At 42.3% G+C, this 61428-nt stretch overlaps 2 protein-coding genes across 12 annotated transcripts in view; one reads left to right on the forward strand and one right to left on the reverse strand.

Moving 5' to 3' along the window:
- The first annotated feature begins 3839 nt into the window (after nt 1–3839).
- On the forward strand, nt 3840–51649 carry YEATS2 (YEATS domain containing 2). Of its 11 annotated transcripts, none has more exons than XM_044435948.1 (33): nt 3840–3953; nt 5148–5243; nt 5581–5773; nt 6126–6562; nt 7416–7513; nt 7614–7706; nt 9461–9700; nt 10711–10826; nt 11557–11718; nt 13925–14036; nt 15274–15318; nt 15845–16031; nt 16434–16667; nt 18019–18177; nt 18301–18404; nt 23491–23598; nt 25374–25547; nt 26946–27204; nt 28030–28191; nt 28378–28487; nt 29606–29764; nt 33211–33444; nt 35580–35778; nt 36740–36871; nt 37227–37325; nt 39185–39296; nt 39946–40019; nt 41438–41517; nt 43393–43591; nt 44650–44876; nt 46666–46740; nt 47442–47515; nt 49232–51649. In XM_044435948.1, exons 4-33 carry the CDS (start codon nt 6409–6411, stop codon nt 49338–49340), a joined length of 4290 nt encoding a protein of 1429 aa, XP_044291883.1. In that variant the 5' UTR covers nt 3840–3953; nt 5148–5243; nt 5581–5773; nt 6126–6408; the 3' UTR covers nt 49341–51649. The 11 variants fall into 11 exon arrangements, 10 of the variants coding, with proteins under 10 accessions (XP_044291883.1, XP_044291891.1, XP_044291937.1 ...); XM_044435965.1 differs by having other exon boundaries at nt 3851–3953; nt 5151–5243; XM_044435990.1 differs by lacking the exon at nt 3840–3953 and having other exon boundaries at nt 4177–5243; nt 6126–6268; nt 6449–6562.
- A 6886-nt stretch (nt 51650–58535) lies between these two features.
- The window catches only part of MAP6D1 (MAP6 domain containing 1), a 6543-nt gene continuing 3650 nt past the window's right edge, over nt 58536–61428 (reverse strand). Inside the window, exon 3 of the mRNA XM_044431261.1 lies at nt 58536–58613. Within this exon, the coding sequence (XP_044287196.1) occupies nt 58536–58613 (78 nt within the window). The remainder of the gene's footprint in view (nt 58614–61428) is intronic.

The following is a 61428-nucleotide window of genomic DNA, read 5'->3' on the forward strand; positions in this document are numbered from 1 at the left end:
GCTCATATCTAAGCTACACTGAATTTATTAGGACTTATTCCAAGGTAAGTTGTACAGGAGGGAAACGTTAGTGTGCAGTACTGAGTCCATTTGTAACCAAGTCAAAGGTCACAGCTTCAAAGACTGAAGTTTGATGATATTTTAAGATGGAATTTTACATGTTTTGTATTTTAATTGTCCTGTTACTGCAGTGAACCATCTTCAGATCTATTCTGCTATAGATGGGATAGAAATACTTTAAATAAATACCACCACCCCACTAGGTTAGCAAATCTGTCCCCTATCAAAGAACTAAATTAGACAGATGGGGGTTTCCCACTTCAAGGTCTTGAACTGTATTTCAGTTGACAAGATGTTCTTCATGGCCAGGAACTGTCAACAAATGGAACAGATACACAAAAAATGAGATTAAATTTCATCATAATATTGAACCTAGAACATTTCTCACATCACTGGCTACCATTCACAATGCTTCAATGCCCTCAAGGAGGATTTATGTATGGACAGGGAGAGCAGGTAAGCTAATCCCAGAAACTTGCCCTCTTCCTTTGGCGCTGCACCCAAAAAGGAAGGGCAGAAAAAATGACCAGTGCAGAAAATTCTCCAGGAAGAGGACATTTTGGAAATGCATATTGCTGCAGGTATATTTCAGCTTGCTATTACGGTTATGGTGAATGTCCATTTGGCTTAGGGCCAGGGTTACAAAAATAGTGCTTCCCATGATGGTGTAAAGACCTGTGGGGTGTTCAGCAATGGCAGAAAGAATGGGCTATGCTGAAAAATCTGCAGGGAAGGAATATTATAGAAATCCCATTTTTGGCAAGTATTTTTTAACCCCATATTAGGGTTTGGCCTACTGCCCAGCTTAGGGTTTGGGTTCGAAAAACACCAGTTCCCATGATCGCCCAAATACCTGCAGGGTGTTCAGCAAGTTCCGAAAAGATGAGCTCAGCAGAAGTATCACCAGGAAGGGGACATTTTGAAAATATCTATTCTGGCAGGTCTACTACAGCCAGTTCATAGGGTAGGGGGTAATGCCCAGCTGAGGGTTATAATTAGAAAAATGACACTTCCCATGATGATGTAAACGCCTGCACAGTGTCCAGGAAGGGCAGAAGGGATGAGCTGTGCAGAAAAATCTCCAGGAAGGGGATTTTAAAAAAATGCCTACTGTGGCAGGTCTATTTCCACCAGCAATTAGGGTTAGAGCCAATGCCCAGCTTAGAGTTAGGGTTAGGAAAACAACCATTCACATGATGGTTTAAGGGCCTACAAGGTATTCAGGAAGGCCAGAAAGGAGAAGTTGGGCAGAAAAATCTCCAAGGGGACATTTTGAAAACACCTATTCCGGCAGGTGTCTTTCACCCTGCTATTATGGTTAAAAGAAATGCCCAGCTTAGGGTTAGGATTACAACAATGACGCTTCCCATGATGGCATAAACAACTGGAAAGTGTTCAGGAAGGGCAGAAAGGATGAGCTGGGCAGAAAAATCTCCAGGAGGGGAACATTTTGAAAACAACTATTCAAGCAGGTCTCTTTCACCCTACTATTAGTGTTGGGGAAAATGCTCAGCTTAGGGTTAGGGTTAGAAAATTCAAGCTTCCCATGATGGTGGCAATACCTGCACAGGTTCCAGGAAGGGCAGAAGGGATGAGCTGTGCAGAAAAATCTCTAGGAAGGGAAATGCCTTTTGCGGCAGCTACATCTCATCCCCATATTAGTGTTAGGGTGAATTCCAACATAGGGTTAGAAAAATGACGATTCCTCACTGATTTTTATCTAAACATGCACACTTTGAACAATGGGATTTTAGATTATAAAGGTCAGGATTCCGGGTCAAACATCCTTTAAAATAGTCCTTGCAAGTTAATTTCTCCTCCAGCATATGATTCCTTTGCTTACTGTTTAACTGACCCTTTACCAGTTTTGAAAGTGTAATATTGAAAGGTACAAGCAATGGGAAACAGTAATCCTCGGGACTCTACTGCAAATCACTCAAAAATCAAACAGTAGCTCCAGATTTTCTTTCTGACCAACCTTCATTTACATGAAGATTTCCATAGTGTTTGCCCCATTTGCCCCAAGGGCTTCTTGTCAAGACAAGGACAGCAGAGTTATTTTTGAGGACAACAAGGATTTGTTGTGCCAGACTTGATACTGTATCTGCTTGAGCAACTAAGCTAGAAATAGCATTACAAACAGCTTTTAAAAGCACCGCAAAGGGCTGGTATGACAAGAGTGCGGCAAATGGCACTGGCTGGGATGGTCGCACAGCAAAGCCAGTTGGCTTAAAGGATTTGTTAAAGATGACAATTTTAATGTGGTGGGATTAAATATTCTCAAGCCACTGTGAGAATCTTTTGTATTATTTCACCCATATTTTTTTCTTTGTAATGATTTTTTAAAAATTATGCTATAGTCTTCATTGTGATTTTTGACAGGATGTCTGGCATTGTTTCTTTCATTGCTAACTGCCTGGGAAACATTGTCTGCTGCTGAACTGCAGGAATCCAAGTTATAAATATAGAAATAAATATATAGGAAGGGCCTCCTTTTTTATCCACCCCTCCCTTGGCAACGTTTCTGTGCTTTTTAACCAAAGCAGATGTTGTACTGCAACAAAAAGCACAAGAGGGCTATCTTGGAAGGCAATGTCAGCTGCTCCAGGAGGCTTTTACTGTGCCTGACAGATGTGTGTGTGTGTGTGTGTGTGTATGTCCAGACAAAGACAGCTTTCCTCCGTTATCCTCCTATGAAATATGAACCAAAACATGATGGCAGTCTTCAGGCTGTAGGGTCATGAGGTAATTTTCCTCTCCATGCCCACCTTGCACACTCCCTGACAAAACGATGATGAACTTTTTCAACTGTTCACCCACTTTTTAACATGCTCAAATAGTCCATCTACTTGGTTTTGAACAAGCCTGGGTGCCTGCAATCTTATTGCTCTATTCTGAGTGTAAAAATGGAACACAGTGAGCCTTCCACACTGAACAAAGGTAACTTCCGAAGCAATGTTCATCTGCTTCACTACAAAGCAGATTAAGGATTTGGCACAGATATGACGATGTCTAGGTGGCACGTGTGGCAAAGACAAGACTTCTTCAAGGAATTGGGTTGCATGGATGAGGATGTCTTCGGTTGCATTAGGCTTTGACTGAACAGAACAGGTTAGAGTTTAAGTTTGGAAAGAGGGGCTTAAGCAAATTCCCCTGCCCTGATTATACCGAAGGCTCACATGAGAGGGTAAGAATACACTAAAATAGCTGGGGCATAAGGTCTAGCAAGGCTAGAACGAGCTTCGCAGGTTGCATGATTGGCTAAAACCAAACCAAACCAAACCAAACTAAGCCCAGCGAGAGCTTGGTCGCGGAGACTGCCTGAATAAGGGTTCTCTGGAAGATTCTGACCACCTTATTGAGTCTGCTCGCCTAAGCAAAAGGTTTCCTTAAACAATGGAAAGACCGCTAAAAAGAATCAGCGCCTTAGCTCTCCAACCAATTACTGAGAAAGGAAGAGATATACAAGAAAGGATACCTAATGGCTCTTGTGCGCAATCCTAGGAAGGTTTTCAGTGTAAACTTGCACAACACTGCATACCTAACAGCCACAAAAACAATAAGACGCACATACGCCTATGAGAACAAAAAGCGCGTAAATAATTTGCAAGCGAGGCTGGTATGTCCCCTCCGTCCAGCGTATCGAGCTTCTTTAAGTAGCCACCACGAAAATGCCAGGCCGGGCCAAGCCAGCGCCCCCTCCAGCTCTCGCCTTTGCCCAATGCCCGCCCCTTCCCCGCTCTCCGCCTGCGCAGCCGCGCCTCTCCGACGCCCCGACACAGGACGGCGCTGATGGCGGCTGCGCGCTGCAGGCGGCGGCCTCGCTGAGGTTTGGGTTGGCTGATGCTGAGAGAGCGCCAGCGCGGGCCTTCCGGGGTGCCTGGAGCAAGCCGGTGAGTAATGCGGCTGGAGCCGGAGCTCTGCTTTTCGGTCTCCCGGGCGGAGAGGGGGAAGGGCGGGCGTGCACGGGGGGCGAGCGCCCCCTCTGGCGCGCTCTCGACTCTGGCGGAAGGCTGGGCTCCCTGGCAAGAGGGCTGGCTCGAGGCTTGAGGGTTGCCTTGCAAGTTTGCTTACTGTGGAACTTTGCCCGGATTCGGAAACCCAAAGGGAGCGAAAGGTCTCACTAATGCCTCTCTTATAGTCAGATCCTAACCAATCGTGTTTACTTGGGAGGAAGACTATGGATCCGCTTTCGGGTAGCTTAATTTCAAGTGAGCTCATTTAAATCCCCAGGCTTGAGGACCGATCCTAACTCTGTTTATTTGGAAACATGGATTGCAGTGGTACTTTGGAGTCCACGTGCAGCTCAGCTCTATATAGAGTTACACCAGGCTGATCCCAATGATTTCAGCTGCCTTAAACATGCTTGGCCAGGTCTGCATAATGATGGATGGTTAGGAGTGTAACTGGACAGCCTTATGTTATGCTTGCTCAGAAATAAAACTCACAGTGGGAGTTTTCCTCCTGTGCATACATGCTTGGAGCATTGTGTCTGAGAAGGTTTGTCCAAAAGGCCACCTCTCACTGAGTTATGAGAATATTAGTATGTGATATGATGGTTTTTGTTAGATGATAAGTTTTTGTTAGAAAGAATGCTGTATCTTGATGCACACTTTCCTGCAGTTGGGTCTGTTGAGGAGTCCCCTCAAAAAGTTGGCACCTGATGACCCTGAAGATGACTTTAAGTGAGGACAGGGACTACAGCAGCTACTTTTCCAACTAGCCACTTTAAGGCCACAAGCCTGCACATGTTTAATGGAAAAAAGCTCCCTGGAAAAGTTACAGGTGTTTTTTCCTATCTTAGCATGGTCTGATTTTGAGTATATATGCCTATATGTATGTAGCCCCGTCATAATAGGCCGCAGAAACTCTGTATTTCCTAACAATGTATTATGGCAGCAGTTTGCACATCCCACCTTAAGGAGTTAATGGTTAATATCTTAATGTTTTTGGTGGCTCTGAGGTTGCAAAGAACATGAGATGTGAAATTTGAAATTAAAATATAATTATGTCTTATGAAATGCAACATGCTGAAAAACTGAATTTGAGAGAGAATACTGTTTTCACTGTCAGTGTTTTTATTTAAGAAGGGTAACTGACCAAACTGAAGAAACTGAGAAGTCGCAATTGAGGTGCTGAAGCATTAGAGGGAAATCAGATTCTTCATCTCTGGCACGTCTGAGGTAAAATATAGTATAGAATTTTTGTTTATCTATAAGACCCTTCCATTGTCTTGCCGTGTGTGATATATTGACAGTGGCATATATGTTTTTCACATGTGCATGTAGTTTGCTGGCCAAAATGGGCAGGAAATGGAAGGTTATTCTTAATGAGACTGAAAAATTGCAGAATTGAAGACCTGTGTGCGTGCATGCACACATCCACAAGCCCACGGTTAAACTTCAGGCTGCATACAGATGACTTTTTGGAGACTTGGAAGCTATAGAGTAGAGCTAGCATTGCCTGTAGCAGACTGATTTAGTTTAACTTTTTTATCTCGTTATCATTGTCTCTGATCAGATAGGTTTCAAGGATTGTTTGGCTCTTCAAGCAGTGCCCTGGAAAAAAGCCACCGAGAGAGCAGTTATTTCAGTTCCCACTTTCAAGGAGAGAGACTGTGCTCTAACCTTGGAAAAGAGAATTGGAGACCTGATCCTCCTTCCCTGGTCCCTCATAGCCTGTGCAGCAAGAGCAACACTAGCTGCTCTCTCAGGTCAGGAAAACAAACTTGGAGGAAGAAGAAAGGGGGCATTTGGGGGGGGAGGGGAGGGAATGGGGGGAGTTAGCCTCTAGTCTCCTTGCATGTTGCTCTGGAGTGTCCTTGTTAGACAGGCTAAAAGGGCCTTCTTGTAAAATCTGCAAGGCAGAGGGACAAGGAGGCAGGTGCCTTGAATCACTGAGGGTTCAGTCAATAGTATTGTCCCCATAGAAACACAATTGTTGCTGCATCAGCTGATCTGTGGTTGGGTTTTGTGTGACTGTTGCTTATGATGGTTTTGTGGTGCATAATGAATGACAATGCGCTTTCTCTCCCTCATGCCCAGAGTGTTTTTCTTTTTTTAAAGGCTTTGTTGATTGCTACAAAGCAGTTCAATTCAGAATCTGGTTTGAATGAGCTGAACTACTTCATAGATCAGGGCTGGGCAACCTGTGACCCTCCAGCTGTTGCCGGATCCCGTCTCTGTCAGCCAAACCAGCATGGCCAATGGTAAGCTTTAACAAAAGCTCAAGCTCAACATCATCTGGAGAGGAGCAAATTGCCCACATCATCACAGATCTCAGTAGCATTAGGGAAAATGCTTCTTTTATTCCAATTTGGCTTCCTTTTAATGTGGCCTGAGAGTCTGAATGTATTGTTTGGTGTGGTGTTGTTTCCTCTTACCTGAAGTGAAAAAGCCAGATATGTCGGGAATCAAGAGGACTCTAGAAGAGATGGACCCAGACTATGAGGAGATCTCCGTTGCACCTACAAATAAGCGCCATAAAGCAGCTGAACAATCAGGTAGAGATTCGCTTTAATAGGGGAAGGAAGAAAGTCTCTAAAATTAGTTTCAGCATATATTCAAATAAAATTGAAAAGCTTGGTTGATAGTTCAAAGGATACCACTCTCCATTTCATTTTCTAAAAATGAAAATTACTCTATCCAGACTACACTTGTACTGAAACAAAAATACTATGGCTTCCCTTCCAATAGCAGATTTGGGGAACAGGGCGTTTCATTTAGGACTAGGGAAGGGAAGGGAGGGAAGGTTAAAAAACTGTACCACAACCATGATCCTGATTACATACAGAGATGCTATTTGTCACAGAAACACTCAAAAGCCAAGCTACATATTTGTCCTCGGAGCTTGGTCCATAATTTTATAGCTAAGTAGGCTCTTGAAATGGATTGCGTGGTTGACTGTTGAGCCTGTGGAAGTCCCAGGTTCCTTTTCAGCAGTCTTTATTATCAAATCATCTATTATCTTGTGGTTCATACATGAGCCTTGTATCCCTTAATACCTATTTGTACATTATGAGAGTATAAGAAGAGCCATGCTGAATCAGACCAAGCCCAGCATTCTGTTCACACAGCTTCTCATGAAAACTCCCAAGTAGGAGTTGGATGCAGCAGCCTCCCGTCACGTTCTCTAGGGACCAATGTCCCCAGGAATACTACCTTTGATACTGCAGGTAGCATATAGCCATCAGAACTAATAGCCATTAACAGAGTTGTCCTCCAAGAATTTGTCCAATCTTCTTTTAAAACTGTCCAAGTTGGTGGCCATCACAAATTGGGATATTAATGTTAGAAATGTGCTTAATTTCCTTGCACATATGAATCTTTCTCATTTTTGTGGGGTCTTTTTTATAGCTCGAGATGCTGCAGTACTGAAGATTGAAGCAATTATCAAAGAGCAATTTTCAGTAGAAATGAAGAATAAAGAACATGAGATTGAAGTAATAGATCAGGTATGTAGTTCTCATGCTTACAGTTTATTGAGGTGGGAAGAAGTGGGTGTTTTGCATTCACAATACTTTATAACAGGAGTTTTCTTTCCCCTTTATATAGCGCCTGATTGAGGCAAGAAGAATGATGGATAAATTGCGTGCCTGCATCGTTGCAAACTACTATGCTTCCGCTGCCCTCCTTAAAGTTGGAGAGGTAAACACTACCGCAGCAGAGCATGGCAACACAGAAAGGTTGAATCGACTTGGCAAAAAATGAAGATGGCCTTGACTTATTCTCAAATGCTTGGCATTCATGTTTTGAAACACAGTCTCAGTGGAATTGGTGAAGAGAGAAATATTTCTTCTAGTCTGTCTCTCAGTGTTCGTTGAAGACACTTAAATCATTTTGGGTTTCAGTTAACCCATAAACCCATTAACGAATACTTTAAGATGACAGCCTCTGAGTATGGGTGGTTCTTGAAGGTGTTCTCCTCCAGGTTCTCCTCTGGGGGACAAAAGCTCCTCTTCAGATAAGTGTTTGGATCCAGACAAGTACCTAAAGTAGCTTTCTTTTTTCTTCTGCTCTTCCTCACTCTCTGCTTTTTTCTTTTTCTTCCCCACTCTTTTTCCCCCTCTGTTTTGGCTGTTGCACATTTTTAAGCTTTGGGAGTGAGGAGTGGGAGTCTTCATATGTAGTTGATCTATATAGTATAGGTGCTGGTTGCTGATAAGCAGGTAAGGCACTTTTGTTTTTTAACATGGTTATTGTTAATTTTAGGGGCATCTGAATGAATTGGTGCTTTTTGTCTGGACTAAAAAAACAAATACATGAACAACCATGATCTAAAAATTGGGGTCAACATTCAGTTCAGCTTTGCAGGTCATCACAGTTGAAAGAAGTTGGAACACTGACAGTGCAATCCTATACATGTCTACTCAAAAGTAAGTCCTATTTTTAAGGAACTTGCTTCCGGGTAAGTGTGTATATGGATTGCAACCAGAAAGAAAGCTCCTTGAGTTATTCAATTAATGATAAACACAGGAGTTCAGTTAATTTAAATCCCTTTCCTGTGGTAATAGTGTGAACTGAGCACAATAAATTAAGCATAACTTTGTAACTTTGGACCTACATTGGCTGGTTACTTGACTTACTAAATTATTGGAGATTGTATTAGAGACTAAGTGCAACCCCTGAAGAACAGGCTTCGCCTCTGCTCCAGTGATCTCTCTGGATGGGCTGTTTTACTTCCTGTCATAAAAGTGAATGGCAAAATGCTGTAGTTTGGCCAGGGTGGCAATTGGCACATCTGAATCTGCTGGTAGATTTCTGGATAATTTGCTGTATATTGCCAAGGATTTCTGCCTCTCCATTTTTCAACAAGTGCAGTAACAAAATGACTCCACTCTGCCTTAAATTATACCACTAAAAAGAAGAAAGCCTGGGGAAACCAGGTGTGGGATTTTGTCTGGAAGGACTGTGAGTGCTGTTCAGCCCTAGTTCTCAAAACAAATTCCTGGGCTCAGAACTCTTCAATGTTATATGCGCATAATTTTTACCAGGTTCCAGTTGGTGGAGTTCCAGATTCTGTTAAAAAAAGATAGTAGATCTCACAGGCCTGCAGGCTGCTGCTCCTGCCCTTATTATTCTGTCTGCAGATTACATTGATAAACACTGTGAGTTCTGTTCTGCCGGTTCCTGTTGAATATACTCCTTCAAGGCAAGGTATTATTCCAAAGGTTCTGGATTCAACCTCTGACATATCTTCTTAGGAGGATCAGGTAGTGGATGATGAGAAAGATCACAGTCTGAAACTGTAGAGAGCCACTGTCATTAGGAATAGAAAATGCAAGGCTGGCTAGATAAAAGACCTAAAAGGCAGCTTCCTGTGTTCTTATGTTAGTTTCCATTTTACTCAATTCTAATTCTGAGCAAGCATTCAAATACTGTCCCTACCTGTGTTATTTCAGGGAACCAAGGCATGTGATCCTATGGTTTTTAACCACCCATCCATCAAGAAATTTTTGGAATCTCCATCCAGATCATCATCTCCTGCTAATCAGGGGTCGGAAACCCTGTCAGTTAACCATTCGGAGAGTGAATCATCTCAACACACAGACTACATGACGGGAAAGGACAATGGTAATCTGGATGCAGAAGAGAGATTGTCAAACAAGCACGGCCAGAGACTGAGCAAGAATTCTGGACAGGTAAAAGAAGACTGAGGAGTTAACTTTATCTCACCTTATTTTATCCAGTGCTGGAAAGCAGGTATAGCAGATCTACCCTTTGCTTCCGCTACACCTTCCAACCCTCACAAAGATTGTTCCCGCAATAGGGGGTTCAAGAGAAGCAAGCTCCCCTAGCATTACTGCAAGGAAAAGGACTAATTACAGATGCATTTCTGCTGATGTAGCTGATTTCCTGCTGATGTAGCCTTAAGTTCAGGGCCTAGTTCAAGACAGCTATGCTGTGGTTCCAGCCTCATCATTTATAACATTATACAGCTCCAGGTTAACTCAGTTGGAAGCTCTCAATACCTCCAGAGCAGACAGAGAGCAGTTTCTTTCCATCTCAAAATACCCTGTTTTTTTTTAATTTGGTAAAAGAACTATTCGGTAGAGGAACAGAAACAAATTTAAATTTCCCAGTATTAGCCAGTGCAGACCTCCTTTTGATTAGGCAGAAAAATCTTTTCACAGAAGAAGCCTGGCTATAGGCTGACACTCTTGGTTCTTTAACAGTTCAGAATCTCCATAGCCTCCTTCTGTCCCCACTAACAATGCAAGGCTAATTGACTTTCCCGTTGGAGCCTCAACAGAGGCCCAGCATGTGGGCCGTGGAGATGTGGGCAGGTATTTGCTGGGGCTCAAAAGGGCCTAGCCCTGCCCCTGCCAGACTATTGCAGCAGTAGCTGCCTTTCCTTCTGTTGCATCCTCCATCTCCCCTTTGCACACTGGCCCTGCTGCCAGCAGCTGGATGCACCAGTCTAGAGGGCCTGCAGTGCTTGATTTCAAATTAATTTGAAAACCCTACTTCTGCGTAGCACTTGACAATATTTGTGGCATTTTAATATCATTCTGTAATGGAGACAGGTATGGGGACAGCTTTTTATTGTTTGGCTTCAAAGGGTTAATCACAGCTGCTTTTCTAACATCTGAGGGAAATGTTTACAGTAAATATGTATGCTGAAGTGGTTTTCTAAACATTGCATCCTCAGGGCACGTCTGCTGTCGCTAGGGATCGCAAACTGGGGATGAGAAACACTGGCCTTTCCAATGAGGAGTATTCACGGTTGTTTGTGAAGAAAACCATTGTGGTTGGCAATGTCTCCAAGTTAGTATCCAGAGCTTTGGGCGTTCTTTTCACTCTCGGGCCAAGACAGAGCAACAGTCTACAGCTTTCGGCTGGCCCTGCTCGGAACCATCCCCATCATTCCTGGGCAAAGCTCCTCTCCGCTATCCTCACCCTGATCTTTTCGACAAGCTGGGTTGGAGAGGCCCTGTCCTTTTCCACACATGGTTCCCCCCACCACGCATGCAGGAAGGAGAAGCATGCCAGAACACGTGGCACTGCTTGAGCTGTATTGCACAACCAGCTTTTCCCCCAGCGGGAAAGGCCAGTGAGCAGGCGAGCGGCAGAGCAGTGCCATGGAGGCTGGGAGTGGGGAGCTCATGGTAGAAATGCTGCCACTTCCCAAGCCCTGCTGACCTTGTAGCAGCCCAGGCAAGAAGTGTGGCTAAGTGGCTTTATTCCTCCTCCCACCCTTTTTTCTGATGTGATCAGCCTTTTAAAAAAATCCCTCCTTTCTGCTAACTATGCCAACCCAAGAATTAGCATAGTTCCCCACTCCTTGTTGAACACACACTGGGGGATTGGGAGGGCTTTCCCAAGCTGCTCTGGTGTGGCTCTCTTCATCCGCAGCAGAGGAGCTTTCCCTGCTGCAACAAGGAGGCCTCCAGCAGCTGACCTCCGCAGCAGCCGGCAGCTCCTCAGCCACCTCTTCCAGGAGATACCTTGGAGAAAGGGCATGGAATAAACCTTGGTGACGTTTTCCTCCCATCAGATACATTCCACCTGATATGAGAGAGGAGAACGATCAGTCCACTCATAAGTGGATGGTGTATGTACGAGGATCCCGCCGAGAGCCCAGCATTGACCATTTTGTTAAGAAAGTCTGGTTCTTCCTTCATCCCAGCTACAAACCAAATGATCTTGTAGAAGTCAGGTAACCAATCTTTCAGCGAAATGTCCAGCTTATCCAACTCAGTGACATGTTTTCAGAAGTTCAGTGACTGTTCTATAATTCTTTTTTCATCCCTTGCATCTCATCCTCATGGCTTTCCCCTCCATGAACCAATGAAAGGTATCCTCCATTGCATATTTATCTTGTTCAGTAGCAGCATGACACAGTGGACAGCAACTTGTGCCTGAAGCAGGACAATCCATGTGGCCTATCTTTCTAACCCAACAATACACAACTTGATCAACCCTTCACAGAGTTTGGTGTGCCCCAAGGTGGGTTACAAGGGCATAATCTTCAAGCAAGCTGTAGCTTTAGTCAAGCAACATCATGTAGCTTGTAAGCAGCTCCCCCTCCCCTTTAGGGACTATGAGCGCCACTTCTTTTTAACTTCTTGAGATCCCAGGTCCTTGCCCATGTGTAAGCTTAGGGGTTCCCAGCATGGCACCCATGGATGCTAATGGGCCTGTGGTCACCTCTGTTATTGCCCACCAGGTTTCCTTCCTTTTCTTGAAAGTTATTTCTCTTTTCTAGATTTTTTTTAATTGAGGGATTGGCATGTTGCAAAGTCCTGGCTTTCAGCATTGTCATTGTTTTCAACAATGTTTCTAGGGCCCATGTGAACCCACCATTTTTGCTTCTGGTGTTCAGATTAGTGAGTCTAGTCCTGCAGGAAAAAAGAAAAAGGTAGACTGGGAGTAGCAAGCCTCCTGTGGAAAGTAGAGCATTTGAGAGTCAGGGTGTGGGTGTTTTGTGTGTGAGTGAGACCCAGTGTGACATGCTGGTTAGAGTGTTGGACTGGGGACCTGGGAGATCTGGATTCTTGTCCACTCATGGCCATGAAGCTTACATAGGACTTCGGACCAGTTTCTTACTCCCAGCCTAACCTGCCTTACAGGGTAGTTGTTGTGAGGATAACAATAAAGCAGAATAGAACTATGTAAGCCAGCTAAAGTTCCTCACAGGAAGAAAAAGATGGGAAATTTGAGTGTGTGCTGCATATGTTAGCTTCTTTGATTGACTTGGGTAGGTAATTTGGATAGATGTTTGCTTGTGTATTTTTCTGCACCACCGGTTTATCTTACATGAAATGGTCATTTTGTTGTGCTTTGTAAGAGCAAAGTAACTTACCCAAGAACCTAATTGTAAGGCAGAGTTCAGAGTGGAGTCTGAACGCTAAAACACAAAATGACTTTTCTGACTCTACAATCTGATCTGCATACTTGGAGGATCTCCCTTTGACACCATTGCTTTTGTGAGTGTACCCTGGCAACTCCTCGTGGTAGCGGGCAAATTCTGTTTGACCTTTTTCCTACAATTGGTTTTTCTGTTCTTCCCCCTCTGTACATGTTTTATGCATGTTTACTTAGCAAGGAGGAAAAGAAGCTGCAGGAAGGACCTGGGCCCAGGGAGCAAAAGATGGATGACAGGGAAAGTTAAAGAACTACAAGTTGCCATTGCTTCTCCCTGCAAAATTGCAGTTTTTGTATAATGCCAAGGAGTTTGTTATTGCATTCCTCCATTTTTCTCTGGCAAGATATTTGACTGCATAGAATGCCCTCCCCAGAGAGGCCCACCTGGTACCTATATTGTAATCTTTTAACCAGGAAAAGAGTAAATGTTATTCCCCTGATTTCTTAGTTCTTTGTTTTAAAAAATTATCAGTGCCTTTTTAGATCATTACACTGATACTGACTTTTATTCTAGTATTATTTTGGTTTTATTCTATTTTAAACTGAAGTTTTCTCATATTATGCTTTATTGTGTGTAAAGTAATGGCATGCAACCATTTTAAGTTTTGCTTTGGGAACCCAGAGGGCTTCATCTTTTGGGCAGTATAGAAATGCAATAAATCAATAAATGGAGTTCAGGAGTTTGGGACTATCTTGGAGCCAGCTGAGCTTCCTAAAGTCTTCTTGGAGTCAAATAGTTGGGCCACAAAAATTTGAAAAGTACTACAGGCTGATTCAGATTCTCTCACACTATCTAAACCTTTGCAAGTACTTGAGTATCACAATGGTGACCCTCCTAAGAAAGGCCTGGAAGTTGTGTTTGTTGTTTGTTTACTTCCACACCCAAGCTAAAAAGTATCTTGAATAATAGCAAAATTATATTTCTCTCACACTGTATTATGTGTGATTGAGCACTTTTTTAGAAGTAATGAAGACCTCCTAAATCTCCTTATTCCTAGAGAACCGCCTTTCCACTTAACCAGACGGGGCTGGGGAGAGTTTCCCGTGAGGATTCAGATTCACTTTAAAGATAGCCGGAACAAAAGGATTGATATCATACACCATTTGAAGGTAAATTTACTGTAGTGATAATGTACAGATGACACTTCATCTTGTGTATGTTTTCCTAAGAAATTACATGATAAACCCTGTTTTGTGTCCTAGTTATGGCTGTTTTCAGAGCAATTGTGTCCCATGCATATGTGAGAGCATTTGGTACTTACAATAAGCAAAGGCTTTCTTGGTTTTCTTCCACGTTGGAGATTGTTCAATTGCCCAGGCAAAGGGAAAGGACAACTTGTGCTTGCAGTGAGATCCATGTGCACAGAGAAGTACATTAGAGCTTCGAATCATGTCAGACATGTCTCTCCCCTCTTATACAGACAGGCCATGAATCAAATGACATAAAGGCACTGGGACATGACTTCAGCTCCTGATGTCATCAAGTCCACTGAGGGTGGCAGGGAGGTTCAGCCTCAGCCTCCTCTGATGGTTCCCCACCCCATTCTGAGAATACAACATAAAGTTCTCAAATCCAAGAAGACAAAAAGGCAAAAATCTTAGCAAGAAAGGCAAAATCTTAGCCAACAAACCTATTTAGCAAGTGAGCACAACCATTTTTCATAGAGCTCTTTTACATAAATGCTGCTGAAGAGGTATACTAAGATGCGCCCCAGTCTCTCAAGTTTTCTGCAAGCAAGATATGAGTGCAACAGCCCCCTGCTGCCTAAGTACCCCAACAACTGGTGTACATAGGGACACTGCCCCTGATACTGGAGACAGCATGTAATAGCCTTCTAGATGGCCTTCTTGTTCATGAATTTGTCCAGAACCTAAAGCTGTCCAAATTGTTGGTCATCACTACATCTTCAGAAAGTACACATTGCATTTATATAGCAAATTCAGCACAGGCAAAATATTTGGGTTATAGAACAAGTACATACTTTGGGACTAAATAAAAGCTGCCTGTAGTTACAGGAAGGTATCTCATTAGTGGAAGTTGTAAGATGGCAATACTCTTGTTTAAAAAAATAATCTAACTTCTATCAGCTTGTTCAAAAAACAGCTTAGAAAAATTCTGTGTCTGATTTTATCAATAAATACAAAATAGAGAAGGTATTCATTTGGTGAAGAAGACCCGAGAATGGAAAAATAGCACTTGTGTGCCACATGCCTATCTCGGGAAAATGATGCACTACACATTTTACAATTCCACAGTCACAAATGAAAAGGAGTGAGTACTAAGTCACGTATATGTGTGTACATGCATCTATTTGCTAATGTTATTTGACCTAATTGTTTCATGCAGTTGGACAGAACATATACCGGTCTGCAGACACTAGGCGCTGAAACGGTATGATTTTTACAAAATTTTCTTGTAACATTGTCAAATGGAAGTAGTGATTGTCTTTCTTGTGAAAAGAAGGGGGCAGTGAAAAGGATTATGTGCAGAGAGCATGTATTTCTCCCCATAATTATTCGAAATAATATACGGAATATTCAGAAGGTTTTGGTATTCTGATATGACAATTCCAAGGACTCAGCTTGAGTTGGTACCCAGGTACCTTATCAGGGTTCAAATGGGAGATTGTGACCTTGTGGGGTATGGATGAGTGAGAGAGATTCAAATTCCTGTGGATGCCAGCCAGTGCGCATTGACAACCCGCCCCCTTCCGTGAGTGACTATAACTACTTGAGTTGCTGTGTAGTTGAGATGGATTTAACCATACCAGCACTGTACCCCCAAATTCACTTCTTCTGTTGATGGATGCTAGTGCCATCCAGATGTCATGTGCATCTCCTGTGAACAGATCTTTTTCTTTTTCTATCTAAGTGCATACTTTTCTTACAGTAATTTTCCCTCTTTCTCTTCTGGAAAGGTGGTAGATGTTGAGTTGCATCGGCATTCTCTCAGAGAAGAATATCTCTTCTCCCAGTCTTCAGATTCTGATCTTTCTGATGCCCCCAACTCATTGCATTTGCCTTTAAACATACCAGCACCTGTGAAAGCGTCTTCACCAATAAAGCCAACACATGAATCCATTCCAGATGCTTCTGCTGAAAAAGGTAAATATAGAGGGTGTGCAGCTACTAGCATGTCTGAGCAAAGTGTCGTTGGCTGAGGCGGCTCAGTTTCCAAAACATTGGCAAGCACCAGGTCATGGAAAGCTGCTGTAAGATGTATTACAGTCAGTACATTCTCTTCCTGAAGCTTACTGGGAGCATATCCTAGGTGCTGTACAGTTTAAATGGCTGTGCAAGGAAAGAAAATCTTCTATAAGAAATCTTTGGCCTGCCTTTCTGAGTAGAAAGCACCTGTTGCTTTGGAGACAGTGACATATTGAAAATTTGGAGACACTTCCAACTGTAGAAAAAGAAACATGGACCAGAATTATTTCCAGTGTTCGATGTACCTCTTGGAGAAATTTTGCAACACTTCTCTCCCCCTTCCCCCAATTTATCTACCAGGATTCAGCACTGAAGCTGAAAGGCATACAACCTTATATTCTCTGCCATCATCTTTAGAACGGACTCCCACTAAGCTTGTGACCCAGAAAGTAACTTTTGGCTCTCACGGCAACTCAGCTTTTCAGCCAATTGCAGCTAGTTGCAAAATAGTCCCTCAAGGTCGAATCCCAAGCCCCGCTGAATCTCCAGGCAAGTCTTTCCAGCCTATCACTATGAGCTGCAAGATTGTATCAGGTAATGGCTTTGTTTATATATTGAACTATGTCATCCTGCTAGATAAGAGTGAACTGGTTTACCTTGTATTGAGTACATTCCTTCTCTTCATCTTGTATCTTGCCAGAAAAACCCACCAACGATGACCATTTTCTGTGTGGGACAAAAATACCAGACTGACCTCTTCCCCCTGTAGCCCAGCTCAGATCTTCTGAGGAGGCCTTGTTGGTTGTTCCAACAGTGCATCATCAGCTAACAGCACATCAGCAGGCCTCAGTAGTGGCACCCACGCTCTGGAACACGTTCACATGCATGTTAAGAGGCAGAAATTGTAGCAAGCTTCAAACCTCTTAAATACAATTCTTCTTTCAGATTTTCCCTGTTTTACACCCAAAATATGATACTGATCTATTTTACAACTGTTGCAGTCTTTTAATGTGCCTATTGTTTTATACTGTTTAATGTTGCATTCTATTGTAATTTGCTATATGTGTTTGTATATAAATTGCTTAGAAATCCTGGGATGTCAAGCAGTATAAAAGCATAGATGTGTTACACAAATCAAGTTAGAAGGATGAGATAGTGACACTCTAGTATATGCTGTATGACATAAGCATCTCCCTGCACCCACCCCTTAGGATATTTTTGCTCTTAATCTCACAAAGCATAAGCTCACTTGTTTGGCCATAAGGGCCAAAATGATAAAAAGAGGTGCAAAATAATGTAAAGAGGTGTGCTTATTTTAAAGGTCACAAAAATATTGGGCCTAGAAGAATCCTACACACTTAGATGCACATGGACTTCTATGATTTGTGGTTGGAGCAGGGAGGAAAAGAATGTAACATTTTTAGGTGTTCCAGCTTTCTTCCCCTACAGCACAGTTGGGCAACTTGTCCCCCTCCACTTGTTTTGACCTGCCACTTTCATCAGCCCTAGCCCACATACCCTGTGGCGAGGATTGATGAACGTTGTGGGTTAAAACACCTGGCGGGCCACAGGTAGCTCATCCCTGTCCTACAGGGAAATGTTTCTGGAAGAAACTGCCTGATTTTCATGGAGCTGTTTCTGCCTTTGCTGTAGTTGATGCAGTTCTGTCTTTGAAATACAACTTGTGATTCTGCAAATTGTTTCATTTATTTGTAGATCATTTTACAAAATAAATTAATGGGACTATTAAGGCAACTCTATTTTTTAGACACTGGACATGCTAAAACCTATTACAGTCATTAAAAAGCATTGAGGTTCTGACAATGCTAAAACGTTTAGACATAAATAGTCTTCAAGCTTACAATAAAATGGCTTTAAATATTTTTTACAATTATTTTGTGTGTCTGTCTGAAACATAATGGCGAATTCCTTTCTGTTTCTTTAGGCTCTCCAATATCAACCCCAAGTCCTTCTCCACTACCTCGAACCCCAACTTCCACTCCAGTGCATATGAAGCAAGGAACTGCCACTCCTGTAGTCAGTAACCCTTATGTTATTGTGGACAAGCCTGGCCAGCCAGTGGGAGTAGTAACCACAAGTGCAGGTGTGTATCCCACTGTGAGAGACGTGCACTCTCTTTCCCTTCTTTCCGTTGTGTGTCTTGGTATTCCAGGGGGCAATGTGTGTTTAACTTGTATCCATTCTGTTTCTCAATATTTACATATAGGTAGCCCTGCAGCTAAGGTTACAAGCATTTCTCAAGCACCTCAAGGGACAGGGTCTCCAGTCTCTAAGATCCATGGAAGCAGTTTTGCAGCCTCTGCTGTCAAGGTAAAATACATTTGAGTGGCTTTCCATTGGTGAGAAACTTCATATAAAGCAGTATGCAATGTCCTACTCTTTCTTTTTAATTTAGCACCCCAAGGCGTGTGCTTCTGCAATTGCATTGGTGCAGAGACTCTTTCCAAAGGCTATTTGTGGAATTCTAGTTAAATATTCTTTCCCAACCCCCCCCCCCTTCATTGCACCAAGCTAGATCCATTTAGAGGTTTCCATGAGGCTTCTAGCATGGCTCTCCCATGTCTCTTGCACCTGAGGTTTCCAGGGCTCTCCCACCAGAATCAAAACTTCTAAGCCTTATGTGTTACTTTTTAAATATTTGGACTGAAGTATTTGGCCCAGTGCATTTCTTACATTATGGGAGTTGAGGTGCAAAGAATGAATTGATTTAAAGAATATGCACAGAAGGGATTTTATCTTTTAGAGACAACATTTGAGAAAATAGATTGAACAGCCTTCATTTGGAATAGAGATCGGCATACTGTCGGGCATAAACCACATACCAAAACAGTATAAGCCAGGATAAGAGAAGCAAATCCAAAGGGGATTCACAGTCTTAAAATTGCACCACATAAACAATCTCCCCTAGCTATTGGGGATGTTGTAAGACCGGTGGGACTCTATACTGTATGTGGTATATCTCAAGCTGTTAACAAACATTGTGTTCACTGTTTTACTGGCTGTTAGTCATTAAATCATAGTTCTGAATCACTAACTAGATCTCTCCATCTTCTAACCCACATATCCATCATTATGGGTCTTACTAATGGGAGCAGCTAGAACAGAAATTTCAAAGGTTTGAAAAACATCTCTAGAATATGCAAAATGGGTGGTTTGCTACAATTTGCAAAATTGTACCAATCAACAATTGCACTGGTATCCAGAGGGGTAATTAAGAAAAATGCATTTGTTAAAAAGTGGTTCCCTTTTGTATTATACATCTATAATGAAAAAAACAGTTCTTAGACCACCTGTAGATTATTTTTTATTCTGGAGAGGTAATCTTACATACTAGTAGAAGTAAAACAGAATGTTACCATTTTCATTTATGAACTGTATGATTGATTGCTGTTATGTTCAAGCCTTTGTAATAATTGCAGAAGGCTTTTTCTGTACGAAATTTAACAAATTAAAAGGCAAGGTAGCTGAGGATTCTTTTCTGGGTTTTTTTAAACCGAAACAAAAGTTCCTGCTCTTATTTCAAGTAGCAGCTTGGCTGTTCCAGTCTGTTTCTAGGACAGAGTGCCCCTGAGAAAAGCACTCTCTCATGCTATAATATTATTCCTTGGAGGACTGTGTGGCATTTGGCGGAACTGGCTGCCGTATTGTGGGCAAAGGTGACAACCATCTATGTCTCCAGGAATGACCCAGAAACAATGGTCTATCACAATATATATCCAGGAACATACAGGAATGGACAAGCTGCTGCTTTAAACAGCAGCAAATCTTTTGGACAATGTTTAAAAAAATGGAGAAGGAAACCTTGGCCATCTCATCTTTTAAAGGTTAAAAACAAAAACCTTCCCCTGAAAATGTATACACTCGCCTTGTAAAGTCACAGAAAATCTGCTTTCTGGGTTGTGAATGTTCCAATGGAAAGAGGGAAAGAATTTTCAGAAGAGTGTTAGTTGCTTTGTTGGGATTAGCTAGCACCAATATGCATATTCAGAACACAGTCCTATGCATCTTTTCTTCAAAGAAAATCCTAATTTCTGGGAGCAGACAGCACAACAATCCATACTCAGGGACTGAGTATGGGTTGCCTGTGCATTGTTAAACCATGGATTGTTGTTGAAACATAGATTATTGTGTTAATTTGTTAACTATGAATGACCCATGAAAAAAACACATGGTTCAGTGTTGGATGGTGAACTTGGGTTGTTCACCATGGTTGGTTATCTCAGCTAAGTTCAGACAACATAACTTACATTCAGTACAACCCATGGTTCAGTGACAACCCACATTCAGCTCATACTCAGTCCTTGTTTGTGGATTATCAGGTTTTCTGAACCCACTCACTGACTCCAATAGCGTTGACTCCCAAATAACTGCACAAGATTGCAGCTTTAGTTCAGTTTTTCCCAGTTTGATACAATGATTTTTCATTCACTAGCCTGAGAAATCTAGAATAGCAGCCTGTTATATAAGAAACCAGTAGAAGAAGCTGCACTCTATAGACACAGCACGATTTTGATTTCCAAAAGCAGCTTATCTAGTAGGCTGGAATGTATTTCTGATTAAATGCCCTTTTCTGCAAAGCTCCAAGCATTGCCATTTATACTGTGAGAAAAGCATTCAGGGCAAGCAGAGAGGTTGGCAACTTTATAGCTACTATTGTCAAGATAATATTTATGTAAAACCGTGGGGGGTGAAAGAGCCCAAAGCACTGGTGGTGATTAGGAACCTTGCCAGGCAAAGTACTAGGATCAATTCATTTTAACTTTTTAAGTAGACACCAAGAAATGCTGTTGCTAACTCTGGTCTGGCAAAGACACCTTAAAGATACAGAGTGGGGGTTTTCTAAATGAATACAATTTGTGGTTTACAGAGTGATGGATTTATAGCAGAATCTGGGGCCTTTACATGCTAACGTGCAACTTCTTAGGTGCAAAGAGAAGCATTTATAATAGCCTTCCCTGACCTGGTGCCTTCCAGACACATTTGGAGTACAGCACCCAGAATTGCCAGTCATTGGTCCTGTTGGATAAGAGTTCTGGGATTTGCAATCCAGATGCCTCTGAAGGCCACCAGGGTGGGGAAGGCTGATTTATAACAAGTCTTTTCACATAGAACCGCAGCAGACTAATCTGACATTTGCCACGACATGTGCCAGAGACTTTCCACAGCTTTCTGGAACATTTAACCTCCAGTTGAACTGACTAAGGCTTGATACGTGATGTCTAGCCCTGGACACTATAGGTTATCGTGGGTTGAATAACTCACAATTTATTTTATTTATTTATTTATTTAGAAAATTTCTATGCCGCCCCATTCGCCGAAGCCTCGGGGTGGCTCACAACATAAATAAATAATTTCAATTAAAATAATATACATTAACAGTATAAAATAAGTCACCCACAGTATAAAATAAGTATAAACAATCAATCTAACTACTAATTGTGGATTGCTTAATGCATGATGAGCCTGTAGTGTCTGGGTTTGGACATCACCTCACTCCAGGGCCGAATGTTCAAAATAGCTGCAGAATACACCCAGCATGTACTATGGTAAATCATGCATTGATTAATATGCGACTGTTAGTCTGATTTCTATCAGAGTGAATGGTATTTGGCTCTTAGCTTGTATATTTATCCTAAGCACAGACTGCTTTCAACATATATTAATTTCTGTGTATGCAGCTTTTCAGATTACAGCTTAAGTTGCCACATCTTAAAAATATAGCATATAACCACACTTAGGCTGCAAAGCAAGGCTGGAGAACCTTTATGGTAAAGGACCATTAACCTATGGGAAAACTTAATCAGGTTAATGCAGAGTGGACCCAGAGCCAAAAGTAGGTGAAGTTGCAGGATTGCATAGCTTTTCTTCACTCTTGCGCCACTGCTTTGAAATTAGGCCAAGGGCTGCAGGTTCCCCAGCACACCTATACAGACTGAGTTACCTTCCTGCATCTATACCATGAAAATGTAATGTGTTCCAAAAGCAGTGCATTCCTTTTCTTCCTTCCCCCTCCACATGTTGTTTGAGAAGCTGGCACCTCAGAAACAAGACTTGTTATGTCCATTCAGTGGTGCCACAAACACACCAGTGCAAGCATCGTCACTTACACAGGAAAATATGCATCCATCAGAGCATTGCTGAATAGAAGTTTAGAAAGCAAACATTTAGAAGTATTTTCTTGTACCAGTGCCATATTCTCAAATTTGAAAATTTGAGTGTTAATGCACTAATGGGGTTGGGAAGCAACTGTGTGTAACTTATCAAAGTATCCCTGAGTGGCAAGTTCTTTGCAAATTATAGGTGCATATTAAAGCAAGCCTGGTACATCTTAATTGCAATGCCTTGAATTGTTCCACCTGAGTTCAGTACAATATCAGTTTTATTTTAGATGGTGTTAAAGACAGTGATGCCCTCCTATATGTGCTAATTTATCTTTCTTCATCTAATTATGGCTATTAACCAGTCAAATAAACTAAACATACTTGAATCATCTGTCTTTTAAACTTTTCTATGGATGACATAAATTTGGATATTACCAAACATCCAGTATTAAGTATGGCTTACAATTAAGTGCACAGCCTCATCATTGGTGCCTTCCAAGCTCAGAAGCCTGTGAACTCAAAGAATTCCAAGAGGCTGAAGCCAGCAGAACCCGGGAGATGATTTTCACCTCCCCAATCTCTGTCTGCGGCATTTTTGCTAAACGAAGGCACAGAAGGAGAGAGAAGATGGATGGGAGAGGCACAAAGCATTTCCTAGCCTGACCCGTGTGGTCTCCTTCCTTCTCAGCCACTATTGCACCCCACCCCCCCCCGCCTTTCTCTTCCTCGGAGGTCATTTTTACAATCACAAAGAAGCAGCAGTCTGCATGGTTCTTTCCATATCGGCTGTGGGGGCAGGGGAGAGAGGCCAGAGTCTTTGACTTCCCTTTCTGAGGTCCAAGCACTGTCTCCAACCTCAGGAAAGTTTTACCAGACAGTTCTACACTGTAGGATTTTTCTCTCCATAAACAAACCAAACATGATAATGTTACTATCACCCCAGACTCTTAAAAAATAAGAAGCACGTGCACACTTAAACTTTTGACCTCACTGATCACAATTGCTTCCCACCAATTAATCATCCAACATTTAATGGCAATGCAGCATTTTATTGACGTTGAAAACAACATGATTACATGTACTAGCCACAGATGCACTATTAAGTTAGATGGAAATAAGTGTGATTTATGATATTCCTCTACTAGCGTTCTGGACTCAGACTAAAACTCAGAACTTTTTGCAGATGTAGGCATGGTTTATATTTCTTACCTTAGATATGCTTATTCCTTGTGTTTAAAGCTTAATGCTTAAAATGAGTAGCTAGCTTAATTGTGTATTCTGTATATTAATTCTAGCAGGAGGACTCTCTGTTTGCAACCATGCCACCTCTTTGTCCAATTGGGAGTCACTCCAAGGTACAAAGCCCTAAAGCTGTGACAGGAGGACCCGGAACATTTACAAAGGTACTAGGCCTCCTTTCTTCTCTTTCTAGTGTGTAGCAATTGCAGCTGCCGCATTTCACAATAAAAATTGCAATAAAACATTCTAACTGTATGCAAGAGTCTTTTTGTTCCTTTTTTGGGGGGTTCTGTAAGTATATGTGTCACTTGTTCTTCCCAAACAATTGGCCTTTTCCTTTCTTCTGCTTTCTTTGTTCATTTGTTTCATATCCTCATGAAAAGCAGTAGCATTTGTAAACATGGCAATATATCAGTTATACAAGGGGTTATATAAAGATCAGTTGTTTGCTGACCACACCAAGTACTAAAATGTTCTCACTGCATCTGAAGGCCTGGCGTGTCTGTTTGCTGTATTGTTCGAATAAGTTTTAAGAACACAGCTGCCATGTACTGAGCGGATCTTATCTCACTCAGGTAGATTTGTTTTGCTTTTTTTAAATACGGCGCTGGTTCACATGTTGTAAACAGTAGATTTTTGTGTAGTTCAAACCAGACCACTGACTGGCAGGGGCTCTCCAGGGATGCGAACAGTTTTTCAGCTTTCCTTGGAGATGCCAGGGTTTAATGCCCTGGAATGGTTTATATGCAAAGTATGCGTTTCACCAGTGAGCTGTGGCCCCTCACACATAAGACGAGCCCTGCTGGATCTGCCGCAGGTCTGTCTTCTCCGGCATTCTGATCGCTCAGTGGCCAAGCATCAAGCCTGACACAAGCACAACAACACCCTCCTAATGCTATAAGTTTGAGCAGCACTGCACCACTTTTCATGGATTTATTCCAATAATGAAATGAAAACCACTGTTGACTTGAATGAAAGCCACTGTCTGTCAAGTGTTACATGATGCATGGGGAAGCAATGATCGGAGAACTTCATTGTGAGTCCTTTTATCTTAGAGAGGATTGATTCTGTGTGTGTGGAAATGTTATTCTGACCAAGGTTGAGGGATGCTTTGAGTTGTAATACTATATAATTTCACTGCAAAGCAAATGTACCTGTGATACTTTTGCACAAGTGTGGCAGTTCTGACAACTTCTCTCAGGCCATTTTATGGCTCTTTTTAAGGAAATGAACATAGTGTGAATTTCTGAACTATAGACATGTAGGAGTTACTGACTTTGTGTTCTACCAGGCAGCCTCTCTGTTTCTTGTAAAACAGGGGTATGGTCCTCCAGATATTGTTGTAATACAATTCCCATCAGCTTCAGTCAACATAGCCAAGGGTGCCAGGTGATAGGAGTTGCAGTTCAACAGTATCGTGGGAAGGTTACAAGTTGTTTACCCCTGTTGTAAAAGATGCACGTCTGGTTTTGGTGGAGTCACTGTATGTGTGCAGGCCAATCGGGATTGCACACTTGGCTCCCTAAGTGAGAGGTACAAGTTGGTGGATCATCTGCCAATTTGCAGAGACCTCTAAAATTTTGCTGTCTTGTGGAGGCCAGGGCTGGAAGTGTGTGTGGAGAAGGGTCATTTTTCTTTCCTGCCATGAGCATTTCCCCTTTATCCCTGTCCCGTATTGTCATTGGTGTGTGGTGGGGGAATTGCTCCTAGCTGGCAGAGGGGGTGACCTGATCCTATAGCCTCCTTTCCAAATGAAGAAGCCCTAAATCCAGAAGTAAATGTTTGCCCACAGAGCTTTCCATGAGCTGAGCATTACTGGGCCACTGCCCAGCTTTGGAGGTTTTTTCTGCTCCATCCTAACTCCCTCACATGGTGGTTGGGAGAGCTGGAGCGAGGATTTCCCTGTAAAGTCTTGACGTCCATCCCATTATTTTTGAAGGTGATAATAAAGCAGGAGCCTGGAGAACTCCCCCAGCCATCTCCAGCACCAGCAGCTGGGACAGCCTCTCAGACATCGGTGCAGCAGTATGTCACTGTGAAAGGGAGTCATGTGATTGCTTTGTCGCCTCAAAAGCAGATTGTGAGCACAGGAGAGGGCTCCACTTCAGCTAAGGTACATTACTTTTCATTCCTTTTTGCTTGGGTGCTTTTGACCTAGTTGCAATTCTGCCGAAACTTTTCCGTGCTATTGTGCATTGAAGTAAATTCAACATAACTGTGTGGGCACAGAGTCCTCATGATGGTGAGGGATGTCCTTTGGATCACCATTATTCTGATTAAATAAACTCCATGTTATATCTATTTGAGGGGAAAGGAACTGCGTCGTTCCTTTGTCTTTTAAAATGGTCTTCAGCCTTTCCATTCCCTGGTTTTGTTTTTATGTTTAACTGGAGTATTTTTTTCATCATCTGCTGCCTCCTCCTTTATCTCTGTCCCTCCCTCCCTTCCTCTCTTCAGTTTTTCTCCTTTCCTGTCATTTTCCTTGCTACAACCCACCCTCAGCCAGGTCACAGGTGGGTTGCAAATCTCAGCCAGCAAACTGAACAGAATTCTTTGACTTTACTAACCTTTCCCATATGTGGGCTAACCTTTCCACCAATTTTCACTCCTGTCCTGATCCTAATCCACCTTTCTTTATGATATGTTCAACATTCAGATTGAACAGTAGAAAGAGAGAGTGCAACCTTGTCTGATACCTTTGCCTTTATGAAACCATTCTTTTTCTCCGTATTCGGTCCTTAGAGTAGCTTCCTGTTCATAATGCAGGTTATGCATCAAAAGGATCAAATGCTGAGGCACACCCGTTTCTTTTAGGACCATCCATAGCTCCTCATGATCCACACAGTCAAAGGCTTTGCTGTAGCCTATCAAGCATAGGATTTTCTGAAGTTCTTTGGTGCACTCCAGTAGCCAATGTGTAGTTGCTGACATAAGCATTGGTTATTTTGATGATGTATTTTTCATCATCATCATCATTTATTGTTTTGATAATGTATTTTACATAAATTATTGCTTATATGCCAGGTTAAGATGCTTTCCCTCTTGCAAGCATTTTTACAAGGTGGGTTTAAATGAACATAGTGAAGTGGTATGTTAAACGCTGGAATGAGTTGTCAATACCAGTCTGTTATTGAATTGCAATATTACTGAATTGTTTAATTTGATTGTTGCAATTTTGTGTGTGTTGTATATTATAGTTGTTTGAAACTTTTATTGTAAACAAAGTTGGGGTGTGTACCTGAAGAGTTGTATGGGAATGTCTAAATAAATAAAATGATCGTACTGCATATGATGTCAATGCTATGGGAATGTTGAGGAACAAACTTGACAAAGAACAAACTCTGGTACCATATAATTCCATTCTAAGCAGGCATTCTACGTCAGGATGGCTGATCTTTTACACCTGCTCCTGGTTGCTAGTTCAGGGTCAGTTTGTGTAACTGATTGGGTAAGATGTTTTCTGTCCAGTCATGGTGTTCTCCTGCAAGTAACATAATTTATTTCATTATAGATCGTTAGTGTTCCAGTTGGATCTGCTTTACCCACATCAGTCAAGCAAGCTGTGGCCATTGGTGGCGGTCAGATACTAGTAGCAAAATCCAGCCCTTCAGTAGCAAAGACAGTTGGTGGGAAACAAGTGGTAACCCAAGGAGTGGCAAAAGCTATTGTGAGCGGTGGGGGAGGAACCATTGTTGCTCAGCCTGTGCAGACTTTAACAAAGGCCCAGGTTCCATCAGCAGGAGTACCAAAGAGTGGGTCTCAAGGTTCAGGTAACGTGATTGATACTTTTACTCGTTTGCTTTTGTTTTTGCAGCTTGTGAGATGATTACATGGGACTAACTCACTAGCATCAATGAACTTAAATTCTGAAATATTGTGGTCATCTTCTAAATCTAGCTGTGTTCCCCATGAGACATGCTTGTTAATGCAAGGCCACTGCTATTTTGATTAATGTCAGAGTAGGATGCATCAAATTCTTCCATCTGGTTGCTCTGTGTAATACTGTATTTTTGTATCTGTTGGTAGAGGGAGGTAATGATCACTCATAACTTTTATGCATTCTTGCACGTCCTTTCCCTTCAATTTTGCCTTTGGTCAGTTTTGCTTTTTTTTTTTTTCCACTGCCACTTCTCTGTTCTTTGCACAGAGAACTTCCCTGCTATCTTCCCCTTTTCTGTCCATCAGCTATTACCTCAGAGCCCTGTCCTTCCACAAGATTCGTGCTCAACAAAAGCCTGGCTCATTCATACACAGTCTTAGGATATAATATCTTGCCTCTCTCCTTCCCACATCTCACTGGTGATTGAAAAGTATCTGCAGCAAGGACTTGTGCTTCTTTCTGTGCCATGTGATGTGAGATGCACATTCATTCCAATATAAAAATTGCATTGTTGTAGCCATAGTTAAAGTCATCAGTACATGATATTCAGAAGAGCGCTATGCAGACAGAAGTAAAAATAACTATAATAAAATGGTATTTAGTGCTTAAGGGGCTTGTTTTGTCTGATTCTATTGAAATCATACGTTGCAAAAGGATGGCCTTAGAAAACCTGGGTAACCATCCCTTTTTTTCCTCTTGTCTTCCTTTCTTCTAGTAATGGCAACACTACAATTACCAGCCACTAACTTGGCCAACTTGGCGAATCTTCCCCCTGGCACTAAACTGTACCTTACCACGAACAGCAAGAACCCCTCTGGGAAAGGAAAACTACTGCTGATTCCGCAAGGAGCCATTCTGCGAGCCACAAATAATGCCAGTTAGTGTTGCATGAGGGAAAACTAATGTGCTAAATGGAGTGACTCTGTAATAGGTTTTAACAGGGTAGAGGATAATGCCCCTGTCTGGCCAGACTGCATTCCCCAAAAGACAATTATTTTATAGGATGCCTTATGGAAGCATCAAATAATGGGACCTGCATGTATGACTGTCTTGTTTGTTCCAGATCAGCAGTCAGGCACTTCAGCCGGTGGAGGTGGAGGAACTCAAAGTACAAGCACTGGTTTATCTCAGCATCTCACCTACACCTCTTACATCCTCAAACAGACTCCACAGGTGAGTCTTCAGGGTGATCTATAGAACTCTCCTCTTACCAGTCACTCCCATAAAATGCAAGCTCTGGGTCAGGAGGGGCAGATGCTTTTAGTTGAGTAAAGGTGAGCAACCACATGCCTGTCACCTGCTTTTCACTACAGCTCCCATTAACCCCAGTCACAGCAGTCCATAATTGCAGGTGTTGAGTATTGCAGTCCAATACATCTGAAGTGGGCCATATTTAAAGTTATTTCAAGTTTAAAAGAACAAGGGGCAGGAATGGGTCTGCTAGATATCCTCTCTCTAGAACGAACACTCTGGTAAGGTTCACACAATGCAGTGAGTAATCTTGGATGGAATAACTCTTGATGGCCCAGCTGTGTCATGCAAATTGGCTCTTTTTGTCTTATTGTTCTCCTTGCCTCCCTTGGTGATTATTTATGGTGATTGTAAGGAGATCTTGCCGTTACCTCCTCCACACTTTTTACTATAGTTTGACTTAATTCACAGGTGGTAGTGGGGATGATAAGTTTTAGAACCACTTGGCAGGATAATTTCCTAAGTGACTTTGTCATTAGATTGTGACTTTATGGGAACATGATTTACCCCATATAATTCTAATAAGTGGTATTATGAGAAACGATAGATTTTGCCTTTCAAAAAGCAAATCAGAGAGGACTGTAGTTAAGCAAAGCTGCTTACAGAGATTGTGTGTGCATATGTGATACAAGTAACAGCAAATTATGGCTCCGTTAACTCAGTAAACCCATAATTTGCTGTGCACAAGTAGAATGAGGAAGTGCACTTTTTCTTACATTCTTCTCGCTTGTGCTTTTAATCCACGGATTGTAATCAGGCAGGTCAAAATTGTGAGTGTGACGTGCAACTCAAAACAGACAAGAAACCATGGGTTAAGTGCTGGGCCATTTAGCCCCAAAGAACCCAGTGCTCCAGATTCACATGTCATGCTCAACAACCTCCAACCTGGCTGATGATAGGTGATTAAAAGCAGAAATGCCTGATGAGCCTGCTCTCTCCAACTTACGCGCTGCAAATCCTACAATTTGCTGTGGCATGTGATTTAGAGCTCTCTGTGTGTAGAACATTTAGGTATTTACTTTAGCTGTCCTTTGGTCCAGGGCACGTTTTTAGTTGGCCAGCCATCTCACCAGACTTCTGCAAAACAAGCAGCAACAGGAACAGTTGTCCAAGGGAACACAAGTGCTGGAACATCATCACAAGGACATCAGGCACTGAAAGTAATAACTGGGCACAAAACTGCTGCCTTATTTGCACAGGTAATGACAAGGTTGTGTTTGGGCTTGGTTTGGGATTCAGAGCACTGCCATGATGTTTGCTGGCTGTTCAGTTCATACTGGGCCTGCTCCCAGACTCTACTGCAGACCCATTTATCAAAGAAGGAATGTACAGCATTAGAAATTGGTTCAATTTCTTTGTAAAAATAATGGGATTGGGAATAGAGAAACAGAAGCAAGAGCACCAGAGATCTTTCCCTGTCACCACCTTCCTTTATAAGTGATGGGCAAGTGCAAGGCTATTGATCCCTTTATTTTTAAGAAATTCTGCAGTTCCAGTGTTTTAAAGCCTCATGTGCTTCTCCACTTACTGGTAGGAAAAGGCACATAAATTGTGCCTTTATGTGGAGTCATTTTCTTTACATCTCCAACTGTATGAGATGAAATAACTTCTTCTATGATATTTTTGTGTGGTCATTGTCTCAGACTCAGGATGTCCAAAATAGAACACTTCATTTTCCTTCCTCTTCTCTTATGCTTTCCTTGTCCATTAACAGTCTTATGATCTGCCTCGATAGCCTTGACTTTTCTGCTTGATTCCTCTCTCTGTTTGTCTCCCCTATTCACTTTATAACCATCTTGTGTCTTTTCACCCTTTCCAACACTTGAAATATATAACACTTCCTCTCTGACTCTTCATCAGAAAATCTGCTGACCACCTATGACCAGAACTACTGAAGTCTTTTCCTCTTTCATCTTCTGATGCCTCACCTTGATCCCTGCATGTCTGTTCAATACTCTGGTGCCAACATCATTCAACTCTTTGTTCTGATGACATCATGCTCTTCCTAAATTGTGTACTTGCTTCCTGTTGGTCCCCAAAGCCAGCACAAGCTCCTTGTCCTTGCTTTCAAAGCCTTCCATGGTCTTGACCCCATCAACCATCATTGCTCTGGGAGGAGCAGGGCTCTGGGAGTGGGGTTTTAGAGGTACTGCAGGGACTGACAGGACTCCTAAAAAGAGAGGCCAGGTATCAAGGAAGATGGGAGGAAGGAGGAGGCTGGGGACTCCAAAGAAAGGAAGCGGTGGGAAAGAATTGCGGTGCATGTACATTAATGCTAAGAGCATGGGTAATAAGCAGGAAGAGCTTGAAGCTCTCCTGGGAATAGGAGGGTATGACCTGGTGGGGATCACAGAAACTTGGTGGGATGAAAGGCAAGACTGGAATGTAAACACAGAGGGGTATGACCTTTTTAGAAAGGACAGGAAGGGAAAGAAGGGTGGGGATGTGGTTTTATACATCAGGGAAGGGATAGGATACAGTGAGATAGAATGCAGCACAGATGGGGATTCGGTAGAGGCAGTCTGGGTGAAACTTAGGGGTTTTGACAGGGAAAGAGACCTGCCAGTGGGGGTATGTTATCGCCCTCCAGGAAAACTTGAGACCCTGGATGATGTCCTGACAGACCAGATTCTAAGGATATCTCGGGGGAGGGACTCAGTAATTATGGGAGATTTCAATCTCCCGGATATTAGTTGGGAGACTCACTCAGCGGTGACAGCCAGATCACGTCACTTCCTAGAAAGCTATAGAGGGAAGGTTTTTCACACAGAGGGTCCGAGAGGTGACGGGGGTGGGGGGGACACATCCTTGACTTGGTTTTGACCAACAGGGAGGAGCTGATTAGGGGATTAGGGGAGCTCCGGATACGAGTGATTGCTCCATCCTTTGCTTTGAGATCAGGGGAATGGGGATGTGCAGCAGGTCGAGCACTAGAAGCTGGGACTTCAAGAGGGCCAACTTTGGCCAACTGAAGGCCAAACTGGGGAAAGTCTCCTGGGATAGGTTACTGGAAGGCAAGGGTGTTGAGGAGGGGTGGATGGCACTCAAAAGGGAGGTTTTGGAGGCGCAAGCCTTGATGATGTCTCTAGTTAGTAAGGTGGGGAGGCGAAGGAGAGTGCCGCCATGGATGCGAAAGGAGGTTGTTAGAGGGATTAGACAAAAGAGGAACCTCCGTAGGAAATGGGTACTGGGGCAAATAGACAAAAGTGAATACCGGGAGGAGGAGGCCCATTGCAGAAGGATTCTTCGCTATGCTAAGGCTGGTTACGAGCTGAGACTTGCCAAGAATATCAAGAGTAACAAAAAGGGCTTCTTTGAGCATGTAAATGGGAAGAGGAAGGGGAACAAGTAATGGGACCACTAAATAAGGAGGAAGGAAGGAGATCCAGTGACTGATACGAGGGAACAGGCACAGATTCTAAATGACTGTTTTGCCTCTGTGTTTTCCCCAGAGCAGGACAGGGAAGATCTGCATGGGAGATTAGATGAGGCCAGGGACTTAGGGGCACAGATTAGAGTCCTGTGTGCTTAGAACAGCCTTCTAGATCATCTTCTCTCTAACTTAATTCAAATTGCTCTTCAAACTTCATTCTTTCTTGGGTTAATCCCTTCAGATAGCTTTCCTCAATCTACTGCTCTCCAAACCTGTTGAATTCCAGCCCCTATCATTCCCAGCCAATGGCCAATGTTGGCTTGGAGTCCATCACATGTAGAGGCCATCAGGTTGGAGAAGGCTGCTGTACTGTAACTAAACAATTATATGATTCTTCCCTGTTTACCCTTTGCAGACAAAGATCCCACTGGTTCAGCCCAAGCCTGTCTAGTCCAGCAATTCTGTTCCTACACTGGCCAAGTAGGTGGTCATGGGATACCCCAAAGTAGGAAATGAGTCAACAGTGCGACATAACAGTGTTGGACTAGGACTCAGGATGTCTGGGTTCAGGTCACCAGTCAGCCGTGAAACTCACTGGATGACTTTGGGGCACTGCCTCTCAACCTAACCTACCTTACAAGATAATTGTCAGGATAAAATGGAGCGGAGGAGGAAGAGAAAGATTATATAAGCACTTTTGGGTTCCTGGAAGGAAAAAACATGGAATATAAATTTAATTAATTAATAAAACAGCATCCTCCTCCCATGTCCTCCAGCTGTGTGTACATAGGCATACTGGCTCTGATACTGGAGGACTATTAGCCACTGATCGCCTTCTCCTCCATGATTTTCTCCAGTTCCCTTTTAAAGCCCTTCAGATTGGTGGTCATCACTACAGCTTGTGGGTAGGTGGTGTTTAGGCAGGTGCAGGTTAACTAGAATCATAGACTAGTAGTGTTGGAAGAGACCAAAGGGCCACTGGGTCCAACCCCCTGCTTAGTACAGGACTCCCAGGTAAACCATCCCCCTCAGGCGGCTGTCCACTTACAACTATATGCTGTCTCCTTCCTCTTTTTCCCTGTGTTGAATTTTAGATTATAAGTACCTCAGGACAGGGAACTCTATATACCAGGTATGCTGACAGTGCTATATAAATAATAAAATTTCCTCCTGGGTGGCTTCTTAATTTTCTTGACTTTTTATGATCACCTGTTTAGACATAGCTGATTTGCAACAGTGCTGTTTCCATTGAATTCATTTTTAATTTCAAAGGCAGCTTCCAGTGGACAAGCCTCCCTGATGAAAATATCAGACAATACTCTGAAATCGTTGCCAGCGTCATCACAACTCTCCAAACCAGGAACCACTGTGCTGAGAGTGTCTGGTGGGGTGATTACTGCAGCCACAACTTCAGCCATGACGCCCCCATCAAACGGGATTGCACAGGTGAGGTCCAGTGTTGGTCAGCCTGCGTGTCAAGCTTCAAATGCAGGCACAGCCACTCAGGTAAGCAAACAATTGAGCAAGAAAGTGCATTGAAGAGAAATCTGCTTTGATTTTTTTTTACTTCCACAAAGTCTATTTTTAAGCAGAATTATGTATTATTTCTGATTTTAACTAAACATACTTTCCCACATGCAACAGGATATGCAAAATTTTGGTCAACATGTATGATTGGTATTTTGCCTTAGCTAGCATTCTTTGTAGAGGCTTCCATGTCCCATCCCAACTGTAAGCTGTCCCACGACGTTTTGTAGGGGACGGGATAGAAAAGCATTTAATTAAACAGACAAACTCCAAGGGAGGTATACATCCCTCACACTGCACTACAGCAGAATTTAGATGTGTTTGTCTGCAGTATAACTTGACTTTCATCCATGGTGGAACTCAGATGTCTTCTAGCCAGGTTGTGACCATCCCCTGGCCTGCTTAGCTTCAACAGGGTGACTGCATCATATCCCTTGATGCTTGGCTCAAGTACCTCACTTTGCAGAAGAGTTGTGCGATGAGAAAGAAATGACTTTTCCCCTCCAAGTGGTGGTCCCTCTCTTGTGAACTAGGCTTGTGGTGGAAACACAGGGGTGTTTGCCACTAGGAGACAGATGAACACAGTTAGAGAAACTTAGTATGGAGAAGACATTGTGAGAATTTCTTTTCCTGCCTCAATGGCACAGGTTCATATAACAGTTTGTTTTCCTGGTAGCTTCTCATTTAGGTGCGAATGCCATTTGGAACAGTCTTCTTCCATCCTGGTGCTCCCTAGATGTGTTGATCTACTATTCCCATCATTCCAACCTCCCTATTGCTTGCCCAAGGATGATGGCAGTTGTAGTCCAAACATTTTGGAGGGCACATAGTTGATTTTGAAAAGCAGCATTTCTAGTAGACAAGCATGCCTTTCAGTAGCACTTGAAAGGAATACTGTACATGATGGTGACTTACAGGCATCTCAACATCCTGTTTCCTTACTGGGTTTCCAGTAAGGCACCCGTGGGCACATCTCTTGGACTCTCCCAGGATCCCTAGTCCTCCTGATTGTTTTACATTTTATTTCTTAAGATTTTTAAATTGGGAGCCTGGACTGTTGCAAAGAGAAGCGCTGCACTCCAGTGCCATCTTTATTTAGGTTTGGAAGAGTAGTTTTGGTTTTGAAGCTTAGGCCCCACCCCTGCCTTTTTCGTAGAATTTTTGGGCAAAGTGATCCTTTGAGTCTGAGACATTGTCTGAGGATGCATAGAAATCTCTGAACTTCCAGGACAGAGGAGCAGAAACAGAGCTCCAATCACACTCTGGAAATCACACTCTGCCCCACAACCCGTAGCTAGCACAGAGGTCAGCTGCTTCTCTGAGGTCTGGAGCTCAACCTTGAAGCAGGAGTTAAGGGGTTGCAGAGGCCAGAGTACAACGTATCTTGTGTTTTCTGCAGCCTCCTTCCCTGCCCCCACCCCAGAGCACCTCCGTCAGGCAACCCTAAGCAGCCATATAGAACAGGCAGGGAGGCCGACATCATCTCCACCACTGTTGCCACCCTGCATAGGATACCCAAATCCTTCCACATTTGGAGGTTTGTGGGCATCCTGATTGAGTCGTGAGAACTCTGCATCCAACCAGGGCTGTACTGTGGCAACCACTGTTTGGGCATCCCTGTACCCATGGAAGTCATCTGATGAGAGGTCCCACTGTATTTTCAGAATTCCAAATTTGCCCACTGACTCAAAATGTGGGGGGCAGGCATATGCAATGGAGAACCAGCTGGCATGAAGGGTATTTTCTTAATCCTTTCCCCATGAGTGCTTGTTCTACCTTAACCATTTAAAATTTCTCCTCTTTCTCCAGCCAAATTCACAAATAAGCACAGCCAGTAGAAAAAATGGTAAGGCTAGATTTGCAGGAGAGAATCAGCAGACCCAGGAGGGGTTAAAACATCCATTCTTGTCACGCATTGATATTTTCCCATTATCTTTGCAAGTGTGCATCTGCAAGCACATGTGACAAGTTCATGTATGCTCCACACTACATGCTCAAGGGAAAATGAGTTCAGAATGTGTATTGACGGATGCTCTCTGCTTTTATTTTATGCTTTTTCAATCTAGTAAAGGGGAAACAATTTTAACCCCCTCTCCCTTTTCTTTTTAACACAGCAAGCAGACAGTGCAAGTTCTAGCTTAGTTCCAGCTGCAAGCCCTGCTGTAAAGGCATCTGGACAGCAGCACCAAGTCCCCATCAATCCTGGACAAGCAGCCTCAGCTGTGCCTAACAAAACAAGTGCATCAGCAGTTGTAAGCATTGCTTCTTGGGTGACTGCCCCAGCTCCGGTGTCTGGAAAAACTGCAGTGTCAGGTAATCTGTCCCCTTTCCTGGCTCCAGCTGTTATCGCTGTTATATTAAACTCTAATGCCTCCAGCAGCTGCTGAAACAGCAGGAAGTGGAATGCCTGGCCATGGCGCAGCACGCTTGAGGCCTGCCCTGTTGCAAAGAGGAATGGAACAGTCTGGTGTTAATCTGTCTGTAGTCCTTTGATGATAATGGGCTCCAGGTCCCACCCCAGCAGTATGGCGGCGGTCAGTGAGGATCGAAGTTGCAAAGAAGTTCCACCCGCAGTTGAGAGCTGTCATTGACAACCTCTCACCTCCTGCTTTTGCCGTCCTAAGTGAGCACATGGATGTTAAACTAGGAGGGTCCTCTTAGGGCACCACAAAACTAGAGTCTATCCTTTAGAATTTTCTGTGGAGGTTTATAAAAGAAAGTATATTAACTGCTGTCTGATTCAGATCTTTCCATGGCTGGTGCTGGTATTATTATTAATACTATGACCATTAATGTATTATTAATATATAGCAACATGATCCTATCTTTTCCTACCCTCACACTGTAAATCCTCAGTCATAGGTGTGAAGTTTGTGTGTGAGAGTTTCACACAACCACCTGTTTGACTCCATTGCGATTACTTGCGGTTTTTCGTGAATATCATAACACTGGACCCCTCTTCCCGACAGATGATATTGTTTGTGCTTATAACTGCTGTCTTGCTGTTGTAGAAACAGCAAAGCAGCACCGCTCGTCCTTGCAAGAGCTCCAATAGCAAGTATTTTCTCATTCTAAAATGTAAAAATGCAACTGCAAATTTCCCAGTTTAGTTGCTGACCTTTGCTTGCTAGATGTTTTGGGGTAAAACGTTGGTCTACTTTGATCACCATTGTGGGGTCCCCCCATTATTGTTCAGTACATGTTATTGATGAGTAAACTTTTATTTCATGCAGAAAGGAATAAGAACTCTTTTAAAATTCCACCTTTATTTTAGGATTGTTAAAGATCCACTCCAGTCAGAACAGTCCACAACAGGCTGTTTTGACAGTTCCCAGCCAGCTCAAACAACTTGGTGTGAGCACTGCTTCCGGAGGAGTCCAAACTATATTGATGCCTGTGAACAAAGGTAAAAATTTAGTTTGACAAGATAATATATGTAAACACTTTTCAGATTATTTTCTGTAGTCAGTATGACTATCTGTCCAACTCCAGATTTAAAAATTCCAATATCTGTATTAGGACCAATGAAACATATGCAAAATCGTAAGTGTAAACTTTCAGGATCTCCAGATCTCTTAATCATGTACAATGGTATGCAGAGCAAGAAGCAGAGTGGAGAAAAAAGAGCTAGATGTTTAACATGCACAAAGACACCTACTGGTCTCTGTTAGCAAAGTAAATTGATCGATACAAGGATTATGTGCAAATAATAAGAAGTGCCTGTCTATACACATATTACCAGTATTTTTCTTTTCTCTCAGTGATACAGTCGCTTTCTTCCAGCAAAGTGTCTGCTGCTACACCTGTGACTTCAGCTAATCCAGTTGTTCCAAGCCCTTCTGTAGTATCTGTCACAAAAGGTAACTTTGCTGCAGTGATCAAACCTTGCAGTAAGGTTGGAGATAATTGCTTAGGAATGCACATTGCTTACATTTAGAAATAAAGTTCCTTATTGTTGGTAGTTGTGGCTGAATCTGGGTCAAATCCTGGTGGGAATTAATGTAAGCATAACATAGAGACATTTGGGATGAGGGACATAATCATGCCCAAATGTACGTGCTGCAGAACTCTGTAAGACAGAATGACTGCTAGGTTTAAGGGACATACAAGTCACTGGAAGGGGGGACGTATAAGTGTGATGCAAGGTATCCAGGGGGACGTAAGATTCCCATAGGCAGATTTCCTTGTGCCTGAAAATTAAAACTGCATGCAACCACAGACTGCAGAGACCCAATTAAATGCATCCATTTCTCTGCATAGAAATTCCCCTACAATAGTATGTATTAAAGAATGCCAAGACCAAGGATACTGTAATGAGCTTTTGATGCAGAAAAGGCTGTTGTTCTCCATCAATATGTTTTCCAAAATAATAAGATAGAAATTGGAAGGGATAGGTTAGTACGTCCTCCGCAACCTAAATTCTTCTAGTAGCCCGGATCACATTGGGGAACCTCAGGTACAGGGGCCAACCAGGCCTGCCTCAGATTCCAGTCCCTCCAGAGAGCTGCAGTGTTGGGAATAAGGGAATGGCGGTCTGGGTTGAACTGTTCCCATGGACTGCTGGCTGCATTCCAGACGCTGATTCAGAATCAGAAAGTGAAGAACATTTCAGTGAGATTGTGGTGAATGGGCTAGCTAAAGATTTTGAGACGCAGCAGGCAGAGGTGATTATCTCAAGGCCAGGAGATTCGCCAAGCCAGGCAGTTCCTGCAAATGACCGAGCTGTGCAGCCAGTGGGAGGGGTCTCTGAGAATGAGAAATTCCCTAGTGCAGGCCAGACCCCCTGCTCTCAACCCCATAGTGCAGCATAGGAGGCCCAGTTGAACAAGCTGCATGAGGAGAGAAGGTATGCTTCCCTTCAGAGAGCTCCTCTCAAGGGGATGGGGCCTAAGCATGTTCATAAGGAGAGTTCCTGAAGGTAAACACTAGACTGGGTTCAGCACACCACTCTGCGCATGCTCAGAGATCTGTTCTGGGTGATTTGTACTGGGGAGCAATAAAGGAAGTGCAAGGAAATGGTCTGTGGCTGGTGAGAGTTTGAAAGAGGAGCCTCAGTTAACCACATGTGCCATCTTCCCCAGCCCTTTCACCAGCCATCAGCCAGTTGGGGGTTTCCCAGCTTTTTCCATATTCTAAAAGTTTGAAATGCCTTTCCTGAGATTTGATTGCTGGCAGTGAGAGCTTTAAGCCACAAGCCTTGCGTTTTAATATTTTGAACCTACCCTTTTGCCCACCGCCCCACCCACCCCTGGAATGCAGCCTCAAAAGCTTCTCTGAAATTGAATATGGCTCCTGGGCTGAAAGAGGTTTCCCATACCTGTTCGAGGTGTTACTGGTGACTTTAACACCACTCTCTTCTCCATTCTCAATATATTGTTTCTGTGATTTGGATGCACCCTTTTTTGAAAAGTGTTGAAGTCTTAGAACTATTTTGAATGAATTGCATAATTGGATACTCATTTCTAGGACAAGAAGGGACCTGGAGAGAGTGCTTATGACTTACACAACAGCAGGAAAATTCCCAGAGAAGGCAACTTTTTGTAAGCAGCCAGCACCATCTCCTGTTCCTGTCCCTGTCCTATAAATGCAAACAAAGTTGCATCTCACATTTTCCCCTTTGTTTGTTATTTAACTGAAGTGCTTGGTTGGCTAAATTGTTTTTCTTCCGTTGGGTTTAAACTTCCTAATGGACTTTTTCTTTTAAACTATTCCTCTGAAGTTAAGCTAGAGCCTGATTCCTCAGGACAGAGCTGCAGTTCTCAGGTCTCCCAGGAAACTCAAATGACAGTAAAAGCAGAGGAGAGCTCCGAACTTGGAAATTACGTCATTGGGTAAATATTCTTGCAAAGTTTAAACCACATGGTTTACAATAGAAATCTAATTCCAGGGGATGTGGAGGGGGCATAAGAAATACTGGATTATGTATTTGCAGTCACTTGAACGTCATGAGATGAGAAGGAGTTCATCCCACCCTATTTGGCTAACACAAGAAACTGGTGAAATTTCTCCATTCATGTAAAGTAGTTTAGCTTGTTACTGGAGCTCAGTCCAGAAGGCCTGAGAATGTCTATAATAGATTTTGGAGAGGCCCTAGATAAGTGGACAGTGGAGTCAGAGCTCCTGCTTCACAGACCACAAGCAGGGTTCTGCAAATGCAAACTGATGACAGTTTTGCTGTATCAACTCCTATGTGTATAGCCTCTCCTGGGTGTAGTGCTAAAGGCTACATTTCTGTGCTTATGTAAACAGGGCAGGAACAGAAACAAATTACCTTGCTTACTGGAATTTTACATTTGTCTCACATCTATCTGCAAAAATGGGGAAGTTCCCATCAATCTTTATGCATTTGAATTATGTCAATCAGGCCCCTGCTGTCTAGGGTCTCCTGTTGGTAATGTGCCTACATATGCACTGATGGTAAAATAGTGATAATGTGCTGTGTTTACATGTGGTGTTGTGCTAACTCTTCATTCTTTCCAGGACAGAGTATTTAGACAACCTCCAGCAACTTTTGACAGCAATTGTGAAGAAAGTTCCGTTAATTGCAGAAAGAAGTAAGAATCTGTAGGAAAGCGCACTTAACGGGTGGCATTCAGAGCATGATGCTATTTAATCTTTATTTGCCAAGATAACAAGTATTAGAAGTTGTAGTCCTTGAAGGTATTGATACTGAGAATAATTAGAAAAACCCTAAGTGTTTAAAGTGTGATTGGTAATCATTACAACCACTGAAGGACCTTAGACATGTGAGCAGCTTTTGTATGCCTGCTGGTCAGTTCATCCACCTGCCACTGATTGGCAGAAATGCCCACTCCCTGACTAGCTGAGTGTTACCCATGTTGTTAACTCTGTGAATGTTGCCCTGGTAACTAATTGTACATGAAACAAGGAAAACTTGAAACAGCGGGGACAAACGTTTATGACTAGGTGTGAGAAGAAAATACAATGGCATGAAATGCCATAAATCTGTGTAACTTTATTAAACATATGATTTAAAGTGCTATATAGTTATTCTGGGCCTCCTACTTTGGAACGGTTCTCTTCCTTAGTTTGAGGCTATTTTTTTTAAACAAACCTCTTATAATTTACTGCTGCTGCACTTCTGTTTTTATGACATCTATGGATTCATTCTACCAACATAGCTCCATACCATTTTTCCAGTGTTTTTACAGATGATTGACACTTAAAAGTTCTTTTCCCCTGGTTTAACAAGAGAGGACAGTGACTGCAGTATTGATATGATAATTGGCTTTCATTTTTTAGCAGTTGGAACAGTAGCTTCTCTTTTCTTCAGTCTAGCATTCCTTTATTCTTTGGTTTACTGAAAGGTAACATGGGCTCAGAAAGCACTTACACCATCCATTCATACTTGAAAACTGTACAGCAAAGCTAGAAGTAAGGACAGCTAGCACTGGTTGTCTGTGAAACACTGGAAAGCTGAAAGGTGCTTGTCTGGCTCCATTGTGTTGCCTTTGAATTGCCATTCAAACTAATGGAGCTCATAAGTAAATATTTAGGCGCAGTTCCCATCTCTAAGAAGTCAGTGCACCCAAAATACACAACCCTCACACACCTGCTTCACTTAGTCTCCTGATTCCTCCCTTCTGTAAGTTATTTTCCCCTGCAATGCAATTCTTTCCAATTGCTTCCAAGTGCCCTCCAGTCAGTTAAATTCCACCAAATCCTTCAGCTCTCTCTAGTACCTCACTGTCAGAAGAGATTGCATCTGCCAAAATATTTTTAGCTGTGATAAAGTCCCCTCCTGCTTAATGCTCATTTTGAAGCAAAAGGGATTGAGAGGTGTGGCCCTCCAGAGGGCTGCATCAGAGTCTCTTCCCCCTCCCTCTTTAACACACCATCCCTCTCTAATTTACCCTTCAGAAAGTGTTCTGCCACACCCATAGCCATAGAGTAAATTAATCTTCATGGCTCTTACAATCTAATGTTTCTGGTGATTTTTCTCTGCTTTTAGCTGAAGATGCCAATTCTTTCTGTGCCAGTTCTGTGGAACAGTATTATAGCTGGAATATTGGAAAACGGAGGGCTGCTGAGGTAATCTTCTTAGTGTATTCTATAAAACTAAGCTTAAAATGTCTGACTGGGAATCTGTGCCTCTGTGAAGGTGATTGTGATTTCTAAAATCTCCTCCAGAAGCTTATTGGCACTACTGAAAGGAACTATTTCTCATATTTAGAATATACTTAGTTTTAACTTTAAAAAATTGTATTTGGCTTAATAAAATGCAAAGAAATGCAAAGCTGTGTTTCCAGGTATTATGAAATGGGAACCAGTATAAAAACTGGCAGCCTTGTTCTTTGAGAGCTTCCATATTTCCTTATTCAGCAGTATCTGAGTTCTGCCTCTGTAACCTTAACCATGTTGAAGACAACTGAGAAGTAGCACAGCGACGCATAGAGAATAAATTTCTTAACTAGGGTCAGGGAAGTAGGGTTAGTTTCAGATTGAAACTAGGGTCAGTTTCAATCTCAACCCACACATGATGCTTACCAGGTGCCCAGACATGTACTATCAGTTTAGCTGGCCTACAGAACTGTTAGAAGGCTAAAAGAGAGAGACCCATGAAATGCTGCCTTAAGTTTCTTGGAGAAGGAATGGGGAAAACAGGAATTAGTTGGCCAGGCACCACTGCTGTAAACAGTCCATTCATTTAAATGGGACTTGCACAGGAAAGAGTTTGAAAACTTCATTGATCTAAAGGGAGGTTTGCTACAGTGACAGCAGTGAAACTAAGCTCTCCTCTGCTTTAATTTGCCCATTCTGCTACTAACATGGGATGGCAGTGTGATTGCTTGGCCATTCTTTGAACTGCAGAATTGTTATTCATTTGGTTTTTCTTTGTTATTTTTCTATTTTATGTTCCGGTTTGACAAAATAACCCCTCTGTTATGCACAGAATGCAGAAAAATACGGAGGGTGCCCAAACAAGTGTCTCATTGTTCCCATATACAGCAGGCTTGAAAGAACAGATGGGTTTGCCTCACAAAGCAATTCTGCATGTCTCGCATTTAACAAATTAAAATTCAGAGCTGATCAAAGCAAGAATAGGTTGATTTGTGTTGATATGCCCAGATGCAGAATTCAACGTACCTGTAATATGAACATGTCATGTCAGAGCATCATTATACTCTCAAAGAAGCACCTCTTCTGCTTGGAATGGGCTGGAAATGTATTAAAACAGGAGCAAACAGACCTTCAGCTGGAGGGATCTACTTTGGTTCTCTGTTAGAAACCGGAGGTCCACCATGCTACAGAATGATGGCTCAGGAGTTACAGGAGCATACTTCTAGGATGAACGACCTGAACACCTTTGCGAAACCATCCTGGGAATTTTAGTCCCATAATCGATCTCATGGTTCTGTCACATATCCACTCCTTGTTCTATCCCTAAGCTTTCTTCTATCTTAGCATGCTCATTTAGAAGGAGCAGGAGGGAGCTTTTTACGGCTGGGAGTTAGAAAAACGTGCGATCAACCTCAGGTCACCCAGAGAACTGCCAGTAGAACCAAATGTCTGTTGGTATTACCTACTGTCCACACTGGCACTAAGAGAGCAGCATCATGTTTGGTTTACTGATGGAAAAAGGCATTCATAAGTGTATAATTCCATGCAGCAATATAGCAACTGTGAACCCATAACCCTGATAGCTAAGAGCTATTGAGAGTGTTCAAGAACCTGATTCCCTGTTTTCATCCTGCATCTGATTAAATCTTCTGTATTCTGCAAAAATGTATGGTGCAATAAATATTGGATCAAGCCCCCTCATGGTTTTCACTGCAGCAAAATACAGCAGCTACCCTTCTGGAAGTATTTTCTTATGTTACCATAATTAGTAGTACTTCTATCTGGAGCAAAACATGAAATGATTCCAAGTGTAGTTCTTGTTCTTTCTGGTTCTTTTCATTGCAGTGGCAACGAGCACTGACAGTAAGGAAAATTCTCCAAGAAATGATAGAGAAACACCCTAAATTCCACAGCATTGTTCCTCTGAAAACAAAACAGGTTGTACATTGGTGTCGCTACCGTGGCTATACGCCACCTGACCCAGAAGCTCTTCGGAATGAAGATTCTATAGAAGATGTGCTAACACAAATAGACAGTGAGCCAGGTGAGTCTTTTTCTGGAATCATAAAAGTTCTGAGCAGGGGGGCTTATCTGCCACTTACACATTAGGCTTCTAGCTTTACAGTAGTGCTTTTGCAAGGAATGTCATATGCACAGCGACTCTGGGCAGGCTTAAAATAGACTCACTTCACAGGCAGTGTGATTTTGTGTGGCCCACAGTTTGTGCCTCAGGTATGGTTCAGTCTGATGTGGACTCCTGAGCCGTGTTCATGTTGATCTATAGCAGCCTTTCCCAACCAGGTGCTCTGCAGATATTTTGCCCTTCAACTCATCGGCCTGACGTTATAGTCCAAAATATTTCAGGGAAAGGCTGGTCCATAGAGCTTTACAGTATAATACTTTCAAAACTCTCTGCTTTTGCAATTGTTCATAATAGGCTTTTCAAGACCTAATATTTTTCCCAGTGAGATGGAACATGTGTGTACAAACACTTATTATACTTTTGCTTAAAAGGGGAAAAAGAAAATAGCTCAAGGCTGACTCTTCTCTCTGCTTGCCTGCCTCCCCTCTCTCCCTCCCTCTCTCCCTCCCTCTCTCTCTAATGGCACATCACTTTCACATGAAGGTATTTTTTAAAGTTTCCTGAATAGAGTGTATTACCCCCCTCCAATCCCTAAAAGCTAACATCACTGGCTAAAACTGTCAAATAGACTGACAAAAAATAGTCAAATAGACTTCTCCCCACACAGCTTTTCCCAAAGCAAGCCCTTCCCCCTCACTTTCATTAGATGTCTAGTTGTCCTGCTACTGAAATTGAAGTAGAACTGCATAGCACTGCCAGCATAGCAGATTGCTCTGAAAGTGCCAGTCCATGCAGTCTTGGTTTCTGCTTTTTCCAGCTTCTATGGGAAGCTTAATGGTGATGTTAACTTGATTTGCCATGTTGTCAGCAAAGGCCACATTCAAGTATTGGGCCTGAGCAATTAGGTCTTTTTCTCCTTGCGGCGAGCATGAGCTGTGAACACCCTCTAGCTGCATACATTTAGATATCACTGTATTTACACATCTGTCTTCTGTCTTCCTGATTGCTCCTTGGAAAAGAATGCTCATCTTCTTACACCACCGGGGAAGAGATATGTCGAAAACTTGTCGAGCTGGAGCGCTTGCTCAAGCAAGAGCCAGACAATGATGAAGAAGTAGATATTCTTGGCATTACTGAGCCTCTGAAAATGAACATTAAAAAGGAGCAGGAGGAGAAACAAACGGAGGCAAAGCTTTACTTGACACCCCAGCCTGCATCAGAGTTCGTGCGCAAGACGGTACAGCAGGTAAAGTAAAATGTCCCAAAAGCCTACATGAAAATAATGCACTGCCTTTTGCTTTTCACAATATCATGTATTTGTTGAGTGACACTTGCAGCCTGCATTAACTTATTCTTTACAAGGCTGATGGAACGTGCTGGTAATCCTAGACTCCTTGAAGTAACCCTCTTTATGGTTTACTCCGCACAATTGTATACACTGGTCAAAAGGAAGTTGCCACTCCTAGAAAGCAACTGATGCAGAACTGGGTGTTTTAAGCCATGGCGTACCTTCCCCAGCCATGTTTTGAAATAGGTCCCATGATCCCTGATCACTGACTGGGGTCACTGGGAGTTGTAGTCTAAAACATCTTGAGGACACCAGACTGGGGAAGGCTAGCACCTAGTGCAGAGCTGACAGGTGAAACACAGCAATCCCAATGTTGCCATGCCGTGCATCCTGCCATACATCACCCTTCCCACCCCAGCAAGCAATTATTTCAAACTGTTTTCAGAATCTAGGTGTAACACGGTTTTCCTTTTTTCCAGTTCAGTTGCTACTCTTAGGCTGTCGAACAGCAAGGTTTAAAGTCTAAGCTCTCCCCATTTTCTTTGCAAATCCATATATGTTGTAATTTGTAAAAAGCAAAGAGTGAGTTATTGACCAGTTATAGTGACTTATTGGCATAGGATTTCAAGTTGTCACATACCTGTGAATAAAGTAAGTGTTTCCCACGCAGTGATACCTGAAAGGAAAGAACTTTCTCTTTTCAGCTTTCCAGATTCAAAAGACCTTAATAGGTGTCTAGGAAATAGAATTTGCTGGCTAGGGATGATAGGAGTTATAACCCAATTTATCTGGAGGGCAGTTGGTTGGAGAATGCTCAGAGAATTGATTTGCATATTAGGGCCTATGTAGGATGGATTTTGATTGCGCTGAAGCTATGTAACATTTAGTAGGAAGTTTAGATGCTTAGGCATGTTCAGTAGGATGCCTGCTTGCTTGAATTATCCATCTTTAGGATATAGTGTTAGACTTTCATAGCAAGAAGCAGGCCTGTGAGTGCATACTAAAGAGCAATACACGAGACATTTTAAATTCTGTTTTAAAATTTGCATATGAGCATTTTTACACTGTTGGCATTATGAATTGTTGTGAACCACCCTGAATGCTTCACCTCGGGGGTGATATAGATATGTAATGAGAAGAAATAATTTCAGATGTGTTAGACACAGAGTTGAGCAGAATTCTAAATAACTATAACCGCTATTCCTAAGAGTTAGTCCCTTAGTTTCTCAAACAATGTGTTGAAAAGAACAATTCTGTAGTCTCTAGGAGAGCATCCCAGGGACCGTAGGGTTGTTTTGAAAAGCCCTTCTGAGGTCACTCTGGAGATCTGCTCCCCTGCCACCTTGCAGCTTGTGCAGAAACAATCATATTGGCGTCCCTCCCAGGAGAGGGAAGGAGGACAATGTGGTGGGCAGGGAGGGGAGGAGACCTGTGAGGTCAGGATATGAGATATTCTGAGTCTCCATCGGCCTGCTCCCCTAACGTACCTTTCCTAGATGGGTACCTTTCCTAGATGGGCTGAAAAGCCTGTCTACTGCAAAACATCAAAGATGGAGGGTGGGAAGCCTAGATCACCTCCATCTCTCCTTCTGTACTGCCAGCTTCAACCCAGCAGAGTATAAGAAGCTTGGAAGCCTCCTGGTTCAAAGGTGCCCAGGCAGTGAGGATGCATTCTGTAAGACTGTGACTGTAGAGTAGTTCTACGAATGGAGATTTGTCATCTTTTATTTCCCTTCTCGTTTTATAGATAGGAATTTCCCTTCAGCCCATAGAAGTACAAAAGAACATCTATGCATCAGTTATAGAAGATATGATTTTAAAGGTAAGCTACTATAACATTCTCTCTCATGAAATGCAGAAAATTGTGGGTTAGATGTGGCTACATGTCCAAGGTTCTACCTTGATTCTTGCACCTTTCATTTTTTCTTTTATTTTATCCTTTCCTGCAATTGTGGAATAGTTTTGAGTATGTGTAAGCTCTTGGCAAGTTTAAAGAAACTAAACAGAAGATGAATCTTCTTTGGTAACAATTTTGTGCCCAGTATTTTGTAATTTGAAATAGTCTTAGGACACGTTCAATCCTGTGGCTTCTAAATGCTGTCTGGAGAGCCAGAGAGGATGCTGGAGTCCTGGCCAGCACGGTTGTTCTGGAGCCAGTAAAGAAGGGGGCATCACTGTGGGACGAGGTGGGGAGGAGACATGATTCTCCATTGGGCATCAAGGAAGCCCAGTGGTGCTTCAGCCCTTCTCACAAGAGGGGGCAAGAAACATAGATGGCCAAAAACAGCCATCTGTGTCTTCTGCAAGGTGGGAGAAGCTCTAGGCGATCCTTGCCTCTGTTTTCCTTCCACTTGCAATTGTTCCCGCACTCAGTTGGATGTCCATAATCTTCCAAAGTTGGAGAGTTATGGACAACCACACTGGAAGGCTCCCTTAGCTGCGTTTTTAAAGTTTGGCTTGTTTGATACTTGAAAACATTCCGTTGACGTCTGCTGCTTGTCTTTGAAACTTCCCCTGTAACAGGCCACGGAACAACTGGCCAATGACATACTAAGAGAAGCACTGGCAGTTGGCTACCAGGCAGCTCCTCGCCACAGGTATATCTTTGGCTGTCTGTCTGTCTGTCTTTCTTTATTATTACACATTTATATCCCATCGTTCTTCCTCTTATAGGAACCCAAGGCAATTTGCACAGCCCACCACTTGTATCTTCGCAACAATCTGGTGAGGTTGGTTGGATTGAGAGTCAGGAGCTGGTACAAAGTCATTCAGTGAACCTCAGTGGCAGGTGGAACTAGAGCCCAGATCTCTGGAGTCCTTATCCAAAACTCCCTGCCATACCATATTAGTTCTCCCGGTTTAGTTTTAGCTTAGTTTATGTTTTTGCTTAGTCAGGTGGGACGTCTTTTTACCCCCAGAGACTGGATTGGCAATGGCAATGAATGCACATGGGGGCAGTGAAAGTCAGCAGTGTTACCACACCCTGTTTTCTCTTTCCCTCTCACCCCATTCAGCATCTGAGAGGGGAAGTTTAATGGTTCCTTTCCCACACCCTTATCCTGCCTCTAAATGCTGTTAAGAATAGCTTTTCCTAGCAGCACTAAGCTGGGCGGGAGGGAGGTGCCGAAGTGAAATGGGGGGATGGTCCCCCATGTGCCTCCTTCCCATCCCAGTCCCACTCCCACCAGCCCACTTAACAGCGGAGTGGCAGGTGGAGTCGGCCATTTATGGCAGGTCATACTCCCAGGGACCACATACAGAATACAGGTCAAACCAGTACTGCAAACCATATGGCATGTTTCATTGGACAGAAGCTGTATTATTTGGGAGACAATAAATTTAAACTGGCTTAGTCTCCAAAGGACCCTTGGAGAGTGGTGAGACAGAACTCCACATCTTCTGGTCACTAGGTGCTATGTGCCCAAGGGGTTTTTGAGTCTGAGTTTCTCAGGCAGCTGTTTCTCCCCTCCCCACCCGCCATGTCACATAGCAAACTGCTCTTGGACCCAAGTAGCATCATGGAAATCAAAACTTAGCTGAGCACTGTCAGGCTCTTGCTGGTGACTAAAGCAGAACTTTGGATCCCAGAGACAGCAGAGGGTATGGAAGGGACCATAGCTCAGTGACAGCTTGCATGCTCTGCCTGCAGAGGGTCCAAGGATCAGTCCACAGCTTCTCCAGTGTAAAGGATCAGGTGATGGGACAGACTTTGCTTGAGACAGTGAAGAACCAATGGCATTGGCAGGGCCAGATGGACCAATGTTCTGACCTGGTTTAAAGCAGCTTCCTTTATGGTATATTTTGGGTGCTTATATCTTTATAATTTGGGGCTTATTTAATTATATGGTAACTGAAACATAATTAAGAATGAATGAATTAAGGGTGCATAGCTATCTGGGGAATCCTCGGAATTATAGGACTATTTTCTGTCTAAACATGCATAACTCTGCTTTCCCAAGGCACTTTTTCAGCACTTCTGCCCTGAAATATATGTCAAAAATATACTCAATGAACCAAGTTAAATAATTACAGACTACAGATCTAGACCATGTTTGTATCTGCACTTCTGTGTGCTTCACAGTCAGCTTTCCCTCAACATGGTGCTTTTCTGATACATCTGATGCCCATAATGCCCAGCGAATGCACCTGCCGGCTAGAGAGTATGGTGGCTGTAATCCAGCACATCTGGAAGGCACCAGATTGGGGAAGACTGGTTTAAGTGATCCCTTGTGGGCTTTGTTAACCAGAACGGATGACCAGTTGCTGCACAGATGCTCAGTTACCTAAATTCCTTTGGCATACATTCTCCATAGGACTCCAAGAGAGATCACAGTGATGAATATTCACCAAGCCATCTGTAACATCCCTTTTCTGGACTTCCTCACAAACAAGCATATGGGAATATTGAATGATGAACAGTAATCTGAACTGCAAACCCACAGAAAAGTCAGAATGAGGACTCCTGAGCATCTAGATGTTGATGTGTCTAGATACATATTTTTAGTGTTGGGGCTTGAATTCTGCAAACTAAAGTGACAGACACACAGAGAAAAAACAGTTTAAAAGGCCTTTTCAAAAATATATTAACCCTTTCAAGAAAACTTGTAGTCCTTTCTCTAAAAAAGAAAGAAAGAAAATCAGTTCCAAATTCAGCTACCTGATTTCATTGAAAATTGCTCCCAAGTCAGCTTGCTGCTATAGCTAAGATTGTATATTAGATCATGACCTTGATTAGTGGGGTCCTGCTTTTGTATGCAAATGACTTATTACAGGCACCTGTTCCTATGATCTGGTAAATACACACTTCCCTACTTCTTCAGAGACTAGCCATGTCCAGCATTGAAATGAAATGCATAGTTAAGAAGCAACAGGTTGGTTTGGAGTACAAGAAAGAGCCTGGCCTAGCCTTGGTTTGTGTATTCCCCTTTCCTCTTCTGGTGTGATTTAGAGTTTGGAAGCTTTCATGAAGTCATCCTTGCTGAATCAGACCAAAGTCCTGTTGAGACCGGCTTTCTGTTCTTACAGTGCCCAAGCAGATGCCTGAAGTAGGGCATACCTTCAATTTCATACTCGTGTTCAGGTTTCCAGCAACTGGTATTAGAGGCATTCTGCCTGATACTGGAGGCAATATATTTTAAATTTTGTAATGTATTCTGGTTTATATGAATTGCAGTTGGCATGTTACGAAAACCTGAACATGGAAGCAAACCAAATTTAAATGTGGCTTGTTTATACATGCAGCTTTTTTCCATTAACCATGATGAAAACTAGCCACAGTTTGGAGATTGGGTAAACGCTTAACTGCAGTCAATCTAAAATAAAAGTAGAAACTTGGTATTTCTTGTGGCCACAACAAAAAAAGGAGAGCGTTCAATTCTGGGTCAAAGCAAAACAGATTCTGCTACATTTGCATGCAATGAAAGAGCTGCTTAGACAGATACACAGAAAGGTGGCAAATATTTATCCTGTTAAAGTGTGAGATGGCAAACCAGGCATCACCAAGTCTCTTTGGAATAGCCTGGGAGCTTATTCAAGATGATTTACTCTGAAATCAGCTGTTTGAAAGAAATGTTTTCAAACTGTCATGTCACTGACCTAGTTTGGCTTTTATACTATAAAAAACCCTTTTTTCCCCTATGGGCTTCCATTGACTGAGATGTTTTAGTTGGCCAGCAAAAAAAAAGAAGAAGAAGAGAAGAGAAATTTTGTAGTATTTTTGTTGAATCTGTTTGAATTTTAATTTTATTTGCTGGTTTTAGTATTTTGAGTTGTGTGAAGCCATTAGAAATTTTCATTTCAATTCCTGACAATAGAAATGGTCTAGCCTATATTAAGGTATACTATTAGAACATAAATTTTTGCTAGAGAGTTTTCAGGATCTGCCTATTTCTGTGTCTTAGCAGATTTTGGTGATTAGTTACGCTTAATACTGAAAGGGCTGGGTAAAAACATCAGTCCACTTGCCTTTCTCAGGACTGTCCCTGTATGGTTCTTCCTCTTGTGATCTTCACTAATCCCTCCCTGTTTGCTTTTCTGAACTGGGGAGCTTTCTGTTGTTGGTAGCTGCCACATTGGATGCAGACATTGTGGATGGGAATAAAAGCTCCCTTCCTTCTGGGCTGGGCTGGGCTGGACTTCTGATCCAGATTAGTGCCCCTACCAAACCCCCATAACAAAAAGGGAGCTGCCTCTTCTTATTTAGCACTGACTGAGCCTTTGACATTTAACTGGCTCTTCTTACTGTAAGTGGTAACATTTCTGCTGTTGGCCCTTCTCTCAGTAAACTTTAGATAGTAGGAGAGAAGGCTTAACACATAACAAGATTATTAAAACCAGTATTAATCCATCTAACAAAGATGGGCTGTTACCTTGAGGTGGTGAAGGATCAATGCAAAGGAGGAAAAGCTGCCCCTTTAAAATGTAATTAGCTTCAGACTTGACTTTTGATTTGGGCAGATCTTTCCTTCCTTAGAAAAAGAAATTGTTATTGTCTAGCAGTGACTCTAGGCTGGTTTATTTAAAAAAATCTTTGTGGTTAAGTTGAAGGAATAAGACAGCTTCCACATGCCCAGGTTGCTTTTGCTGAACCAGAGTTACCACCTTGAAATGAGAGTAAGGCTACTATTGTTGAAACTGGTCCTTGTCTTAAATCCTGTGCATTGTCTGTATTATACTGTATAATATACATTGTGTAATATACATTTACAATAAATTTTCTTTATTAAAACCAACAGGTGGGGTTTTGGGGGGGGCGTTTTCTGCTCTAAGCCTATCTGCTTTCTTGTGTATCTGCAGTGCAGGTTGGAGGGGAGGGTGATTGGCAGCTGCCACATTAATTCAGGGTTCTTTCTTGCTCCATTATCCCTGCTTCCAGATAGACCTCACCTTGTACTTCCACTTAGGATGCTAATTCATTGTTTTACTCTGAGGACCATCTCTTTCACTGCAGTTGTATAGGTAGCACTGTCTAAACTTTCAAAAATAGTACACAATATGCTTTTCTTCTTTAACTGCCGTAAAGATGGAGCTACAAAAATGCAAACGTTACCCTCATTTCTAGTTTCTGAAGCATCGTTGTCCTAAGCTGCTTTCCCTTGCTAAAATTATTGTATTTATAATCTATTTCCTGCAAAAATAGTGCTTAAGGTGGTTAACAATAGAATCCAGATTAAAAATCTTAATTAAACATAAAACAAATTGATTATTGCTGCAATAAAACTAAAAAACACTGGGAAGGCAGTAAAGAGCTATGTCTTCACCTACTACTGCATAACCGCCCAAATTTGTGATATGCGACAGAGACTTGTAATATCCCTATTCTTGTACCCCTGCCTGAGTTTATCTGTTTGGTGAACTGAAGGGCAGAGTTCTTTGAACTTTCTGCCCTGGCTCCCTGTCCATCACAGGACCCCCAGAAATATAAAAGCTTAAAAAACCTTGGTAGACTGCCCCATGCTGAATATTCCTCTAAGGCATTCAGAAAACAGTGTTGATAGAACTTCAGTATTACCTGGGATATCTATTCTAGTAACGTCTTCCCAGTTTGACATGGGAAGGTAGAATAGAGGCATAGAATTGTAATATAAAAGTCAAAATGTACTCATGTCAGGCAAACGTAGTTCAGATGGCATGTAAAGAAAGGAAATGCCCAAACAATAACAAAAGCATGAAGAGGCCTAGTAATAGCACCGGGCATGATGGGGCAGTGCCATGAGCTCCATAGGGGACACCACAACTGACAAGGCCTCCCTGTTTTTCATGAATTGAAAGAAAATGATGCCAGCAGGGTTGTGCATTAAATCCAGTTGTAAGTACACGATTCTCAGCCTAATAACTTTCAAAATCAATAGCACCAGCTTAGAAAAATACCACCATCAGAAAAGTTAGAATTTCTCTTCTAAATTGTGTGTACCAGTTGATGCTTTTATCTCTGATGACCAGCAAGTCTATTTTTAAACAGTGCTTTAAACCAGTGTACATTCAGTAATAACCCTGTACCTAGATAAGCAAAATGTTTCTGGGGTGAAAAATGGTAAATCTGATGGAAAAACCTCTTGCTCCAGGAATCACAGAGTGTTGCTTTTAGGATGCCTCGCTAAGCAGTCTCTAAAGATAATTCTTGCTATGGAGTGGAAATCTCCACAGGATCCTACTGGCAGTAAGGAAATACGGTAGTAAATCACAGAGGAATTGTCAGCACTCTTGTGCATTAAATTCAGCTTGATTGCTACAATCTGTGCAATACTGCCCAAGACCCATGACTGTCCCATGACTATCCAGATACGAGATGCATATCCCCCACCTTCTTTCTTCAAGTCCAGTTTGTGAATGGTTCAATTGTAGAAAGAGGTCAATTGTCATACTAATGAGTAACAGGAAGGCTTGCAGAATGTGTGTTGCTACAGCAACCAGTTACCATCAGAAAACAGATAAGGCCAAGGATTCAAGGAAATTTACCTCTGTGAAAGAATCTTAAGTCATGTTTCAAGCACTGAAAATAGTGTAAACATTCCTGTATATTACCATGTGGGTTTATTGTACAAAAACATATGTCACAGTTAATACAAATGCTGTTGTGGTTGACCACCCCTTTTCAGCATATACATTTGGGGAGTCGTTACATGGAGAAAGTACTTTATGGGAAAACGTGTGCAGAGGTTCCCTCCTAAATCTTAAGAATGATTTTCTCTTCTAAATTAACACGTGTCCATACCTCTGATTTATTGGGCCAAAAGAACCCATGAGGGCAGCTAATTCTGCTTAATCCTGCTACTTTTCTCTAAAAGAGAATCTTCTATCAGAATGCAGGAAATCCTAACCCTTCGTTAGTTTCAGCAGATGGAAGAACCCCAGGGCTAGGTCCCAGTCTGGCTCTCCAGGGTTCAGGTGGCCGCACCCTCTTCCCCCAACCACTGATCTTGGTGGTTTTCCAGCTGTTGTGCAGTTATCCCTTTCCTCATCCTAAATTACTGAAATGCCTCTCTTAAGGCTTCATTGCCTGCAGGAAGAGGTTTAAGTAAACCATCTGCTGGGATTTGTTGATCCTGCCCCTTTGGCTTCTCCCACCACTGGAACTAAGCTTCTCAAATGAAATTTGGTCCTGGAGAGGAAATGAGTCAGTTTCTCTAATTTTCACCCCAATATTGTGGTGGAAACAAAGCTGTAATTGATGCATGTTATTGATGTTAATTTTCCCTGCAAGCAATAAGTCGAAGCTGATGGTAGCTACATTCAGTATGGAAAGTGCAATCCTTCGCATGTCTATGCTGGCTAGGAAGTGCTGGAAGTCATAGGACCTTTTTTGTTTGTTTGGTCTACTCATGCATAGGATTGCATTCAAACTCATTCCCCTATTGACAGATTAGGAATATGTTTTTCATGCTACAATGAGTAATCCTTATATCTTGAAACAAAGACTTAGGAAGCTGTCCCTCAAGATACACTTGAACAAGAAGCTGCATTTATTTCATCTGACTCTGTAATACCCAGATCATAGTACAAACCTTTGGCTAGTGACTGGGATTTACTTACAAGGGCACTCTCACAGGTCTACCATAGAACTATCACTTGAACTTAAAATGTGTGTACCCAGCATAAAACTCCATAACTCAGTTGTGAAGTGCATGTTTTACATGAAGAAGGTATTTGCTTCAATCCTTGATATCTCTGGGTAAAAAGATAGTGTACCACATGTTGGAAATAACTCCTGTGTTGCTGGAGAAACACTGAGTAAATACTACCAGGATTGGGGAATAAATCATTTGACCTGGAATAAGGCTGTTTTCTATGTTCTTTATCCCAGTTCTTTCTCTTGTTTCTCTTGTTCTTCTCTTGTTTATTCCTAACTTGATTTACATGATCCTCGAAGCTGAGACTTAAATCATTACTCTTGAAAGTACTACATACACTGCTAGCCCTATATATAGAAAATTATGCCTTTCGTCCACAATCTCCACAAGCTATGCCTAAATTCCACCATATACCGTGTCAGATACAGTGAAGTAGACGGCTCTGACCTAATACAAGAAAGTTGTGACCAGAAAGGGGTGCCTTGTGGGCATCTGCTCTACTTGGACCACAAAAGATTGTTCTGGAGTGGGGCTGCACCCAGAATGCATATGTTAGTGCTCCTATATCCCTTGCAGACTACCAAAATGATCAGCCCAACAGGGAAAGTCGGGCTCAATTAAGGCTTCCTGTCCCAAGGATTGATCACATTTTATGTGGAGTGGAGGCCAGAAGGGGTTGGTGCAATACCAGATTCCCACTCTTGGTTCCCTAGAAAAGAATCTATATATGATGCAGAGAACAGCTTACAAACATTGCTGCTCTAAAATAGGTATGCAAACCATTAAAAGATGTTCACGTACAGTTTCCATTAGACTAAAAACTGGAATGCATGGAATGCATGGAAGGCGGACATGGGGCAAGAAAAGAACCTGTAGCCAAAATACATTTTTATTAAATTATCTTTGCATCCATAAAATACAAACTTTGTGAATAGCTGCTTTGTTGTCATCTGTTCTTCTTTTTAAGAAATATATTGAATTAACAACAGAAACCAAATAGGCAGTGTGGTTTTCTCTTTTTTTCTGTTTAGTAGAAGTGAAGATTTTGAATAACCAAACCAATTTAGGCTTGGTTGTTTTAAAGACATCAGAAATAGATCAGTCAAGCAGAAGTAACAGGTTTTTACTCAGAAACATTCAACATGCAAAGAAGGATATTTTAAACACATTCCTGCAAAATCATGATTTTCATTGCCCTAGCTTGCTACCCCAAATTCTTTCTGTTTGTTAGATTGTTAGGTTCAACTGACAAAGGGCCCCATATGAGAACGGAAGGAGGCCATGTGGCTGTTGGCCCTATAGAGAAGCACCACAGTCATAAAAAAGGTGGAGGCTGAATTCCAAAAACCATGTCCAAGTTGTATTTCTTAAGCACAGCTGTTGGGAAACTGATTTTGAAAGAAGAGGATTTCAATGATAAAGCATGCGGATCTGGTGATCAAACAAAACTAAATGAGAATAAAAGCTCCCAGAGGGACACCCCAAGCTCTTAAACGATAACTAAAGTAACTCTTTGGATCCTGGCTGGTCATTGAAACCAATGAAGAATGAGTACACAGTAAAGGAGTTTTCACCTAATGGTAGCATAGGACTTGGTGATGTTAAACTGCCACTGGAATACAACTTCTACAACTTCCAGCTCAACCATGTATGAATGAATGAAAAATAATGACTGGATATAATTGACCACATGTTCTTCACTCTAAGTGGCCAAATGTCAAATAGGAGTGCCCCAGTACAAAGTTCCTAAGACTCCAGACTGCTGCTGAACATGGGGTTATTTTGGTGCTAGGACGAAATGAAACCTGGGCTTAAATAGCCCAGAAATACCAGAGATTGTGCACGTACACTGAAGTCACAGGAACTGTGGCAACCAATGGATGCCACACGGAAGCTATCCCAAGCACCCAATCAAATTCATGGGACTCCCCCCAAGATAGGGGAAAATGGTATCCCTGGTACTATGGGGATGTCCAAAGGGTCAGATTTGGCTTTTTTGCCAGCTTTTGGTGATCCATAATGTTGTTGGGATGACCTGCAGTAGAGGTCTGAGAGGCAAAAATGGCTCTTGCTGTCAGTGTTGTCCACTCCTGACCATAAATAGGGCATTTACAAAAGTCAATGGAAACTATTAAGCTGGCAATTACTCTTACAAACTCTTTCCATAAAAATGTATACACTCTATGCAGAACTGAGCACAAACTAAAAATGGTTTACTAAAAGACCCTAGGCAAAAATTACTCCTGTCAATACTATAGAAAAATGTAGAATAATGAAATTTAAAAGTGATCCCTCTTTGAAAATTGTATAATAGTCACTATGTAACATTAATTTCTTTAGCACTAATATCACTTATATAATACAGGCAATAATTTAGGATTTTCAAGGCAATAAATTTTCTACCTTGTGTACTCAAAAACAGTTAATGTTAAATAAAATATATTAAGCATACTCTCTTTTTCTGAAAACCAAACTCATCAATGATACCTATGTACAGCATCTACATGCACATAAAATAGCACTATTACATCTTAAGTTGGTCATTGTTTTAATGTCTGGTCCATCACAATAATATGAGTTAACCCAGTTAGTGCTACTAGTCCTCAGTTTTAAAAAATCTGGCATTATGTCCAAGATGTTTTAATTTCCATTGTACTGCCTTATCAGATTTTCTTTCCCCAGAATTTAGCAGCCTTCCCAGCCCAAAAACACAACAGGGCCTTCAGATTAGCTGTACCAAGGTTGTGGGATGCACATCCAATTCATAAAAGCCTACTACTTTGGGTAGTAAACAATATCTATTTGGAACAATATTTGGAATAGCAAGCCCAGCAGAATCAGCCAGTGCTGGGTATTTAAGTTAGGGTATGTTTATGGTGCAGTGAACCTTTGGTTTGATGTTGCATTTTTAGCTGTCTTTTCCTGATTCTTATTTTATTGTGCTGCTTTAACATAAGCTACCTCAAGGCTTTGTAGAGTAGGCAGAGTATACACGAAGTCACCTCATTTTTAAAACATTCACTTTTCCTAGTGTTGTCTTGAACAGTTCCTTTGGCCTATGAAAGCAATGAGATCAAAACAATTCTGAATCAAATACTGATTTTCAGTTCCAGAGGGAAGTCTAGACCTCCCCCTTAGGAGAGTGTTGATGTGGAGATGGCAGATGGATACCTTGCACACCTACTTAAATGGAGATCATGCTTGCTTAGATAATCAGGATTCAAACCTTTGAGAAAGTAAACAGGTTCTGGCCAGCCCTAGAGAAAACAAAGCAGAGAAAGGAGTGCCAGCGAATACCTTTCCCCAAAAGAAAAGTCATCCGGAGACCAGAGACCAGCTACAGTCCCTGCCAAAGGTTTCCGTGGCCTGAAAAGGTAGATATCATCAGGGTAAATGCTGAGGGGCCTTTGAAAGATAAAGTATTGCTTCCAAGGTGTGTGGTGTTTTTCCAGAACCTTCTAAAGTACAGTCAGTGTTTGTGTGAAGCACCATGTTCTGGGACAAAGTAGTCAAGAATCACCCTCATGACCTTGCATGACCCTCAGCCAGAAGATATCAAAAGTCCCTGCAACAACATCCGATGTTTCAAGGTTGATCCCCGGACTTTAAGGGAAAAGCAGTTCAAAAGCTATCCAGAGTCTCTTCCACCAACCTATGTCAAGGTGGCTACAAAATGACACTGAGGGTAGGCAGGTTGGCGATACACCATTCCCTGCCTGTGTGTACTTAGGCATAATCACACTGCTTTATATACTGCCATTTGCTGACCCAAATCAGAGTCTTAAATGTGAAGCCAGCCTAGCCACTATTTCTGCCGAGCCTCTTGCTATAAAACTAGGTCATTCTCCCCAGTATATTATGCCATCTCCAACTCAAGGGCTGTACAATTTACATGTTCGTGATAAATGCATAAATTCTGATAATTACTGTAGCTGCTTTTAATCATTCTTGCTCTTATCTCAACACCACTCATGAAAGTTGCATAGCTGTACATTTTCACAACCTTAACATTCAAGCTGCCTGGATGGGAAATGTGCATGAGCCACATTCATACATTGAGGATGCGAGACGGTGCCTGGAAAACAGCTGAAGGGTTTGGCGAAAACTTGGCCTTCGCTTCTGGGAACTGGAGAGGAAAAGAGGACACAAGTTAGACCTATTACTGCAGAGCAAAAAAAAAAAGTTGTGGCATCCAGTCGCCTTTCAAATTAATGCCACCAAGTTATCCTTCATGATCTGAAATATTCCAGTGTCACTTATTATTCAGATGACACTCTGCGTGGTTGTAGCTATGAGCTACAGACAAGACTCCAGCAATTGCTAACTGCACACTATTCGCACACTGTAAGAATATGTCACAATCATATGATTTAACTGTATGTTGTTTGGGGTCAAAGAGCTGATCTCTCCTCTCCCTTTAAACTTATGTTAGGCTGGGGAGGGAGGGGACACTTTCTTCCCCAGTATCACCCACTGTGCTTCCTAAGAGGTCTGGCCAAGAGGGCAGAACAAACAGCACTCAAACTTATGCCTACGTGTGATGCCTGAGGGCTGATTCAAAGATATTCACCTATCTGTGGTTGTCGCTTAATCAATACCATGGGGATCACTGCTTAAGCTATGTCTTGGGGACCAGTGGTGCAGTGGCAAATTTTGAACTGCAGGGATTCATCCTGACAACCCCCATAGCCACACCTCCAAGGGGAGTCCACAATGCAGGCAGCTTTGTTGATCCTTATCAACAATCCCTTCTAAAACTTTTGATCCACTAGGAGCAAGCAGGACAATACCATACCAGACCAATACAACAGAAATAGCTCACAATGTCTGCCCTGCTAAGTTCCCTGCCACTGTGAGAATTACAATCAAGTTCGGAGGGAACAAGGAAGCTGGAGGGGGTGACAGAGGATATCATCATCTGTACTTCTCATAGGCCCAATGCTTTTGTCCTGCAAGCCCTGGCTTTGCTTCCACACTGGTAGGCCCATGTACTGGTCTCATGTACTGGTCCAATTACAACTGCAGAGTAGGATGCCAGCCTCAATGACACCATGAGCATGTGCCACTGATGTTTACCTGTATGTTGGGGAAAGCAGATAGTCTTCCCTGCATGTGGATTGTCAACATGGGGGAACTATTTTCAGCAGCAGCCACAAGCAAATGAATAGATTTGAAGTGATCATAGCCTTTCTGTCTGTAGGACCAACATGCAAGTGGTGAAAAACGGGGAGAGAATCCCTTAAAATTCTTTAGAATTTTAAAGAATCTATGCGTCCTCATTTTAGAATCTAGAATCACTTTAGAATCTATGCGTCCTCATTTCCCTCCCTGAAAGAGAAGCTTTTTTCATTGATAGATGGGGATAGGCTAGGATGTTTCTCAAAACCTGAGGAACACTTTCCCTAGAATATTTAGGAGTCCCAACACCTCATATGGTACATGACATTTAAAAAGTTGATTCTGTGTACAACATGATACACAGTGTGGTGTGCTGGATTCAGAGCAAAATATTCTCACAGTGGCTAGAATTTCACTGTGTGTGTAATAGGCAACATTAAAGTAGCAGAAAGAAGTAATGTGAATTCCTTTTGTCAACAAATGCAGGATTTCATTGTCTTATGCAACTGAGTCATGAGGTCCCAACAGCCTGTAGATCAGGGACAGGCATAGATCAGATGTTAATTACTGCAGGGATCTAATTGTAGCGTGTTAAACACTGTGCATGTTCATACAAAATGATAGCCTTTTGTGGGCTAATTAACCTTCAAGAACCCAGAGTGGATGCCACCAACCATTTCAAATATGCAGCTCCCCCCCCCCCCCCCACCCAAAAAAATAAAATAAAATCCGGTTTTCATGTCATGCCCATTGTCTACAACAAGCTTTGGGTTGTGCAAGTGATGTGTTTGGATCACAGGCCACAAATCTCCACTTGGGTTTTGCACAAAATTGTATTCACAGGTGTTGCAGCCCAACCTCTATTAAGTGAGCCTCAACATGTTGTGTTAACAAGGTCCCCACCCTGAGCTATCTCTTATGGGATCAAGAGGTCTCTGGGTTGATCATTTATCTTGATCAAGCTCTAAGCGCAATCCTATGCCCAAATACTCAATATTTGAGCTTTACTGCCTTCAGTGGGGCTTGCTCTCAGGAAGTGGTCTTTAAGATGGCATTTTAATCTTGTGTTCTGTTTCAGGTTGATTTAGTTTCTAGAGGTGCACAACTGCTAGAGGCACACAACTTGATTAAAAAACAAACAGACCATTAAAGGACAATAGGATTGGACCAGAGTATAACTCATCAGGTGCTCTCCTTGATACTACTGCTTCAAGGAGGATTTTAAAACAGAGAGCAAATTAATTTACCACCCTCTGAGTTTGGCTTTTTCTGCATTAAGATACCAATCAATGCCTACAAAGGTGCCTGAAGGTCGTTACCAGGAGATTAGTCTTGAATGCTGCCAGTATATCAGTGATCTTGGAGATACTGAAGATTTTCCAGATATTAGGATGAGATGGCTTTCTCCTGTTCCAGGCAAAATTAGTTCCATGCCCATTATAGCCAAAATTACATTTAAAGGACAAGGACATGGGGATTATGAGATGTATAGCCTCATTTGCCCTCACAGCAAGCAGAATTAAAGCCAAATGGATTATGCTTTAGGGCACCAATCTAGTGGATTTTCAATTGCATTTGTTTCAATATGTACCATTTTATAAAGCTTGATACTTACAGCAATTCTGTACAAATGGTGAGATGTGCTCATTTGTATATGTTTTCTTTTTGAGATGCCTTCCTTGGTTTGTGCATCAATAAACTTGACTATGCATATAAGCTAACACTGCAATAAACGAATTAGGCTGCAATCCTGCAGTAACATAGTTGGGAGTAAGCCCAACTGAACTCGGTGGTTTACTTCCAAGTAAACATGCATAGGGCTG

Source organism: Varanus komodoensis, unplaced genomic scaffold, assembly GCF_004798865.1.
Source record: "Varanus komodoensis strain SLA01 unplaced genomic scaffold, ASM479886v1 scaffold1, whole genome shotgun sequence".
Taxonomy (NCBI): Eukaryota; Metazoa; Chordata; class Lepidosauria; order Squamata; family Varanidae; genus Varanus; species Varanus komodoensis.

Coding starts and splice junctions, on each gene's coding strand:
- YEATS2 (XM_044435948.1), top strand. CDS start 6,409: ATGTATTGTTTGGTGTGGTGTTGTTTCCTCTTACCTGAAGTGAAAAAG. Junction 7,514..7,613: donor AGATTGAAGTAATAGATCAG/GTATGTAGTTCT, acceptor CCCTTTATATAG/CGCCTGATTGAGGCAAGAAG. Junction 14,037..15,273: donor ATATCATACACCATTTGAAG/GTAAATTTACTG, acceptor TGTTTCATGCAG/TTGGACAGAACATATACCGG.